Below are 72,089 nucleotides of genomic sequence, written 5' to 3'. Positions count from 1 at the left end.
CGATTTTAATAATAATAATCATCGTGCTATTATAACGTTGGTTTTGAGCGATATTTCTGTTGGAGTTGTGATTTTTGTAGATGCCGCCTTGTTGATTTTAATGCTTATTTTGCTATTTTGCGCATTCAGCTTGTCTTATGTTGTGGAATCATCATTCAGATGACCGTTTCCGGTAGTCCTTATACCGTATATTTTTGCGACGATTCTGGTGGACGCGAGTATTTATTTCTGTGTGAAGTTGCGGTTACACATTTTTCAATAGCTGTGTTTTGAGAGGCAATCTCGTCTTTTTTTTAGTAAACAGTTAGTGACAGGAAGCCATTGATGAGTCAGCTCTGATATTTTGTAACAAGTGGAGCAGTGAATGATCTAGAGATCGAGCTAAGTGAATAATATCCCTGATGATCTGCGTTGATAATGGAAATGTGATATTTGGACCATGTCATGAACTGTCGTAAGAAATAGAGATGTGCACGACAGATATTTTGCCCGCCGGATACGAGCGAGGCCGTATTATGTGGTACTACGTCGAGAATAATGATGAGTAAGTAGAATTGAGAGATGAATAATTTAACCAAGAGTGTTAAATATGTTACGACATGGGTTATGATTGTAGGCAGAAGCCTGTATTTTGTTTCAAATAATTCCAGGGAAAGTAGATGCTTGGAATATATGCTAATGTAAGCACGAGGTATATGTAAGCAGAGCGACGAATCAATGTGTATTTTGACAGTCATGTAGAGTCATGGATGACATGCAATAGCAGTAATTAGTGTACATAAAGGTTAAATAGTGTCATGGCCAGACATTTGTCGTCTGAGGGTAGAGATTGCCGTCAAATTCACAATATTTTGCTACTCGCAGCGGGGTAAATTTTCTGTAGACTCCGATATTTTGCGCATTTATTCTTATTATTTTCAGCAGGCAGCGATGTTGGGATCTAGATTTGTCTGTTTATTATTCATTCTTCGTGTACCTTTTAGTACCGTTTATTTGTAGGATGTGATCGTATGTGAATTATTTATATTTGATTTGATGTAAATAGATAGGTGTAGTTAGGCTAGTTTGATTTCTGTATTTCTTTTGTTGGAGCAGTGTTTCTCCAGTAACAAGTTTAATTATGTAAATAAGATTTCATGTGTTAGGATAAGAGATTATCGATTAGTTTCATAGTAGTAGTGGTATGCTCATACCAGACATTCAGTAATTACCAAACCTTTAAAATCCACTACATTTTAATTAGGAAATGAAGCGATCTTTAATAAATCAGTTGTATAAAAACTGCCGCAATGAATGAGGTAAATAAGATGGGGTCTGCCTCCATCTAGTGGTGGTACCACAAATTATGAGTTCGTAATGAAATGCAGTCAGCGGCAAATTAAGTAAAATTTTAATGTACAAGGATCGCTTTCATTTAAAATGTAAACATGGGGCACTTGGCCTAATTATGTATATGTTAAAGAGGTCCAGGCTATCACAGTCATGCAAGTGAAGTTTAAATAATTAGATGAGTGAATGTAACACTCAGGTTCATGTTTCAATAATTTCCTTTTCAACCATGAGTAGTTTGAATGTGACAATGGTTATGTGGTAAATGAAGTACGATGTCCATGGCTGTTTTCTTTGAATTATTCCTTATTTGTTACACATGGTTAGTGCAGTCCATGATTATTTTAAAGTTGGGTGTTTCCCAGCTGAGTCACATGTGTTAAAGATTTGATAAACACCTCTGAGTCAGTGTTGATTTGATGACGTATCTAATTAATTAATTATCAACTACATTAATTTATTTTGAGAGACATTTCTACGTAATACAATTCAGTATTTGAAATGAGGTGGTATTTTCTGACCAGAGTTTTGTATTTATTCACGTCATCGTCTTGAAGACTGTGTCAACGTAACCTGGAGTAAATTCAATTTGATCGACTTTCAGTCAGTTTTATTAGGCAGATAATTGTTATTGTAAGGCAGACCTTTAATGTTCTTAATTTCATTTCATTTCACTTTATTTTTCACCAGTTTACTTTCATTTTTGACACTTTGCACTTTGTTAAATAAATCAGTTTGTTATTTAAATTTTAATTCAGTCTTTGGGTACCGTCATTTATAGTTAGTTTACCCCATCTTTTCATTTCCTCACTCCCTGATCGACGTGTGGCCTATCTTCGGGGATAGCATCGGACGGTCCGCGACTGAGAAAGAAGAGTCTACATGCAGCGGTGAGTATCATTTAAATGTCATTTATTACAGGAGCAGCCGGCGCACAGAAGAAGGAAGAAGTTCACCGCATTTATTGCCTTGAAAAGGGCACAGTATACCACTCACTCCAGCCATGCTAATTTGTGTATTTTTGGGTGTTTGGAATTCTTGTGAAATTCGAGTGGTCGTCCTGTATATATTTTATGACAGGTTATCGTTATTTCTGCCAATTATGATGCCTAAAATATTGATCCTCACGGTTGCTTCTGATTACCATTGAGAATTTAATTGACCTATTTAAAGAATTCAGTGTGTATAATAAGTGTTACGCCCCTGTGCCGTTACTGGCATTCAGGGCTAAACCTCATCTCATGTACTTTAATTTCTCCAGTGTAATATGCTTTAGAACATTGGTGGGTCAAAAATTTGATTTCAGTTATATTTAGGATGATGTTCGCTATTATTCCTGATAAGTCAATATCAAAATGTAATACTTCACGCAGAGATTATCTGTTGAATACCGCTAATTGTTTCGTGTGATTGCTGACATATGATAGGTAGTGTAATTATGGTTGGCATTTTGTTGTACAGCTGAAGAACACTATTGTTCTTATAATTAATATTAGGTTATTATTTTTTATTGTTATATAGTAAATATATATTGAACCCATGACCTTTGTGCCCTAAGAACATTATGCATAGTGTAACAATTAAACTTAAAGTTGGATTCTTGATAGCATGGATTTGACACGTGACGAGGGGGTGATTACCTTCGGTCCCACGCTCTGGGGTACGTGACGTCAACCACACGTGTCGACGGCGGAAGAATCTCAAGTCATTTTATGAACTATTTCAAAGCGCGTGTACACGGCGTGACCACGCCAAGTCAAAAAAATATAGTGCCTATCAAAGGAGGTCAATCATCTCACAAATCGAACCCGTAAAATTTTTAAATGTCCATGAACACTACCATCAGAAATGTAGCAAGCATGTAGTCACTTTCAAAACTCTTGAAATTACAGTTTAGGTAAGTCAGAAAATTTATAAAATTTTTCTTGGCGGCAAAGGGAGAGACCTGAAGAGAGGGGGTAACTGCTATAAATATGAAGGGACGCCATGACGAAGCTTCCTTCTCCGGCATTTGTGATACAAAGCGGACGAAATTGTTGAGCTGCTCTGCGAAATCAAATCAACGAAAGTAGACTGAGTTCGACTGCAGATTTTAGCCATTGCGGCTAAGTCTTGACTCCATGGGGAGATAGTTTTCTTGAGAGAAATAAGTGTATCAGATAGGACGGTCAAAGTACTGAAATATTCTAACGTGATTAAGTAATTCGTGTGCCGAAATAATTATAGTCCATCGTGTGCGCCCAGCAAACAAGTGAAGGGTATTTTCTTTTTTTTTATGCTTTATTCCAGGAAACCTGAAGAAACACAATGATATGTACAGCCATGAATGTAAAAATGGCTAAATAAAATGCCAGGGTCGCAGGTGAGCCCTATGACGAACAATGGTGTGACTACATAAGGTAATGTGACTTTCCATCTTACTACCTCTTATATCTCATCTCGTGATTTCTAAAAGTGTATTTGCATGGGGATATACGACGCAGTGGTCGCCCTACTAAGTTTTGTAAATGTGAGAGTACGACTAAAAGAGTCATTTGTTTTATTTTCCACTTGGAAAAATTTTTGAAGTCTTGCGAGGGCCGTATAATGTTGTAAAAAGTTATTGAATAGGATTCCGAAGTGATATCACGTCCAATGTAGATCGTCATCCGTGTGAGTGTACTGCCTGTATTTGTGATGTCAATGTAAGATGTTCATTCGACGTAAAATTCTTCTGTCTGCAATTTGACGTTAATAATAATAATCCATGGTTACTCATTTTCAATCGAGTGGAAGCGCGCTGTCGGGTGAGAACCTAGGGGATGAATTTGGTCACGGAGAGAAACGTTCTTTTTTTTAATGCCCATTTTAAACTGTGTCTGACTGACAATAAAAGATCTAGTAGAATGTTTCAGTCATTTCTCGTAAAAATCAAGTTATTAAATACGATATCATTTATGCGAAGTTATTCATGAGTAATGCATTGTGCGATATTAGATGTTGGGATTTCTAGTGGGGATTTTATTCCAGTTCTTGGTCGATGATAATTGTGGAGCTGGGAAACAGAGGTTAGTTTTGTGAATCAGGTTGGACCTGTCATTGAAGCCGGGACACTGAAGCCCGAGGAATGTTTTATATGAGTTGAGATGAGATGTGCGAATCAGGTTAGAGTTCTGTCATTGAAACCGGGATATGATATCCCGAGGAATATTTTATAATGTTGGGAATGGAAAGAAATTCATAGAAATCCATAGCGGTATAATTGGCGACGCGTATAATTAGTGTGGGCATCTTGAAGCATATCTGTGCATTTTGTTGGTTAGAATATCGTATTTGTTGAATCATGTCGGCAGAGTTTAAAGGGAGCATTTTGAGAAGTCAGTCATCTGTGAATAAACCAGGTGGTTCCTGTAACTGCCAAGCGAACATGGGGTGAGAGACCTAAGCGGACAGCGGGGATAATAACGGGACCCGTGGGGAGTTGAGATTGTACTGTAATTCTCGGCTAGGGAAAACGTTAAAATGCTGGATTTAGTTGAAAATTCATAGCCGGTAATGATCTGAGTATTGTGAAATACTGTAATTGAGGATGTAATGAACATTTGAAACCATGAACTTTGAGTATAAGGAACAGAGTAACCCAATTTCAGGGTTGTCCAAAATATAGAGCGATGGTCGTGATGATCGATTTGTCTGTGAGGGGTGTGCAAAATTCATAATGGTAATGACGAGATATGACATCGTAATTGTATGGCGAGTTGTTTGGTTTGTACGTAGATTATTAGGATATCCAAGTTTTAAACGGTTAGGATTAGATTAGATTTTTAAGCATGATATCACGAGATGAGATATATAGCTGGACATGAATGATGTAACAAATTCTTTTCCAGCCAGATAAACATCGCAATATTGAATTTTACATCACAGCTGCGTAGAAATTTGTGAGGAAACCAGAGTCCGCGGAGATGAAATTTGTTGTTTGTTAATATTTCGTTAAATCATTTAAATTTATTAAATTATTAAATTCAGTGAAACCGCATTTTGAAATAACTTTAATCAAGCGAATAACTTGGAGATGCATTCTGGAAATTTTAGTTTGTTGTCTGGGGAATATTAAAAATAAAGTAAAGATTAAAGGGACATATCCGAAGGAAATGGATTTTTCTGCCACAAAGTTTGTGAGCATTGCTATTGTTGTAATTATTGAACTTTGATTGATTGAGCAGTGAATGTGCTGGGGATAGTAAAGTGGAACTTTGGTCATCAACCGATATAACTTAATTGTGTTTAGCCTTCAGCATAGAAACTTGGATGGTCAGGGGGTCATCAACCTCAGTGACTTAGATTAGGGCCATATGCCATTGTAGCATCATTTCCTTGCGGTCATCATCCACAATGACTTTAAAGTAACTTAGAAGATTAGATGTCGGTCCATGACATAGACGCAGGTCACATCGATTCAATTAAGGGTCCATGCCGTAGAACCACTGTGTGGCACACACCGATTGGACGGCCTTAATTATACTCAGAGTCCAGAGTTCGTGTTACGAGGGCTGGACCATAACGAATCACTATGATGGTACATGTGGTCTCACATGGAAGCCGAATTTAAGGATTTCCAGACTTTCCTTTCTTAAATGATTAATAATTGAGATAATGGTTTCTAGTAAGATTGCCCATCAGGCAGTTACGTTAAAGTCTCACGCCAGTGTTCTGACATTTATGTAAAAATGATTGTGGTGTCCAGTGGACACAATTGACTATGACATCGTTGACATAGTAAATTACTTCATTTCCCTGAATAAATAGGAATCTTTTAAATAGACCTTTCATTCCAGTAGATAGATTAGAATTAATGAACCCTACCTTTACCTCAGCAAGTGACGAAGAACCCGAAACGACCCAAGAGACAGATCTCATGAACTTTGCTGATAGGTAAGGAAGGTAGGTATCCCTCAATACGGACCTAAAGGGTTCATTAAAATGTCGCACCAACGATGGGGCATTAGTCACGATAACGATGAGGGAACCTAAGTCACGATAACGATAACGATATTTTGGAAAAATCGTGTACTAGGGGAAAAGAGAAATAATGTTGAGGCTATGCCACATTATGGATGATAAAATCGTGCGCCAGAGTTGATAGTGAACTCGAAGAAATAGATAAACGCCCGATGAGTAAGGCTAGGAGATACCACTATGAGAATAATTCATCTACTGAATGAAAGGTATAATTTAAGTGTGTTAGTGTAATTTCCCAAATTTTTGAATACTGGTTTGAGTGTTTTGGCTGATCACTTTGATCGAGTGAACATTGAATTTCACATTTTATTAAATAAAATTTTTAGAGAATGTTGCATTAACAATGTGATGTGTTAGATAGGGGGATGTTGTGATGTTTATCGTTGTAGTCTTGTTATACGCCGTTGAAGTCTCGGGCTCACCGTTGACCTATCGTTTTCTGTTAAATACAGTATGTTTATGCAGGAGGGAGAATTGGCCCAAGGGCAGGTGGCCCAAATGATCAAGGACTTAATGGAGAGGATGGAAAATAATAAGAAGGACTTTATGGAGAGAATGGAAGCCGATAGGAAGGACTTAAGTGAGAATATTAAATCCATGAGTATGAAGTTGGATAGTACAGAGGTAGAATTAAAAGGCATGAAGGAGGTCGTACAGGACACGCAGGATAGTTGTAAAGAAGCTAGTGGGGATATTAGGAAGGACATTGGTGATTTAAATGTGAAGGTGGAGCAGAACACTAAAGCACAGGTTGACTTTAAACATGAAATAAATCAGCAGTTCATAGAAACTCGCGAGCTACATCGTGTTCTCAGTGAAAATCAGGACATAATTAGAGGAGACCTCGATAGGCACGTCAACGAAAGTGGGGAACTACATAAGCAGTTGATGTCAGATCAAGCTGAGCTTAGGGCCGATCTGAAGACAGAGGTAGAGAAGTTCAACATCATGCGTGAAGACGATAAGTCAAAGGTCTTCACAGCAATGAATGAACATAAGGAAATGTTGTGTAAAGAGATAGCCGTCGTAAATGACAAAGTAGACCAGGTAGCCGAAGACGTCAAGGCAACTGTAGACCAGCGTATTGAGGCCATTGACTTTAAATTAATCCAGATGAATAAAGAGGATATGAGAAAATTAGGTACAACTCAGGAAGAAACGGCTAGGAGTATTGAGGAGGTACAAGCAGATATTGAGGAACTAGGAAAGGATCTAGGCGATACAAGGGTAGACCTATCGAAACAACTTAAAGATACCCAAGATAAGGTCATAACACTGAGCGACGAGTTGACAACTGTTCATGAGGCTCTTAAGGGGGAAGTTAGTGCCCGGAAATTGGAACTGGATGGGTTAGTGAACAATATCGTAGGAGTCCAGGCCAAGATAGAGGAAGTGGTTAGTAAATCTCGCCGCACCTCAGATATGTCGTTCAGTTGCCCTAGCAAACGCTAGTAGTCCCATACATCCTGCAGGGAACGGACACTTTGACAATTCTACCCATTCTCAGGGGCAAAACGTCACTAATGTTATAAACATGATTCGTCTTAAGGAAGATCAGCCTAAGAAATTCGATGGCAGTGGTACCCAGACGCCAAAGGGTTTTCTTAGAGAACTTAGAGAGTATATTCGCGATAATAGGATACCTGAAGAGAGGCAACTAAGGACTGTGGAACGGTACCTAGACGGAGTTGCGTCGCTGTGGTTCAAAGGTTTCCGGTATAGCTTTGACACGTTCGAGGAATTTCAGACCGCGTTTTTGGGCAAATTTTGGAATTCTGAGATTCAGCAGAACCTAAGGCTAGAGTTATATAGTCGCCGGTATAACACAGCAGGACCGCCGAAATTTTCGCTTTACTTTACCGAACAATTAGTTAAGTTCAAGGAACTGGAATCAGCCCCAAGTCAGCAAGAACTGGTTCAGGCTATCCAGAAACAGTTCCCACCGGATATCCAGAGAATATTAATTGATGCGAAGGTCGAAACCCCGATGCAGGCAGAATTGATATTGCGACAGCTAGACCAGACCCATTCGCATCAATCAGCCCCGCGAATAGTCAGGCATTCAGAGCCCCAGGTGAATGTCGTAAATCACAGCCAGGAGAGCGCGCCAGATAGGGAAGTTTCACGAGCACCGAGATATGAGAATGAGGGGCGGCGGTTCGACACCAGGCCATACCAAGGTAGGAAGAACTGGGAGCAGCCCAGATACCATCACGAAGAGTGGGACAGACGCCGAGAACAACGGAGAAGAAACCAGGGTCGATACCAGGGGAACTCAGATCTAAGACGAAGGAACCCACGCGGGAATGAAGGCAACAGAAGAGGGGATGGTTACGAAAATTCCAGACGTTCTGACCGTTGGCACGGGCCTGAAGAGAGAAGGAGAGAAGGGGACCAGTATTTGAGAGAGCTGAGGTCAGGTACTGGACAGGACAAATGGAAGGACAGCATCCAACGAAGGGAAGTCAACACTGACTGTGTAGGAGCTCAAGACATGTCCCATACTGGAGCTATCCGAAAGACCTACCACCAGGATAGGGAATTAAACCCTAACGCGCCTCATTTCGACGAAAGTCTGAACTCGTCAAACGAGCGGAAAAAAACCCGCCAAATTTCCAGTAGTGGTTACGAGACAGGATTCCCACACACAGCCTGAATATATTTCTCGCGACGGCTGGATAGTAGCCCAGATTGACTCCTGGATTATACAACCAGATGAATTAGTGGAAGACCACCTCAGACAGGAGGTTAGGAAAATAAGAGAGCTACCAATCATTAATGTCAGGATATGCAACTTTAAAGTGAGCTGTTTATTGGATACAGGCGCCAGCATCAGCTTAATTTCACAAAATTTCTTTAACGAGTTGTCTACTCGGAAGAAATTGCCAGAAATTCCTGTAGCAAATATCAAAATTAGAGGAGTCATTCCCGACAAAACTGCCATTTGTAAAACGCAGACATTTTTGGATTTGCAGATAGGAGACATGACATTTTCGCATCCTTTTGTCATAATTTCAAAGCTGCACTATAATGTTATTCTGGGGGCAGACTTCATTTGTGAAAGTAATGCCGTCATCGATTTAGGAAGGAGAGAGGTGAAATTTAGGAAGGATGACGGACCGGAATTAGTAGCTCTAAACGAAGAATCATTGGGTCAGACTGGGAGAAGAATGTGTGAGGAAGAAGTCCATTTCACTACCGTTTCTAAGGAGACAGAAGAGGAGATAGAACAGGGAGAATTTGAGGAAGGTTCTGAGGAGGAAGACTTTGACAGCGAGGAAGACTTTGACGGCGACGAAGGGATAAATAGCTCAATCGAAAATTCAGTGGAGAACTACCAGGAAGCTGAAGGCATCAACCAGTATCCGTACGCCAGAAGATGACCAACTGCATAAGAGAGAAGAAAGGAATTTACATTCAAAGGTCATGTTTCATCAGACGTCAAAATTAGAAATTTCGCCATCTGGAATATTTAAAGGAAATTCCTTGTCACTGCGCGAAAGGAATTCGTGTCTTGGGGGAAATATGAACCCATGACCTTTGTGCCCTAAGAACATTATGCATAGTGTAACAATTAAACTTAAAGTTGGATTCTTGATAGCATGGATTTGACACGTGACGAGGGGGTGATTACCTTCGGTCCCACGCTCTGGGGTACGTGACGTCAACCACACGTGTCGACGGCGGAAGAATCTCAAGTCATTTTTATGAACTATTTCAAAGCGCGTGTACACGGCGTGACCACGCCAAGTCAAAAAAATATAGTGCCTATCAAAGGAGGTCAATCATCTCACAAATCGAACCCGTAAAATTTTTAAATGTCCATGAACACTACCATCAGAAATGTAGCAAGCATGTAGTCACTTTCAAAACTCTTGAAATTACAGTTCAGGTAAGTCAGAAAATTTATAAAATTTTTCTTGGCGGCAAAGGGAGAGAACTGCTATAAACATGAAGGGACGCCATGACGAAGCTTCCTTCTCCGGCATTTGTGATACAAAGCGGACGAAATTGTTGAGCTGCTCTGCGAAATCAAATCAACGAAAGTAGACTGAGTTCGACTGCAGATTTTAGCCATTGCGGCTAAGTCTTGACTCCATGGGGAGATAGTTTTCTTGAGAGAAATAAGTGTATCAGATAGGACGGTCAAAGTACTGAAATATTCTAACGTGATTAAGTAATTCGTGTGCCGAAATAATTATAGTCCATCGTGTGCGCCCAGCAAACAAGTGAAGGGTATTTTCTTTTTTTTTTATGCTTTATTCCAGGAAACCTGAAGAAACACAATGATATGTACAGCCATGAATGTAAAAATGGCTAAATAAAATGCCAGGGTCGCAGGTGAGCCCTATGACGAACAATGGTGTGACTACATAAGGTAATGTGACTTTCCATCTTACTACCTCTTATATCTCATCTCGTGATTTCTAAAAGTGTATTTGCATGGGGATATACGACGCAGTGGTCGCCCTACTAAGTTTTGTAAATGTGAGAGTACGACTAAAAGAGTCATTTGTTTTATTTTCCACTTGGAAAAATTTTTGAAGTCTTGCGAGGGCCGTATAATGTTGTAAAAAGTTATTGAATAGGATTCCGAAGTGATATCACGTCCAATGTAGATCGTCATCCGTGTGAGTGTACTGCCTGTATTTGTGATGTCAATGTAAGATGTTCATTCGACGTAAAATTCTTCTGTCTGCAATTTGACGTTAATAATAATAATCCATGGTTACTCATTTTCAATCGAGTGGAAGCGCGCTGTCGGGTGAGAACCTAGGGGATGAATTTGGTCACGGAGAGAAACGTTCTTTTTTTTAATGCCCATTTTAAACTGTGTCTGACTGACAATAAAAGATCTAGTAGAATGTTTCAGCCATTTCTCGTAAAAATCAAGTTATTAAATACGATATCATTTATGCGAAGTTATTCATGAGTAATGCATTGTGCGATATTAGATGTTGGGATTTCTAGTGGGGATTTTATTCCAGTTCTTGGTCGATGATAATTGTGGAGCTGGGAAACAGAGGTTAGTTTTGTGAATCAGGTTGGACCTGTCATTGAAGCCGGGACACTGAAGCCCGAGGAATGTTTTATATGAGTTGAGATGAGATGTGCGAATCAGGTTAGAGTTCTGTCATTGAAACCGGGATATGATAGCCCGAGGAATATTTTATAATGTTGGGAATGGAAAGAAATTCATAGAAATCCATAGCGGTATAATTGGCGACGCGTATAATTAGTGTGGGCATCTTGAAGCATATCTGTGCATTTTGTTGGTTAGAATATCGTATTTGTTGAATCATGTCGGCAGAGTTTAAAGGGAGCATTTTGAGAAGTCAGTCATCTGTGAATAAACCAGGTGGTTCCTGTAACTGCCAAGCGAACATGGGGTGAGAGACCTAAGCGGACAGCGGGGATAATAACGGGACCCGTGGGGAGTTGAGATTGTACTGTAATTCTCGGCTAGGGAAAACGTTAAAATGCTGGATTTAGTTGAAAATTCATAGCCGGTAATGATCTGAGTATTGTGAAATACTGTAATTGAGGATGTAATGAACATTTGAAACCATGAACTTTGAGTATAAGGAACAGAGTAACCCAATTTCAGGGTTGTCCAAAATATAGAGCGATGGTCGTGATGATCGATTTGTCTGTGAGGGGTGTGCAAAATTCATAATGGTAATGACGAGATATGACATCGTAATTGTATGGCGAGTTGTTTGGTTTGTACGTAGATTATTAGGATATCCAAGTTTTAAACGGTTAGGATTAGATTAGATTTTTAAGCATGATATCACGAGATGAGATATATAGCTGGACATGAATGATGTAACAAATTCTTTTCCAGCCAGATAAACATCGCAATATTGAATTTTACATCACAGCTGCGTAGAAATTTGTGAGGAAACCAGAGTCCGCGGAGATGAAATTTGTTGTTTGTTAATATTTCGTTAAATCATTTAAATTTATTAAATTATTAAATTCAGTGAAACCGCATTTTGAAATAACTTTAATCAAGCGAATAACTTGGAGATGCATTCTGGAAATTTTAGTTTGTTGTCTGGGGAATATTAAAAATAAAGTAAAGATTAAAGGGACATATCCGAAGGAAATGGATTTTTCTGCCACAAAGTTTGTGAGCATTGCTATTGTTGTAATTATTGAACTTTGATTGATTGAGCAGTGAATGTGCTGGGGATAGTAAAGTGGAACTTTGGTCATCAACCGATATAACTTAATTGTGTTTAGCCTTCAGCATAGAAACTTGGATGGTCAGGGGGTCATCAACCTCAGTGACTTAGATTAGGGCCATATGCCATTGTAGCATCATTTCCTTGCGGTCATCATCCACAATGACTTTAAAGTAACTTAGAAGATTAGATGTCGGTCCATGACATAGACGCAGGTCACATCGATTCAATTAAGGGTCCATGCCGTAGAACCACTGTGTGGCACACACCGATTGGACGGCCTTAATTATACTCAGAGTCCAGAGTTCGTGTTACGAGGGCTGGACCATAACGAATCACTATGATGGTACATGTGGTCTCACATGGAAGCCGAATTTAAGGATTTCCAGACTTTCCTTTCTTAAATGATTAATAATTGAGATAATGGTTTCTAGTAAGATTGCCCATCAGGCAGTTACGTTAAAGTCTCACGCCAGTGTTCTGACATTTATGTAAAAATGATTGTGGTGTCCAGTGGACACAATTGACTATGACATCGTTGACATAGTAAATTACTTCATTTCCCTGAATAAATAGGAATCTTTTAAATAGACCTTTCATTCCAGTAGATAGATTAGAATTAATGAACCCTACCTTTACCTCAGCAAGTGACGAAGAATCCGAAACGACCCAAGAGACAGATCTCATGAACTTTGCTGATAGGTAAGGAAGGTAGGTATCCCTCAATATGGACCTAAAGGGTTCAATATATATATATAATATTTGCCTTTTAACTCATGTACATAGATCACTGTTTATGTCCATACTTGTATTTCCACTACTTTATTATATATTGTGTTTTGTTTATGCATTGCTTATATTTTAAGTTTGTTTCTAACTTTTGCATTATGACTATTTCTCATTATTTTTTGCTTTTATGCTCCGTATTTCTTTTTATCTTATTTTTATTTGTTACGCTTTGCTTTCATTCTTCTTTATATGTTTCCTATATTTGTTATGTGGCTTAGCTACGTTAGATTTTATAATAGAATAGTACATTTCTTTTGTATATGTATTATTCTGTAATTTACGTGGTTAAGTGTAATAGAGGGCCCCGAGCCCCAACTTCGCTACCGCTAAAGTCAAATAAATAGTGGCTAACCTATGGTTAATCCGGCCTTTTGACAATATTTTGTGTCGTTGAACATAAAGGTATTCTGGTTCAAGGTTGATTATTTCCTTTGTGTCTTATGGCGAAATGTTGTCTATTTTTGTTTCTCGATATTCTTAATTCATTCTTCTATTGGTACATTAGTATACATGTTGGTGATGGCAAAGGATATAATTCTTGTTCTGTCTGTTATATTCCTTCATTTAGTTTCAATGTGTTCTTAATCCACCTGTCCTATTTGACTGAAGAGTTCTATTTTAGCATTTATTTGGGTAGTTTCGTTACATTATAACTTAGCGCGTTTCTAACATTACTTTTAGTCTCGTAGGACATGCGTCTTTGTGTATTTTCGGGAGGGAATCTGGGATAATTCCTCCTTGGTGAGATGAATATAATTTTATCTCGTTTTGAAATATTCTGGTTGGTCGCGTTGAGTCACTTGAATTCCGTTGTTCTTAATTAAGACATTTCTGTTGTCTGTGTATTAATCTTTCTTAATTATGAATGTTGTGTTCCCTTTTCCGCTTTTGTGACGATTCGATATTCGGTTTTTTTCTTTTTCCTTAACGGTCTTCCACTTTAACAAAAACTTAAATATTACACCAAGTAATTCGACAGTGGTAAGAAGGCGACTACAAGAAGTGAAGTGGGGTCAATCTTCCCATTGGAAAAATTAAATCCTCATAAATCTGTCATTCAATAATTGAAACTCAAATTGATAGAGATTAATGCATTTCCATTTAAATCGATTTCGAGAGACATCTGAATGGAATTTAGAATCGACAAGTGTAAGATTCAGTGCACCGAATGTGGCCAATGAAATCCTCACGAATTAAATACTCCGTTCTCTAGAGAATGATTAGATGAGGCCTCTTTTATAAAAGAGCCTTCTGTATGTCTCTCAGTATGTCAATACTTCACATCACAGCTTGGAAGATCACATCGACCATCTGTTCTCTAACGGCCCTGTTTGATAACATGTCTCTCAGTCATGGTCATCCATCAATACTTCACATCACAGCCTGCAAGATCACATCGACCATCTGTTCTCTAAGGGCCCTCTTTGATAATATGTTTCTCAGTCATGACCATCCATCAATATTTCACATCACAGCTTGCACGGATGCTACGTAACATCACGTCACATATCTTGTATTCCTAATTGTGTGATGCAAATTTTCAGATCCTCAGCCATTTGACATAAGAAAGTGAAGCTTATTCACAATTGGTAAAGACAAAAAAGCCACATTACTCTACGTCATGCACGCATTCTATGTATTTTCATATCAGACGTTTTTTCAGCAGATGCACCGAACAGTTAGAAAACATGTCAGCGAGATAATTAGCTGAATGTAAAAAATTAAGCGACAAATAATACATGATAATGTATGCCAGAAAAATGTCGTGGAAGTGAGAGAGAGGGGGTTTCTTATGTCTCGAGCTTTTTATTCATGAAAGACCTACTTGATGTCTCAGTATGGGGCAATTAAGGGAAGAAGTTTCTTACGAAAGCGCGTTGATGTGAGCAGGTGTTAACGAGCTGCAATGAGTAATCATAATCTGGTATCGTATGACGTTGTGATTTAATAGCTCCATTTTAAAGCTCCTCGCTCTCTTTGCAGGCCCGGCACCTGTCCAATTTACATTTTTCGTGATTTATGTTTCTTTACATAGAGATGTAGCAACACAGTGCAAACCCGTGACTTGCAACAGTACTATCAGTACCAGAAAGAAGAATGATGAAGACAATCTTAGGACCAATGAAAACAACAGAGCAGTGAGAAATCAGAAGTAATAAAGAAATATACTGGAACAAAGAAAACATAACAGGAACAATAAGAAAAATGAGATTGCTATTTTTTGGACATATCTATAGAATGGATGACAACAGGCTGACAAAGCAGATATTCAAGTACCTTTGGGAGAAAAAGTTAACAAGAATATGGATAGAAGAGGTCAGGAAAGAGGAAGCTGTAGAAATAGAGATTTAAAAAAAGAAAATTTTAAGAATGGAAGGTTCTAAGTAAGAAGAAAAAGAAAACCCAGTCCTGAGTGGTCTGAGGAGAGAAGAATAATGCATAGTGCAATGATGAAGGAATAGTTGAAAGCACGGAAGAGGATACAATAAGGAAGGATGAATTGAAATTGGCATATGGTTCCTAGCAGAAAAAGTAATATGATTAGTAAAAATGTAAAACAGTGTCAAATCGAGTGCGTATTCTAGTGTTCGGGGTCCCTTCGGGTGAGATTTACCCGAGTAACAGCATGTGGTTCTCGGACAAAACTTAGACCGTGTCTGGGTGCCGTACTCCTCATATATAAGTACTAGCAAGATACCCGTGCTTCGCTACGGTATTATACTGAAATTTATAACTGAATGCTTATTGTTTTAGATATATAATCCGCCGAAATTTGTGATCTGACTCGTTTTCGGCGAGAATCCACCAAAATTCCCGATCTGACTCGTTTTCTATTAGATAACGGCGTGTCTCCTCCCATTATTCAATCTTCCTTTCCAGCAATCGATTTCGTACTTCCCGGGCTAGGCTCAGGTATTCCTCCCGGTCAGTTGGGTCCGTAAATCTTTGCCATCTTTTCCTATAATCATTTTTAATATGGATAAAATCCTTCAGAAGATACGGCGTGGTGTCATATTGGGTGCCTTGGCGGCACTGAACACGCGGCCGGACTGCATTCTTAGTCATTAGCCGTCCAGGAGCCGTTTCCAGCGCGGTCAGCACATTTGACGACGGTCCGGAACATTATTATTATTATTATTATTAATATTATTATTATTATTATTATTATTATTATTATGTGTAGCTGGAATGGTTGATGACAGGGAAAACCGGAGTATCCGGAGAAAAACCTGTCCCGCCTCCGTTTTGTCCAGCACGAATGTCACATGGAGTGACCGGGATTTGAACCACGGAACCCAGCTGTGAGAGGCCGGCGCGCTGCCGCCTGAGCAACGGAGGATATTAATCAATTGGTCTCACCTCCTTCTACACCCCACCGCCGTTAAGTTTATTTACCGCACCCCCCCAAAAAAAAAAATTAAAAGAAGGCTTGTTTCTTTATGTTTAAGTAAGATTCCAAACACCAACGTTCACGTCTATTACCTTTAGTTTTGAGGTATAAGTATCCCCATAAAAGTAATTTACTTTTTTCATTTCATTTCACACTACTCTCCCCCCCCCCCCACCTAAGTGAACTTTCCAGCAAAAATACTTGTTTCTTTAATAGTAAAGGATCTTCTAAATACCAATTATCACGACTCTAAATTCCTCAGTTTTTTATTTATGTGTCCTCATGAAAGGAATTCGACTCCTTTACACTCCCGCCCTCCAAGATGATTTCCCGCCCAAAACGCGTTTTTCTTTGTTTTTAAAGGAGATCCAAATACGAATTTTCACGTCTGTAACAACTTTAGTTTTTATTAGATGTATGTATTCTCATACAATTAAGCCAATTAATTTTTCAATTCTTTCATCCCCCCCCCCCCGCTTCATTGGATTTTAAGAGAATACGTGTTTCATTACCTTTAAAACAGATTGAAAATATCAAATTTCACGTCTGTAACATCTTCATTTTTGATATATCAGTAGCCTAATTAAAAGAATTCAACACCATTTTCAGTCACTTTTACCGCCCCCCCCCTCCGCCAAAGTGATATTTCCGAAAACTAAAAATACACGTTTCTTTATGTTTAATAGAGATAAAAAATACCATTTTTCACTTCTGTAACATGTTAAGTTTTTTTAGATATACTGTAAAAATTCTCATTTTAAAATTTCACCCCTTTTGAGTTCCCCTTAAGTGGAGTTTCCAAAAACAAATCACCTATGTTTCTTTACATTTACAGGAGATTCCAAACACCCACTTTTTACGTCTGTAACATTTTACGTTTCCAACATATTCTGTAGATATAGTCTTTCAAAAAATTCACCCCAATTTGTCACTCCTGTTTAACCGCCATTAATTGGATTTTCCAAAAACTAAAAAAATACGTGTTTCTTTATTTTTAAAGGAGATCCCATATACAAATTTTCAGTTCTGTAATATCTTTCGTTTCTGACATATATGTATCCTCATTAAAGGCATTCAACCCATTTTTCACCCTTTTACACCCCTCCTATTGGGATTTACAGGAAACAAAAAAATACGTGTTCCTTTATTTTTAGAGGAGATTCCAACTACCAATTTTTACATCTGTAAATTTTAAAGTTTTAAGATGTAGACACACTCATTTTAAAAAATTCACCCCCCCTTTTCACCCCCCAATACTTGGATTTTCCAAAAACGAAAAAATGCGTGTTTCTTTACTTTTAAAGTAGATTACAAATACCAATTTTAAGGTCTGTAATATCTTCAGGTTCTGAAATATAAGTAGCCTCGTTAAAGGCATTCAACCCATTATTCACCCTTTTACACCCTTCTTATTGGGATTTTCCGAAAACAAAAGAATACGTGTTTCTTTATTTTTAAAGGAGATTCTAAATACCAATTTTTACATCTATAAACTTTAAATGTTTTGAGATATAGATACACAAATTTATAAAAATCACCCCCTTTTCACCCCCCCCCAATTAATTGGATTTTCCAAAAACAAAAAAATACGTGTTTCTTTTTTAAAGGAGGTCCCAAACACCAATTTTCAGGTCTGTAATATCTTCAGGTTCTGAAATATAAGTAGACTCATGAAAGGCATTCGACCCCTTCTTCAACCTTTTCCACACTTCCTATTAGGATTTTCCGAAAACAAAATATACGTGTTTCTTTATTTTTAAAGGAGATTCTAAATACCAATTTTCACATCTATAACCTTTAAAAGTTTTGAGATATAGATACACTCATTTTAAAATATTACCCCCTTTTCCCCCCTCCCTTAATTGGATTTTCCAGAAACAAAAAAATACGTGTTTCTTTATTTTTAAAGGAGATCCCAAACACCGATTTTCAGGTCTGTAATATCTTCAGTTTCTGAGATATAAGTAGCCTCATTAAAGGCATTCAACCCTTTTTCCACCCCTTTACACTCCTCCTATTGCGATTTTCCGAAAACAAAAAAATACGTGTTTCTTTATTTTTAATGAAGATTCTAAATACCAGTTTTTACATTTGCAAACTTTAAAAGTTTGGAGATATAGATTCACTCATTTTAAAAATTCACCCCCTTTTCACCCTCCCATTAATTGGCTTTTGCAAAAACAAAAAAATACGTGTTCCTTTATTTTTAAAAGAGATCAAAAGTACCAATTTTCAGGTCTGTAATTTCTTCAGTTTCTGAGATATAAGTACCGGTATCCTGATTAAAGGCATTCAACCCCTTTTTCACCCCTTTTCACCGCTCCTATTGGGATTTTCTGAAAACAAAAAAATACGTGTTTCCTTATTTTCAAAGAAGATTCTAAATACCAATTTTTACATTTGTAAACTTTTAAAGTTTTGAGATATAGGTGCACTCATTTTAAAATTTCACCCCCCCTTTTCACCCCCTTAGCAACGGAATATCCAAAAATCCTCTCTTAGCGAGCACCTACATCTTAATATGAATGTATCCCCAAAATTTCATTTCATTATGTCTAGTAGTTTTGGCTCGGCGATGATGAATCAGTCAGTCAGGACAAGCTATTTTATATATATATAGATGGAATGTGTGAGTCTAAAACTACTCTTCAGTACAGTAAAAGTACCAGTATCACCATATATACGAGAGGCGGTTCTAACTTTGGCACTTGCAGTCTTGGGTAAGAGTATAATAACAATAAGCATACGAATATTTTACATTTTCCACCACCAGACTTGTAAGATGAACAGCAGTGTTAGTATTTCTATGCTAGCGTCAAATATGCTGAGACAAAAGCAGACTTCATGTTACTTTGTTACGTATTGGCATGTTGCTGCGAATTTAACGTCAGTTTTGTCTAATGTAATTCAGGGTGATCCAATTAGTACACATATATTATTATTCGTTGTGCCCGAATATGGAGTTAGATTGAAATTTAGCTGATGTTGCCTATTTCTTCTCCCAATATCTCTTCATCTTCTCGCTGTCTTTTCTTGCGATCAGGTTTTGTTGGTGGTAGAGCTTGGATGGTATGCAAAGCGGTGATTGTCAATTCATTCTCTGAACTTGCATCTGTCTAACTCCGTGGCTAAGGCGGCAGCGCGCCGGCCTCTCACCGCTGGGTTCCGTGGTTCAAATCCCGGTCACTTTATGTGAGATTTGTGCTGGACAAGTATTTCTCCAGGTACTCCGATTTTCCCTGTCATCATTAATTCCAGCAACTTTCTCCAATATTATTTCATTCCATCTGTCATTCATTAATCATTGCCCCAGGGGAGTGCGACAGGCTTCGGCTGCCGGCACAATTCCTATCCTCGCCGCTAGATGGGGCTTCATTCATTCCATTCCTTACCAGGTCGAATGACTGGAAATAGGCTGTGGATTTTTTCATCTAACACAATGCCGTCAGTGACGCCCCTTACCTGAAGATTTTTTCAAATTCCAGCAGCCAGTTGTGTCTTTCACTGATAGGGCACGGTTCAGAATTCTTCTGGTCAATCTCTGATTACTCATTCCAAGAATCTGTCCGTAAAATGTCAAACGTCTCTTCATAAATGTGTCTGAGATCCTCTGACGTCATGATATTTCCTTGTCATGCAGATTCGCCCTGTACACACTGGTCCAAAAAATGTTCTTAACAGTTTTCTTTCTTGTTATTGAACGATGAGTGTTTCATATGCATATAGTGCTTATGCTTGATTAAAGTGTTTATTAGTTTTAATTTTAGGGTTAATTTTGCATTTCGGGATATGGATTGTTATTATATCTGTTCCAAGTGTTTGAGACAAGTTTTCAGGCTAAATAATTTTTTTTTGCTAGTTGTTTTACATCGCACCGACACAGATAGGTCTTACGGCGACGATGGGACAGGAAAGGCTAGGAGTGGGAAGGAAGCGGCCGTGGCCTTAATTAAAGTACAGCCCCAGCATTTGCCTGGTGTAAAAATGGGAAAACACGGAAAACCATTTTCAGGGCTGCCGACAGTGGGGTTCGAACCTACTATCTCCCGAATACTGGATACTGGCCGCACTTAAGCGACTGCAGCTATCGAGCTCGGTAATAAAGAAATTAACTTCACAACAATTCGTGTAAAACGGTGACACATTGATCTGGGCAACAAGCAAAATGTGTAGCAATAGTGTTGAGTGTTCTACAAACGTGAGTGTCTGGATCGCACTTCATCAAAGAATCACCGATGATAGCATAGTACTATCAAGTAAGTGTAACAGACATTGCTGCAATGTATATAATTATACTAGCAGTTACCCGCAGCTTCACTCGCGTGGTTTTCGTAATTTGATAAAAATAATCGTTCCTCGGTACTGCACTAAGACATTATCTGAAAATGACCTAAAGTATAACATATCCCGTTTGTGGTATTGCTTTTTGGGGCTAAGAAGACCATGCGACATAGAACTGTATAAGTGAGAAACAGTATTCTCTCAAGTCGAAAAAAAAAAAAACAACCAGTTTCTTCATTTATAAAGGAGATTCCAAATACCTTTTGCCACGTTTGTAAAATCTTCATCTTTTGAGACATATGTATCCCCCATAAAACGAATTCCACCCTTTCATCAGTCCTTCCACTATCCCACAAACAAAACAAAAAATACATGTTTCTTCATTCTTAAAGGAGATTCCAAATACCAATTTTAGCGCCTGTGACATCTTCAGTTTTTGATATATAACTATCCTCCTGTTCCTGTGTTTGTGAACGACCTTCCAAATGCCAAGTTTCCTGTCTGTAACATGTTAAGGTTTTGACATATACTGTAGGTATATCGGTACTCACTTTAAAGATTCATCAGCTTTTTCAATTAGTTTCTGCCCAGTAACTGGATTTTCCGAAAACAAAAAATACGTGTTTCTTTACTTTTTAAAAGAGATTCCGAATACCAGTTTTCACGTCCGTAACATCTTCAGTTTTGATATATAATGCCCCCATCATGCCGGGCTCAGCTCGCCGGAGAGCGAGGGTCTCAGAGGTGGACCGTTCACTATCGGCTGTGCAGAAATTTTTAAAGGCAGGGATAGATGAAGGACTAGCGACAAATGAAAGGAGACTAAAATAGGTTTATACATTTATTAAAAACTGACACTCCTTCAAATAAAACAATTAAATTCACAAAATCTGGGATTGATTCTTGGAAATATCTTCTCCTCGTGCTATCATTTATGAGGGATCTTGATCAAATGAAAGTTCAACGACTGTTCGTGTCTGTAATAATAAATATAGGGATCATTAATTTACTGTAAAATAGATTGAAAATCAAAATAATATCTGATATCACTCTCCTCTACTGATAATCAAATTACTTAAATTAAAATATTCCATCCGGATTTCGCTTTTATTTCACAAGAAAATGATCATTTTCTCTTCCTTATTTAAATTATTGAAAATTATTTAATTCAAGAAATTATGGTTAATAAGTCCTCCTTAGACTTTCCCTTCAACAATTACTTCATATTTATAATTATTAAGTGACTAAACTTCTTATAATAAACTTTTACTTGAACTCATATCAACCTAAATTTTACTCGTTTTTATGCGGAAAGTGACTGTACAATATCTAATAATTCAGTTTCGTGACATCAGTCCACGGACGCTGCCTTCTCTTATTCACTTTAACTTAGTGAATTAGGCCCTAATCTACCTTAAATTACAATAAAATCTTCTAAAGATTCATAATTCATCCAATCACGGACACGCGAAATAATATAAATCGGTCAAAAATTTGACGCACCCAGTGGAGAATATCATCACAAAATTATTCAAGAAATATTCATAAAACACAGAATATAATTAAATCACACATCACACATTCACACATTGGTACACGACAATATTATAATATTATTTACACGAGCACTAACCCATTATTATTAAATTTAGGATTTATTGCAAATTAGGGAAATCATTCTCTAGATGACAATATCACGTATATCCCAGGTATCGATTTAGAATGTGATAGAATTGAGGTTATCACTTGTGTGTAGAAATTAATTATACAACGATGTTCAAGGAATATTTTAAACAGAAATCATCCAAAATAAGCAAGTAGAATAACTACAACACAGGTCAAAATATTAGAATACGCGCTTACGGTACATGAGTTGCGGCATTTATTTTTATTCACCTATAATGTCGTGGCTCTCAATTAATCAGCACTGAAGCTCGAAGAAATCATGTCCAGTGACACATCTCTTCCAAAATGACTCTAATGGATGCATAAATTATCACTCAAAATATAATGTCCATCTGCAAGTCATCCTCAAATTAATAGCGCAGAAAATATACATATAATTCGTCATTACTCCGTCCGGAGGATTGCCATGTTCCAGGCTTACTTTACATAAAGTGAGCACACGATAATTCTTTCCAAGAATAAACTAACATTAAACCCATGACCTTATTAAATTTTTAGCCCGTAATTAGGTTTAATTATTTTTACTCATTATTATTATATTTTTGACCGTGCATAATCTCACTCGCAAAGCTATCGTACGAAGTTATTCGGATGACTCTAAACGAACTCAAACCCACAAACATGTCGTACAATCGTAGAATGAAATTTTACACTTAGAAAAACACTAGAACACTGTCCTAATTTGTCTCCATTAATTTTCAAATTATTTCAAAATCATTCAAAATTTAACGCGGGGTTCATTTATTTTTATCTCTCCTGCCTTCAAAATTCTTAGGACAGTTGAGGTCTCTCTCGATGACATACACTCATCTCTAACTAATAGAAACAAATACACATTCATTCCAGAGCACAAACTACCTCCCACCAAAGAAAGAAGAATGAAAAGTCAAACTACTGCAAAACTAATAGAAATCTAAATGAATAAGGTAAGGCTACGTTTTACAAACATTTTACAGAAATAGAAAGAAATGAATTCTTAAAGAATACTCATGTGGCTGGTGTGAACTGGATTCTGGCTGATGACCTAGTACGTGGTCATATCACCTTCCATCGAACAAAGTCTTGCCCATGTCCGACGCCTTACATGATTAGTGACTCATGGAGGAGCTGAAGGTGCACAGGAAACTGTAGTATTCATCACGGAACTGGATAGCCATCTTGAAGTGAGCTCGAACCAACGACCTTCCTTCTTCTGAGTTCTCGTAGAAAGCTGAAACTAACAAAAGTCTTAGCAATAGTCCAGGATACACACGCGATGTTTTATAATTTGGAGATGGACACTTATCTTATGACAATCCTAAACAAATCGTGGATAATTTTTCCAAGTATCTGAATTGCTGTTTATTCAGTCCTCAATGCTTTCTCTAATGTAAAGTCTCCCAGTGAAGTAAACGACGTCCAGTCTCTACCGTAGCTGCAATTAGAGTGACGCTCAAATCAAGTGTTCAGAAGTACAAAACCCTCTATAAAATTTCCTCTGGAATTACCATTAATTCCCTGTCTTAAGGCGTAGGTGTGCCTCTTAATTACATCTAATTGGTGGATCTGTTGCATTCCTGTGAAGGTTGTCATTTTTATTGGCTGCTCCAGTTTCACGTCACTTGACTTTCCATTTATTGATCGATTGAGATCAGGCTGCTCGCCGGGTCACGTGGTACGCACACATGTGTTTGAAGGCCACCTAACAGGAATTTCACCCTGCTTCCTCGTTCTCTTGGTAGGTCGGGAAAACCGGTTCGCAAGTGGCTGGCTCGCACTAGCAGGGAAATACAAAATCTCACCCTCCTGGCGATTAAATAATGTTCCAACTCGCTGATGAAATAAATCATTCTCCTTTACTAAATTATTACCACTTTTGAAGGGGACATATTTCTCCCTTGGTTAAATAATGATTTGATCTGAAGATGGAATCATTATTACAGGAAATCTCCAATTAACATGTTCCCTGAAAATTTAAGTGGTAATCAAGTGTCACCTCGATCTATGGTTCCGTTCCAGCACGAAGCCTCGCGTTATCTGCCTCAAGTGCGGCACCAAGCAGTCGAAGTTGATCCATTACCTTTTCTTGCAATTCACGGCATTCTTCACATATCTCGCCTTGTGAATTTACTTGAGTTGAAGCATGGCGGTAGGTTGGATCCTCATCTATATCTCGCGGCGTTTCCTCTTCCATTATGAGATTGATATGACGACCATCTATAGGTTTAGAAGAAAAATAACTTTTTAAATTCTGGGCGTTATGAATACCTTCATAATTTTTATCTAGACTCTGGATTCTGTAAGCGTTATTCCCATAAACTTTTATAATTTTGTAAGGACCGATAAAAAGAGGTGCAAATTTGGCGTAATACTTGCTAGTTGTTTCTGACGTAGGTGGCTTTTTCAAAAGAACATATTCATTGAGTCTGAGAGGTCGGTGAAACTTTTTATCCTTCACTCTGCGTTGTCTCCGCTCAGCTTGCTCGCGCAATGAAGTGGTGGCTTTCCGAATGTTTTCTTCCAGCGTAGGCTTCAGATTACCAGTGCATTGGACAATATCGTCCCAAGGTCGATGCGGTTGTCGGTCAAAGTGAAGAGTAACAGGAATCTGTGACGTAGCCTCGTGTACTGTGTTGTTTAAACATTCCATCATAATGGGTAGAACATCGATCCAAAGCCAGTGTGCATCTCCACAAAATATTCTGCAGAATTTAGATAGTTCCTGCATCACTCTCTCTGCCGGGTTGCTAGATGGATGTCGGATCGAGTTCAATATGTGTTTAATCCCAAGCTGTTCCATGGCTTCACGAAATTCTGCAGATGTGAACTGCGATCCGTGGTCAGTGAGAAGTGCTTTAGGCTTGCCCATATGCGGAATTAAATTACGGGTGATTCGCCTAATAACAGATTTTGAGTTGGCCTTTTGAATTGGGTATAAAGTCACATATTTTGAGAATACATCGATGGTGACGACAACATGTCGGTTACCTCTCCTTGATGTAGGAACGGGACCGAACAAATCCATTGCGTACAGCTGTTTAGGCTTGGAAGGTATGATTGGAATAGGATTATGTTGCAATAAATGGGAGCTTGGCTTTACTCTCTGGCATGTGTCACAGGTTCGAACTATGTTCCTCACTATTGATCTTTGTTTGTCCCATATAAATTTCTCTTGTATGGTAGCCAGTGTTATATCGATACCGCCATGTCCGGTGATTCGATGTGCATGCCAAATTAAAGGTTCAAATAATTTTGAAGGTACAACAATTCTCAATTTCGATTTTTCCGGATCCACAAATTTAAATAGAATGTTATCTAAATACTGGTATCGGGATGCTCTTCTTCTTATTCTACGGTATCCAGGATCTCTAGGTTTAATTTTAGCCTCTAGGAAATCAATGATAGGTCTTAAGTCACTGTCTTTTTTTTGAGCTTGCCGTATGTATCTGAGTTTTCTTAAGAATTCATGATCCTCGGGAACTAGTTCAAGTTGGTTGACTTCCAGTACTTCCTCATTAGGATTACGGCTCAGACAGTCGGCCAGTAAATTACTTTTCCAAGAACAATGCTCCAATTGGATGTTGAATTGTTGCACAAACATTGTCCATCGAAATACCCGTTCTGATGCCATAGTATCCTTTAACATGAAGGTTAAAACTTTATGATCTGTTCTAATAATGATCGGAAATCCGTAGATGATTTTCTGCCAATATTTCAATGCAAATACTATGGATAACATTTCTATCTCAGTTACGGAATAATGCTTTTCATGATTTCGTAATTTCCGACTAACGAAGGCTAGGTAAGTTCTATTTTCCGGCTTCTCTCCGTCCTCCTGGAATAACACAGCCCCAATTCCGATTCCAGATGCATCCGTTTGTAGTATAAAGGGTTTTCCGAAATCAGGATATCCTAGCTTAACGCAGTTCAACAGCATCTCTTTGGTCTTGGTAAATGCCAGGTCACACTCTTCATTCCATTTCAATCTGTTACCTTTTTTCAATAGATCTTGAAATGGAGCTACCGTTTGGGTATAGTTGGGACAATGGCTCGCAAAGAAGTTGGCCATGCCTAGGAACTGCCGTACTTGTTTGACACGGATCGGCTTTGAAAATTTGCTGATAGCTTCAATTTTTACAGGGTTCGGCCTTATCACTTTTCCAACAATAATATGGCCTAAAAATAATATTTCAGACTGGCAGAAGCGTGATTTCTTTAGATTTATGTGGAACCGAGATTTTGAAAGATTGCTCAAAAGCTTTTCTAGTTTAACAAGATGTTCTTCGAATGTTTCACTCGCCATAAGCAGATCATCAATATATTTAGTAGTAAAACTCTTGACTTATCTGTAAGGCATCTGTCTAAGGCACATATAAGAGCGGCTGCGGCGTTACAAATGCCGAAGGGCAATTTTCTAAAAACGTATGTTTGCTGGTCAAACATAAATCCAGTCAATAATCTTGACTTTTCTTCCAAAATAATGTGGTAATACGAGGAGGTAAAATCCACTGATGTGAACAGATTCATGCCACGGAATTTTCTAAGGACATCTTTAATTGCTGGCGTCTGGTCTCTTTCTGGTATCAGTTTGCAGTTAATATGACGCGCGTCCAAACATATTCTCAGAGATCCATCTGGTTTATGTACCACCACTAGAGCACTTATGAATGGTGTACTAGACTTCATGATAATCCCGTCTCTCGCCATTTCTGCAATAATTTTCCCTACACGAGAATGAAATTTCTCAGGGATCGGATAAGGCTTCCTTTTAAACGGAGTCCAATCTGTGACTAATAGAGAATATTTAAAGTCAGGGATCTGGCCTGGTTTATCATCAAACAATGATTTATACTTTAACAATAACTCTCGGAGTCGGCCTCTCTCTTCTTCCGTTCCTATAGCTTGGTTAACCTTAGAGTTTATGAGGTCATACGGGTGTGTTGCATCGTCGCCCTCTTCTATGATATTGTCCAGGGCCTGGTTTACCTCTTCTGTGGCCTCCTGGTCTTCGGATTCCCACGATGTCGAGGCGTTATTAATGAGAAACACACTCTGATCTGTTATATCGGCTGGGTTAACCATAGCCGTTTCAAATGTCTCATCCAATCGAAAAAGAATCTGGTTGGAATTTAGATCAATATTGGCATGGTAAGTTGTCAAAAAGTTAACTCCTAGAATGATGTTAAATTTTATATTTGACATAGCCAAGAATACGTTCTGAAATTTAGTATTTCCAATTTCAACATCCAACAGTGTCTGTAGTTTGCACGCCACCGTCTTATCCGTGATAATTCCTTTTATTTTAATGTGAGATACTGGTATAATCGGGATATCATGTCTGTCCTTTAAATCATTTAGGAAAGAAGTTGAAATGACACTAATTGTAGATCCAGTATCCACTAAGCATTTCACTCTTACGCCACATATCCTAGCCAAAATTATAGGTAGTGTTTTAAGGTAGTTTGTTTTCGACTCCTGATTTTCTTCTAGTAGGTCATCTGATCTTGTCATTCAGGAATCTATCTGAACAATTATCCATTCCTGCGTTTCACTATCAATATAAGGGTTAGTGTCGAGACTATCTCCTACTAATTCAGGTTTTTTTGATGGCACCTTGATTGTACCCATCATCTTCCGAATGTCCTTTATCTTCCCTTTGTTTTGTTCTCTGGTACTTCAAACTCTCCGCTCCGACAATATCAGGGTTGACGTCCTGATCACGTATAGCCCGATGCCATTTCTTACGCTCTTGGCTGGACTGCTGGAGTTCACGCAGATACTTCTCTCTCTCTTCCTCCCTCCAGTTTCTCTTCCATCTCTCAGGTCTTCTATTCTCTGGCTCTCTTCTCCATCTGTCCGTGTTGTTCTCGTATGGTCTTCTTCGGACATTACGTCTGGAATAATTCCATTCTTCGTCATCTCGGAGTCCTGGTCTCGGAGATCGGTCTCTGGGTGGTCTTCCTTCGACATTTCTACCCCAATTTCTCCCTTGGTTAACAATGTTCCTTTCTTCAGGTCTGGCGACATTGGATTGGAACTTGTTGTTCTTGGCCGGGATTTCGCCTCTGTGGTTCTCTAGATGTCATGTCGAGTTGTCGTAATATGGCCTCAGCTTGAATTGCTGTTTGTACATTTGAAGCGATCATAATTCGTTGCGTCTCTGCTGGAAGTTGTCTGGTAATAACTTTTATTAACTCAGCTTCCGATGGAGGTGTGTCTAGCTCCCGTAACTTACGTAGCTGGCTGGAGAAAAATTCAGAAAATCGTGTTGGCGTGGATAGGGTATACCTCTTAGCATACAACTCTGTCTTGAGGTTGTGTTGAATATCTGTGTTCCAATATTTTTCTAAGAAAGCCCTCTTAAATCCTTCGAAATTGTCGAATGAATATCGGAACGCTGTGAACCACGTCAATACAGAATTTTCCAAATATATTTCCGTCACTCGCAGTTGGCGCTCTTCTGGTATCTTATTGTCCCGAAAATATTCCTGTAGTTCATTAATAAAACTCCGGGGAGTTACCCCTTTCACGTTATTAAATTTTTTGGATGGTCTTCCTGCATTCGAATTATATTTACTATCTGCGTTTGACCTGACGTATTAAGCTGACTCACTTCTCCGCTACTATATCCTGGAGCTGGATTGGTGATATTTACACGGTTATTGGTATTAATTTGGTCGTCATGCTTCGGAGTTGAAGATAAGACTTCTCCGGATACCTTCTTCTCTAAATTACCTTGCCTCTCTAACAATGTGTTGGTTACAATATTATAACCTTCGCCTTGCAACTTAAGCAACTGTAACTCTTTAGTGAGTTCCTGGATTCCATTCTATAGCTCTTCTTTATAAGATTCCGAACTAGCTTTGACCTCTACTATTTCTTTATCTATTGAGGTTTTCATAGTTTTTAAACTCTGTTGTGTCTCCTCAATCGTTTCGTAAAAATATTCAAGTCGCTCTGAGTTGGTGACTTGGGCTACCTTTATTTCAGCAATAACGCCCTTTTCTACTTGTTTCACGGTTTCGAAAATTTGTGTGAATTTCCTAGACGACGCTGTCTTGGTTGCTGTTAAGTCCTGGGCATTATCATCGATTTTCTCCTCAATTGCTTAAAATTTATCTTGCACCTCGTCCTTATACTTGCCTAATCCATGCAATTATCCCAGTGTGTACTTTAGCTAGCCTCTCACTAAATTCATTGGACATAGCTGACATGGAGTTGTGATTCCGGCCTGGATTTCTCCCTTTAAATTCGAAAAATTTTGATTCACGGATACCAATTCACTTTGAACTGAAGCTAACTTCCCGTTAAATAATTTAACGTCCATGTGTAACTTTTCGATATTTTCCTCTGTCTTGATTTGAATTTCCTCAATAGTGCCTTTAAGTTCCCGTTTTATTAACTCACTATTTTCGCTAAGTTTTTGCTCTAGATTTTCACTAAGTTTTGCTCTAGATTTTCACTAAGTTTTTGCACTAATAATTCATTATTTTCACTAAGTTTTTTCTCTAAATTTTCACTAAGTTTTTGTTCTAATGATTCGCTATTTTCACTGAGTTTTTGCTCTAATTTAGTTTGATTCTCATTCATTTCCCGTTTTAAATTATTTTGTAAATCTAACACTACTCCGTCTAGGAGTCTGCGTAAATCCTCCATCGTTACAGTACTCATTTTCCTTTGAAATAAACGGCAATTCAGACATGGGAGGACTAAGTTCGATGGCCACGTACCAGAATCCAATTCATCAGTCACAAGTGGATTGATGTCACAGCCTTCAGAGAAGATTAACGTCGCAAAATACAATCCTACAGCCTAAGTCCAAATTATGCGGAAAATAGCCGCTACCAAAAAAATTTTGACAACTATCATCCAGATTTTGTTTATAATTAAACAACAAGGCCCTTCCTAAACGTTAACATGAGTGTAGTTCGCCACAAAATTTTGGGCTAATAAATGTCTCAAAAAATAACCTGGGAAAATTTTATTTGTCGCCCAATCTTGTTTTTGTCCAAATTCTGGACTACAAGATCGAGTCCTTTTATTGGTACAGCCAATAAATCGGGCCCCACGTTGGGCGCCAAATCTATACCTGCCCCCATCATGCCGGGCTCAGCTCGCCGGAGAGCGAGGGTCTCAGAGGTGGACCGTTCGCTATCGGCTGTGCAGAAATTTTTAAAGGCAGGGATAGATGAAGGACTAGCGACAAATGAAAGGAGACTAAAATAGGTTTATACATTTATTAAAAACTGACACTCCTTCAAATAAAACAATTAAATTCACAAAATCTGGGATTGATTCTTGGAAATATCTTCTCCTCGTGCTATCATTTATGAGGGATCTTGATCAAATGAAAGTCAACGACTGTTCGTGTCTGTAATAATAAATATAGGGATCATTAATTTACTGTAAAATAGATTGAAAATCAAAATAATATCTGATATCACTCTCCTCTACTGATAATCAAATTACTTAAATTAAAATATTCCATCCGGATTTCGCTTTTATTTCACAAGAAAATGATCATTTTCTCTTCCTTATTTAAATTATTGAAAATTATTTAATTCAAGAAATTATGGTTAATAAGTCCTCCTTAGACTTTCCCTTCAACAATTACTTCATATTTATAATTATTAAGTGTCTAAACTTCTTATAATAAACTTTTACTTGAACTCATATCAACCTAAATTTTACTCGTTTTATGCGGAAAGTGACTGTACAATATCTAATAATTCAGTTTCGTGACATCAGTCCACGGACGTTGCCTTCTCTTATTCACTTTAACTTAGTGAATTAGGCCCTAATCTACCTTAAATTACAATAAAATCTTCTAAAGATTCATAATTCATCCAATCACGGACACGCGAAATAATATAAATCGGTCAAAAATTTGACGCACCCAGTGGAGAATATCATCACAAAATTATTCAAGAAATATTCATAAAACACAGAATATAATTAAATCACACATCACACATTCACACATTGGTACACGACAATATTATAATATTATTTACACGAACACTAACCCATTATTATTAAATTTAGGATTTATTGCAAATTAGGGAAATCATTCTCTAGATGACAATATCACGTATATCCCAGGTATCGATTTAGAATGTGATAGAATTGAGGTTATCACTTGTGTGTAGAAATTAATTATACAACGATGTTCAAGGAATATTTTAAACAGAAATCATCCAAAATAAGCAAGTAGAATAACTACAACACAGGTCAAAATATTAGAATACGCGCTTACGGTACATGAGTTGCGGCATTTATTTTTATTCACCTATAATGTCGTGGCTCTCAATTAATCAGCACTGAAGCTCGAAGAAATCATGTCCAGTGACACATCTCTTCCAAAATGACTCTAATGGATGCATAAATTATCACTCAAAATATAATGTCCATCTGCAAGTCATACTCAAATTAATAGCGCAGAAAATATACATATAATTCGTCATTACTCCGTCCGGAGGATTGCCATGTTCCAGGCTTACTTTACATAAAGTGAGCACACGATAATTCTTTCCAAGAATAAACTAACATTAAACCCATGACCTTATTAAATTTTTAGCCCGTAATTAGGTTTAATTATTTTTACTCATTATTATTATATTTTTGACCGTGCATAATCTCACTCGCAAAGCTATCGTACGAAGTTATTCGGATGACTCTAAACGAACTCAAACCCACAAACATATCGTACAATCGTAGAATGAAATTTTACACTTAGAAAAACACTAGAACACTGTCCTAATTTGTCTCCATTAATTTTCAAATTATTTCAAAATCATTCAAAATTTAACGCGGGGTTCATTTATTTTTATCTCTCCTGCCTTCAAAATTCTTAGGACAGTTGAGGTCTCTCTCGATGACATACACTCATCTCTAACTAATAGAAACAAATACACATTCATTCCAGAGCACAAACTACCTCCCACCAAAGAAAGAAGAATGAAAAGTCAAACTACTGCAAAACTAATAGAAATCTAAATGAATAAGGTAAGGCTACGTTTTACAAACATTTTACAGAAATAGAAAGAAATGAATTCTTAAAGAATACTCATGTGGCTGGTGTGAACTGGATTCTGGCTGATGACCTAGTACGTGGTCACATCACCTTCCATCGAACAAAGTCTTGCCCATGTCCGACGCCTTACATGATTAGTGACTCATGGAGGAGCTGAAGGTGCACAGGAAACTGTAGTATTCATCACGGAACTGGATAGCCATCTTGAAGTGAGCTCGAACCAAATACGTTCCTTCTTCTGAGTTCTCGTAGAAAGCTGAAACTAACAAAAGTCTTAGCAATAGTCCAGGATACACACGCGATGTTTTATAATTTGGAGATGGACACATCTTATGACAATCCTAAACAAATCGTGGATAATTTTTCCAAGTATCTGAATTGCTGTTTATTCAGTCCTCAATGCTTTCTCTAATGTAAAGTCTCCCAGTGAAGTAAACGACGTCCAGTCTCTACCGTAGCTGCAATTAGAGTGACGCTCAAATCAAGTGTTCAGAAGTAAAAAACCCTCTATAAAATTTCCTCTGGAATTACCATTAATTCCCTGTCTTAAGACGTAGGTGTGCCTCTTAATTACATCTAATTGGTGGATCTGTTGCATTCCTGTGAAGGTTGTCATTTTTATTGGCTGCTCCAGTTTCACGTCACTTGACTTTCCATTTATTGATCGATTGAGATCAGGCTGCTCGCCGGGTCACGTGGTACGCACACATGTGTTTGAAGGCCACCTAACAGGAATTTCACCCTGCTTCCTCGTTCTCTTGGTAGGTCGGGAAAACCGGTTCGCAAGTGGCTGGCTCGCACTAGCAGGGAAATACAAAATCTCACCCTCCTGGCGATTAAATAATGTTCCAACTCGCTGATGAAATAAATCATTCCCCTTTACTAAATTATTACCACTTTTGAAGGGGACAATAAGTAACCTCATAAAAAGAATAATACAATTTATATTTCACTTCTTTCCACCACCCTCTCCTCCCCTCTTAAGTGGACTTTCCGAGAACAAAATATACGTGTTTCTTTATTTGTAAAATATATTAAAAATACCAACTTTCACTTCTGTAACATCTTTGGCTTTTGAGATACAAAATCCTCATACAAATAATTCAACTAATTTTTCAATTCATTCACTCCTCGTCCTCCACCTTGAGTGGATTTTGATTCCTTGATTCTTTACTTTCAAAGAAGATACCAAATACAAATTTTCATGTCTGTAACGTTTTCAGTTTTTGAGATATAAGTATCCTCATAAAAAGAATTAACAAAAATTTTATTTCATGTGGCTATTTCTAGCCGAGTGCAGCCCTTGTAAGGCAGACCCTCCGATGAGTGTGGGCGGCATCTGCCATGTGTAGGTAACTGCGTGTTATAATGGAGGAGGATAGTGTTATGTAAGGTGTGTGAGTTGCAGGGATGTTGGGGATAGCACGAACACCTAGCCCCTGGGCCATTGGAATGAACCAATGAAGGTTAAAATCCCTGATCCGGCCGGGAGTCGAACCCGGGACGCAATGAACCAAAGGCCAGTACGCTGACTATTCAGCCAACGAGTCGGACATAAAAAGAATTAAACTCCTTTCTCACGCCCCCACCCCCGTCAATTTGATACGCTCCCCCCTAAATGCGCGTTTCTGTACTTTTAAGGGAGATTCCAAATACCAAAAATTTGCAGGTCTATAACCTTCAGTTTCTGAGATATACTGTAAGTATCCCAATAAAAATAATTAAATTCCTTTCAACCTTCCCCTTAAGTTAATTATTTTCCGGAAACAAATAAATACGTGTTTCCTTATTTATACAGGAGTTTCCAAATGCCAATTAACACGACTGTAACATAATCAGTTTTTGAGATACATGTACCCTCATGGGGAAAGAATTCAACTACTTTTTTAACCCTTCCCCTTTTTATTTCCCTCCAAAATGCCTCTTCCTTTATTTTTCACGCATGTAACATCTTTAGTTTCTTTTTTTAGATATAAATATCCTTATACAAATAATTCAACTAATGTCTCAATTCTTTCACCTCCGTTAAGTGAATTTTCTGGAAATAAAAGAATGCGTGTTTCTTTATCTTTAAAGGAAATCCCAAATACCAATTTTTTACGCCTGCAACAACTTTAGGTTTTGAGATATAAGTATCCTCATGCAAATAATTCGATCATTTTTTCAATTCTTTCACCCTCGATTTAAGTGGATTTTCAGAAAATAAAAAAATATATATTCCTTTATTTTTGAAGCAGATTAAAAACAAGTTTTGAGTTATTCTGGCGATATGCTCATTTTAAAAATTCACTACATTTTCAATTCTTCTTAAGTGGATTTTCCGAAAATAATTTTTCTATGTTTCTTTACTTTTACATGAAATTCCAAATACCATTTTCACCCCAATAATATGTTACGTTTCTGAGATATACCGTAGATAGTCTTTTTTTAATTCATCCAATTTTTCACTTTCGTTCATCCCCCATTACTTGGATTTTCCAAAAAATTCGTGTTTCTTTATTTTTAAAGGAGATTCCAAATACCAATTTTCGTGTCTGTAACATCTTCAGTTTTTGAAATATGAGCATCCTCATAAAAGGTATTCAACCCCATTTTCACCCTTTTCCACCCCCTTAATGGGATTTTAAAGCAGATTCCAAATACCAATTTTTACTTGTGAGATACAGATATAATCATTTAAACAATTCATCCCCATTTTCATACTCTTATCGACGGAATATCAAAAAATCCTCCCTTAGCGAATACCTACACTCTAATATAAATTTATCCCCAAAACTTCATTTCTTTATCTCTCACAGCAGGGCAGTCTTTACCTTGAACAGGCTATAATACTCATTGATAGGCTCCAGCTTTCAGTTCCGCTGCGCACGCTCAATCGCCTCACGTAACAGCTGCACCCAGACAGGTTTGAACACAGCGACCCTACACTGACAAGTAACAGCAACAACTCAGCAATGTTAACAGCACTGCAATACTACACACAAAAACAGCAATTAATAATGTTCCAACTCTACTCACACCGACAGTTTTACACACTGTGTACAGTCCACTATAGTGCACACACACTACTCCACTCAGTACTCCAAGGCAGTACACACATAGTACTCCAACAACACTCCAACATGATGATACCAAGACACTGACTCTGGTGGAACACTCACCACACACTCGGCACTATTGCTACAAATTTTGCTTGTTGTCCAGGTCAAGGTGTCACCGGGTTACACAAGCTATTGTGTAGTTAATTTCTTTAGCCTGAAAACTTAACTCACCCACTGAAAGTGCATTTTGAGATTCATCTCTAATCTATTTATGATACCACTGTACAGCATCACTAACAGGAAACCGCTAAGGCTTCGCACTACATTAAAGAATCGCCGATGATTTCATGGCACTATCAAGTAAGTGTAAGAAACCTACGTATTATAATTGAATCTAAACTGACCTTTTTTGCTCATAAAACTTCAATGAAATCCCGTGCTATGCATAGCCTAGTCATTTTTTTACAGGTTCATTGAAATAAAGGATACCATCGCCTTAAAATTTTTATTTCGTCTCCTATGTTCTTCCCATTATTGGCGTTTGTTTCCCTGTTTGGTCTTCATCTGTAATCACAAAAATCTGTCAACTAAATAGTATTTTTGACTTTTTAACTTTATTTGTTAAGACTCACAATCCTGTATTTAAGGACACAAATAAATCTAAGTCCGCCTCTGTGGTGTAGTGGTTAGCGTGATTATCTGCCACCCCCGGAGGCCCGGGTTCGATTCCCGGCTCTGCCACGAAATTTGAAAAGTGGTATGAGGGCTGGAACGGGGTCCACTCAGCCTCGGTAGGTCAACTGAGTAGAGGTGGGTTCGATTCCCACCTCAGCCATCCTGGAAGTGGTTTTCCGTGGTTTCCCACTTCTCCTCCAGGCGAATGCCGGGATGGTACATAACATAACGCCACGGCCGCTTCCTTCCCTCTTCCTTGCCTATCCCTTCCAATCTTCCCATCCCTCCACAAGGCCCCTGTTCAGCATAGCAGGTGAGGCCGCCTGGGCGAGGTACTGGTCATTCTCCCCAGTTGTATCCCCGACCAAGAGTCTGAAGCTCCGGGACACTGCCCTTGAGGCGGTAGAGGTGGGATCCCTCGCTGTGTCCGAGGGAAAAGCCGACCCTGGAGGGGTTGTGGGTTCGGATCCCACTGGTGTCCGGCTGGCCATTTTTGTTCTGTACTTAACATCTCTTCAGCACGTACTACATGTACGTAACACGACCTAATACGTTGAAAGTCTGTTTCGATTAAATCTAACATCTTGAACTACCTGGATATACTTGAACTGAGAAGCCGTTTACAGTTCTTCAATCTTTGTAACCTTCATAAAGTAATCAATGGCTATAGCAAACGCGCCAACGGCCGTAGCCGTGTTGAAACACCGGATCCCGTGAGATCTCCGAAGTTAAGCAACATTGAGCGTGGTCAGGAGTTGGATGGGTTGCCCCGCGCGCTGTTGGTGGGGGGTAAGGGAATGGAGGAGCGGAAAGGAACTGTCCACCCTGCCGCACGTAAACTCCTGCTCAGGAGCACCTCTGCGGAGGTTCGGACCTGCCTTCGGGCAGAATAACCCTTACGTTTACCTTTATACCAAATGCAATTCCCTCTGTATATGTAATCACCCCCCCCCTCGCCTAAGTACACCATGTGTCCCGTGCGCGCCTGACCTTACAACTATCTACGTTCTAGCGCTGTGAAGAGGAGGCGGACCTCCTGGTGATTGAATCGGATAATACGATTACAGCGCTCCTCCGGAGACCTCCGGTAGTCCTCCGATTGAATTCACTGGCGGAAAATTCAAGTGCTTTGATGTGGACAATGTTGCAACGGTGATCTTAGGAGGAATTACAATTTAGATTTCAGTACTAATTCCACAGATGCATGTGTTCCCCTACGTTTGTCATTCAAATGATGTAGTCGTTTCAAGATCGCTGCATTATTTGTTACGTTATGAATAACAGATTTTGATCTGCTGACGTTCAGTTTGCAATAGGTACAGGTGGATAGAATACTGTAGATTGAATATTGGCATATATTATACCGTTGCAAATGCGTTAACAATATTATTAATACTCGTAGTAAAATAGTTAAAGTGGTAATTATATTCCATTGCATGTAAACATGTATTATATACGATGTTCTTACATTAATTATACTCGTAGCTCATTTATTACGGAGCAGTACATCCGGCTCCATGGCTAAATGGTTAGCGTGCTGGCCTTTGGTCACAGGAGTCCCGGGTTCGATTCCCGGCAGATTCGGGAATTTTGACCTTAATTGGTTATTTTCGCTGGCGCTGGAACTGGGTGTATGTGTCGTCTTCATCATCATTTCATCCACATCACAACGCGCAGGTCGCCTAAAGATGTCAAATCAAAGGACCTGCATCTGGTGAGCCGAACTTGTCCTCAGACACTCTCGGCACTAAAGCCACACGCCATTTCAATTTTTACTGAAGAGTACGAACTGATTAGAACTGGTTATGTGCTGTACCGGGCTGAGTAGTTCAGACGGTAGAGCGCTGGCCTTCTGAGTTCAACTTGCGGTTTCAATTCCGACTTTGCTCGGCGGTAGCTGAAGGTGGTCAGGTGTACCGGCAGTAGCGGCGATTGGGAAGTAGAAGTAGGGGGGCAAAAAATGTAAAGACAACAAAGTACCCCAGTTTGTGGGATATAGAAGGGGGGGGGGTATATGCGTTATACATTAAAACTGAAAAAAAAAAGCTACTAAATGGAATTTCGACAGAGAAGTAAAGATTCTCAGCCTACCAACTTACCTCTGTTGATAATATTTATTTGAGATTTTGATTCAATACTATACAATAAAACTTTCTCGAGAGGAACAATATTACACATGTATTACAATTAAATAGACTTACGGCGTGATTATATAATTAAAAATCATTTAGTATTTGACTACAAACTAAAAAGAACTGACACTAAATAGACTGCCAGACTAACGAATGCACGCGTACCCTTCGTCACAGCACATACAAAGTCTCCACTACAGTACTCGCTGTGGCGCTATACAAATCGGTTAACCGCGTGAACGACTTTGTTGCGTATTTCCGCTAATAATTTCGTTATTAATTAAAGCAAATAATTAGCTGATAAGACAACAGGACTTGTACAAATTGCTTGTTGTAATAATTCCTATAATTCCTTGTTTCATCCAGCTAAAATGGAATACAAATGCAAAGTTTTCTCCACAAAGTAGGGGGGGGGGCGACTGTCCCCCCTCGCCCCCCTAATCGCCGCTACTGTACCGGCACATGAAAGAACTCCTGTGGGAAAAAATGTCGGCACCTTAACGTCACAGAAAACCACAGAAGTGGTTATGGGAGTATAACAATAATAATAATAATCATCATCATCCTTCCATCAATTTACCCTCCAGGGTTGGGTGTTCCCTCGGACGCAGAGAGGGATCCCACCTATACCGCCTCAAGGACAGTGTCCTGGAGCGTGAGACTTTGGGTTTTGTTTTATGTCGCACCAACACAGATAAGTCTTATGGCGACGATGGGATAGGGAAGGTTTGGGAGTGGGAAGGAAGCGGCCGTGGCCTTCAGTTAGGTACCATCCCGGCAATTTCCTGGAGAAGAAGTGGGAAACCACGGAAAACCATCTTCAAGGCTGCCGACAGTGGGATTCGATCCCACTATCTTCCGGATGAAAGTGGGTTCGAACCCCACTGTCGACAGCTCTGAAGATGGTTTTACGTCGTTTTCCATTTTCACGCCTAGAAATTACTCTCCTTAGCCGTTCCTATCACATCGTCGTCGTAAGACGACATGACGTAAAGCAAATTGTTACAAAAGTAATCCACAAATGAAACACGAACGATAAATGAGAATGTATATATTTCCTATATTCTCCTTCGTCATACTTATTAAGCAGTATTTACTATGTCGCTAGCACATCCGTTGCGCACCACGGATGGAACGGCAAGCGAGGCACACATTCAGTATATACTTTTGCTCCGTCCTCCGCTCGCCCTCCGCTCGCGTGCCGAAGCACCGATTGGTTTCCAAGCAACAGTTTACTAAGCGCTGCACTCGCACTACCGATTGCAATCATAGGAGCAACTGCTCCGTCATCATCATCATCATCTGTTTACCCTCCAGGTTCGGCTTTTCCCTCGGACTCAGCGAGGGATCCCACCTCTACCACCTCAAGGGCAATGTCCTGGAGCTTCAGGCTCTTGGTCGGGGGATACAACTGGGGAGTATGACCAGTACCTCGCCCAGGCGGCCTCACCTGCTATGGTGAACAGGGGCCTTGTAGGGGGATGGGAAGATTGGAAGGGATAGGCAAGGATGAGGGAAGGAAGCGGCCGTGGCCTTAAGTTAGGTACCATCCCGGCATTCGCCTGGAGGTGAAGTGGGAAACCACGGAAAACCACTTCGAGGATGGCTGAGGTGGGAATCGAACCCACCTCTACTCAGTTGACCTCCCGAGGCTGAGTGGACCCCGTTAACTGCTCCGTTCCTAGCTCTATTCGCAACAGTAGCTCCGAGTGTAAGGACGTAGTGGGCTGTAATTTCAAACTTACCTCCATGAATGTAGGCGCTCTATAAAAATCGTTACCTATATAAACAAAAATTGATCTATATCACCGATATTCCATGCAATACCCCTTAACAAAGAACGTATAGTCATTCAGAATAATTAATGCATCCTCTCATTTGTTATCAAGAAAATGCAATTATATCGACATATAATACATACCCCATATACCTGTAGGTATAAACCCTGTAGATACAACAAACAATATATCTAAATAGGTTCAGTTGTTTCTCAGAAAAGTGCAGGCCCTACCTGTGCAGAACTTACACAGTACAATTCGTTCATTATTATTATCATCATTATTATGGAAATATTCCCATTGTATTGGCACTAGAATACAGTAGTTTCAAGTTAAATTTGAATTCGCTTTTAATTTCTGGACATATGTAAAAAACGCGAAAGACGTGCAGAAGTAAAGGATGATTATTTACGAGTGGACGGAGGAGTTCAACGGTTCAAGTCTGTAAGTGCTGCGCTGTAAAACATGGCACGAACAACTTTTAAACACCGGTCTCACGGTGTAGGTGGCAACGCGTCCGACTGTCACCCGGCGGCCGCGGGTTCGATTTCCGGCCGATTCAGAGTTTTTAATTTAAATTATTAATGTCCCTGGTCTGGGGACTGGGTGTTTGTGTCATCCTTAACGTTCCTTTCCTCACATTCAACACTTTACACTACCGCCATTTACATAATACACGCAGGTTTCCTCACATATGGTGCAAGTAGAGGCAAAAGATCTTCAAAGGTCGACGCCCCGAACATATAGCATTTAAAAAAAGTTAAAGAAGGAGTGTAGTTTCGCGCAATAATAGCGACAAGTTATAAATTCATGTGAGAATGCTCGTTCATTCCTCCCGTATGAAGTTCACACTACGAGCTTGTCATTGAATGTCTTTTTTTTTTTTTTTTTTTTTTTTTGCTAGTTGTTTTACGTCGCACCGACACAGATAGGTCTTATGGCGACGATGGGACAGGGAAGGGCTAGGAGCGGGAAGGAAGCGGCCGTGGCCTTAATTAAGGTACAGCCCCAGCATTTGCCTGGTGTGAAAATGGGAAACCACGGAAAACCATTTTCAGGGCTGCCGACAGTGGGGTTCGAACCTACTATCTCCCGAATACTGGACACTGGCCGCACTTAAGCGACTGCAGCTATCTAACTCGATCATTCAATGTTTGTACGTAAGAATGCTATCCGTAATATCGTCCAATAATAAGGGTACCGGTATAAACTGAGGGACCTAGTTTCTCACGATAATAGTGACAAGTTATAAATTCATGTGAAAATGCTCGTTCATTTCTCCCGTACCAAGTTCAAACTACGCGCTTGTAATTCAATCGGAGGTTCTGTTACATAATTATTATGTTTGTACGTAAGAATGCTACCTGTAATATCGCCAAATAACTAAAGTATTAACGGAGGGGCGTAGTTTCTCACATTAACAGCGACAAGTTATAAATTCCTGTACAAATGTTCGTTCATTTCTCCCGTACCAAGTTTAAACTACGCGCTTGTAATTCAATCGGAGGTTCTCCGAAGGCACCGATTGAAAGCGCCCGGAGCCTCCGCTCCGTAAACAACCGCTCCGATAACAGCGCTACTACGTTCCACCGTCTCCCAACTCTTGGTAACTCACTACCCGATGTAGATACATTCACGCCCTTTTCATCCTTCAAACACAAAATTAAAAAGATTCCTTCGAAGAATTCTCCAGGTTTTCATTTTCTTCCGCCCTTCCAACGCGTGACCTTTCTTCTTGCTAATTCTGCAACCCATCCTTGCCAGTTATCGTTGCCATTCTTATTATATTGTTATTTTAATTAATTCACTTTTGATAATATTGTTGTTTATCATCATCATCATCATCATCATCATCTGTTTACCCTCCAGGTTCGGATTTTCCCTCGGACTTAGCGAGGGATCCCACCTCTACCGCCACAAGGGCAGTGTCCTGGAGCTTCAGACTCTTGGTCGCGGGATACAACTGGGAAGTATGACCAGTACCTCGCCCAGGCGGCCTCACCTGCTATGCTGAACAGGGGCCTTGTGGAGGGATGGGAAGATTGGAAGGGATAGGCAAGGAAAAGGGAAGGAAGCGGCCGTGGCCTTAAGTTAGGTACCATCCCGGCATTCGCCTGGAGGAGAAGTGGGAAACCACGGAAAATCACTTCCAGGATAGCTGAGGTAGGAATCGAACCCACCTCTACTCAGTTGACCTCCCGAGGCTGAGTGGACCCCGTTCCAGCCCTCGTACCACTTTTCAAATTTCGTGGCAGAGCCGGGAATCGAACCCGGGCATCCGGGGGTGGCAGCTAATCGCGCTAACCGACTGTATCTATTAAATAAATAAATAAATGTATACATACATACATACATACATACATACATACATACATACATACATATTGTATATACAGGATGAAGCGTAATTCGCGCACTCGGGCGTCACAGCGCGACTCCTCACATGCCAGCAATAACAAAATGTCTCTTACAAAATTTCATGTTACGAGTATATCCGGTAGAAAACGGACGTTGAAGAGTAGCAATCTGGCAACACTGTAACCATATGTAAGGTAACTACCGCTGTCAGCACGTTCTCGTCGTGCTGTACAGTGGGTGCAGTGAGTAGAGTTTTTGGCTGGCATGCAAGAGGTCGATGGTTCGATCCTGGGTTGAGGCGCATTTTTTATTTGCTAATTTCCATCTGACATTACCTACTGTAATACAGTAAGACACCGTTTGTGAGGTGACATGTATCCTGCATTTACATTTTGTAAGGCTGAAACAACAAATGCCTGGCTAGACTAATAAGAAATAGACAGCTGAAACAAACAGGTTTCACATCTAGTAGATGAAGTGCTGCGAATAAATTCACGCTCACGACGTGGAAAGGGCGCCTTTCAAAGCTGACCAATGAAAACGATTGTTCGTCCATTTCTAGGATCGTAGTATGTAAGTGCAAATGGTTTCTAGAGGACCCACTGCAATCGCTGTTGACGATTAAGATGCCAGATACCATACCACCTGGACTACATTGACGAAAGAAAAAACATACGCCTGAACCCAGGATCGACCACTCGACTTCCTGCATGGTAACACAAAACTCTATCTACTGCACCAACTGTACAGTACGGCTAGCACCTGTTGACAGAGGTAGTTACCATACATGTGGTTACAGTGGTGCCAGATTGCTACTCTTCAACGTCGTTTTTCTGCCGGATATACTTGCAAGACGAAATTTTGTAAGAGACATTTTTTTTGTTGCTGGCATGTGAGGAGTCGCGCTGCGACGCCCGAGTGCGCGAATTACGCTTCACCCGGTATATTACGTTATTAAAAGCCAGAAATTCTAGTTTTGAATTTTCTCACGATTTTTACGAGTTCTTAATTTTCTTCCATGTATCTCACATGCCGAGGAAATATGCTCATTGTTCCCACGTTTTTGGAAATTTTCCGCGTGGTGGCAACATTGCGAGGTATCACCGTTTTCCTAAAAGAAACTCCTCCCTATATGGGTAATACGTAGTGACATTACCCATTCCTCGCTTGGGTAATACACAGAGAGTAATGCAGGACCACCCTCTTCTTAGAGTTCCTCTACAATCCTCTATTTGCAATTATTTCTATGGCCTTGTTTGGTTCTACACCCCTTCCCTTTAAGTCATCCGTCTCTCTCTCTCTACTGCTCTTCTCGTCCGCGGGTGAGTTCATTATTCTGCTAGGTATTTCCCTTACATTACCCCACCACCGAAGCCGGATTTCTAACTTGTCCTTTATCTCTGCGAGTATCCTCCTATCATTGTTCCCACTTTTCTACCAGCATTCACTCTCATTGCTTTCCGACTGCATAACAGTCTACAATGAACAAACGCTCTCATGGGTAGTACACAGTGTCATTACCATATTCCTCACATGGGTAAAACATAACGGGAAATATACAGTAAGCTTACAGTTCTTTTAGAGTGAATCATCTCATTGAGCCATACAGCATTACTCTTTATGTACAGAAACTCCTCTCCACTCGAATAGACAAGGAGTAATGGAACCCACGTGAAAAACCCCTCTCTGTGATATTACCCCGACACAAACCCCTCACCTGGATAAGTGTGGTATTACAAGGTCGACCGGACATCTCACATTTGGCACTAGTTTACATAGCAACAGAAGAAACCGGTTCTGGTGTTATGTGCCGACCGCACGACAAGTAAAAGGTGAAGTAATCCGTCCCGTTTTCAGGTAGTTATTCTATTGCGGAGACTTCAACGGGCAGGTACACACATGATCATACATAACCATGAAGGAGATAATATTTGTGGTAATTACTGCTCACCTAAATTAAACTTGACCTAATGAGACCGAACTAATATCTAAGAATAATAAACAATTCGCCTATTTAATGTTATGTAAAGGAACAGAACAGGCCATGCTATTCAGCAAGAGGCTCAAGAACTATGGATTACATTGAACTTTACGGAATATTGATCGTATTTGAATTAATGCCAGTCTCTTTTCATGAGGCAATGAATATAAGGAGATGAACATTGCATCTGATGGAACAATGAAATGTTGTTACAACTACATCGATCTTCTCAGAAGGAAGAGTTTCGAATTTTCAGGCGTAATATTTTTTTATGACAATGGTGGGAGTGTGTCCTGTGAAGGAAGGAAACCCTCTTGTAGAAATAGGTTTGATCTAGAGAGAGGAAACCTGCCATGTCTATCTTCGGTTATTGTGTCTCACTCCTTTCTGCTGTTTTGGTTTTATTTCATTTTCTTCTTCTTCATATCATGCGTTTCTTTCTAGACTGTGCGAAAAAATCCTTTACTTTCATATCATATTTTCCCCTTAGCATGATTAATGTTTTCCTAAAATTACGGTCCGTACGTAATATCTTGGCGTCTTGATAGCCAGCTACCTTCTGTATTAATGCACTGCAATAATAGATATTGTGCAAGCCGTTATAATCGCACCTACAATAACTATTCCTAAATCTACATGTGTGATCTTTTTCTTCTTTTTATATCCTTTGGATTATAGGGTAAGAGCAGGACCACGCAGATTTGAACCGGTAATGTGGTTTGGCATGAACCTCTTTCTGATAGGATTTTAAGAAAGGTTGGCGGAAATTGACTCATGAAAATTCTGCGAATGGCAGATGCGACGAGACTTTAGCCATACGTTACAAGAAATAAGAAGAATCGCTGCTAGAGCTGGATAGTTCCTAAGGAAGCAGGTTAGTCATTATCCAATTCAGTCTGGAAATTTATTTATTTAATTAACTTATCGTGTGGATTTTAGTGCCGAGTGTCCGAGGACATATTCGACTCACCTGGTGCAAGTTCTTCTATTTGACTCCCATGGGTGACCTGCGCATCTGGGTGTGAGATAGTAATATTGGGAGGAGGTGAAACGCGGTGCCGGCACATTGCCTACTCTAGTCGAACAACACTAAGAGTCTGTTCCAGACTTAACGTCGCCATATGCTGGACGAATCATCATCAACAGCGTCATATGCCTTCACTCCATATGAAAACTGCGGAGACGTCTAGAGTTGAATCCAGGCTTTCGGCACTCAACCTCGTGATTAGAAATTATATAACATTCGATATGTCTACAAGAAACAAGTGCCATGATTTTTGAAGCACGAGTGCCACGTTAGTCAATAACAATATTTTCTAGCGAAGTGAATAATAATAATAATAATAATAATAATAATAATAATAATAATAATAATAATAATAATAATAATATGGGACCAGCACCAGGGTTCAGAGCTTAGTCTTTTTTTAATTTAATTTGGTTATACACTACCTAACCAGACATCTCATGTATAAACTACCACGGAGCATTTTGTATGCGGACGACCTATTCTTGACTGGTGAAACAAGAGGGATGTTTGGAGAGATGTAGGGTGGCACTTGTGAGCCTCGAACCCGCAACACACTGGCAGTTTTCCTGGATGATGAGTGCTTAAAGTTCTCATTGCGTAAGACTATACACTAAAAGGTAAATATCGCCACCCTAATGGCTCATCACTGCTGCCAACTACATACTGAAATCACGAGACATAACCATCAACAAACTAACCTCAATGTAAGTATCAATGACGGGTGTTCCCTTACTCAAGTAAATGATAATGAATGATCAATCAAGATATTCATAATTAACTCGGTTTTCAAGCTTAATGAGGAATTATGGAGATACACACCCTCATTCAATTTAATGTTATATATTTTTGCCTTTAGTTGATGTACGCTTTACTATAACCATATTCTTCGGTGTTTGCCTTGTGTGAATAATTCAGCTCACTTCTTGGAATTTGCTATTACCTGTTGGACTGAAGAAAAACCACGCTGTAATAATACACACAATAACATGTACATATGCCGTAAGTCAATGAGAATACACAAAGGCTAAGTCTGCAAACCGTACCAAGTCGTGACAAGACAAGGTTAGGTTAAGTTAGGTAACGAAATTTCCTTCCATTTGAACTGAACTGATCTTTATAGAGAAGGTTATGTTGTTTTCCTTTCCGGAGGAGTTCTTGCAGATTTCTCTTACTTCTTGAACATCCTAATCGAATTCTATACGGTACGTTAGTATTTGAAGAATTAAGACCGTAATTAATAAAATGTTGCGTTCGTCATTTCTCAATTCTATTCTATTTACTAGGTAGTACCCAAACAGACTTACAATCCCACAAAGAATGCTTTACTTATACCCTCAAATGTAACACTAGTGATTTTAACAATACGGCAGTGGCAATACTCGATTGTATAGTGCCAACGTGCCAGATTAACAGTAACTGTAAGACGTACTATTGACAAGTAGGGTCCTTAAAGTGACACTGCATCGAACCCAGCAGTTAGAAGATAAGTAAAAATCACTCCCTTCAGTATTAACAGGCGAGAAGGAGTAAGGTTAGCGAGCATAACTTGGATCTATCATCAACAGCAAGACAATAGCGGATGCTGATGTTCGACACCGAACCAATGTCGGGTCGCCAAAGTGGAGATGTGATGTGTGATAACAGTATGCCTGCGAAAATCAAAGGCGAGGTTTATGGCTCTGTGATCAGAGCAGCAATGGCGTACTGTAGTAAAACGTGGGAGAAACTGCATGTTTCCGAAAGGAGAATGTGTCAATGATCAACGGGTGTGACACGGGAAGATCGGATCAAAAATGATCACATTCGCGGGTCTGCTCGAAAAATCCTTTCAACTTACTGGGTCATGTTCAGAACATTTTGAAGAGATGATAAGTACAAAATAAAAATCGTCAACCGGACACCAATCGGATGCTAACCCACATAACCTCTCTATTTGGCGTCGGTTGCTCTATCCGATTAAGCTCCGATTGCCTAGGTCATATGTGCTCTGGTCTGGCACTATTGCCATCACTATTGGAGCGATAGAATAACACCCACGGTACCCCTTGCCTGTCGTAAAAGACGACTAAAATTGGTCCCAGGGACCCTTAACTTGGAAGTGTGGGTTGATGACCACGACGCTTTTAGCTGAGTCCTGACATTACTTACACTTACTTGTGCCAGGCTCCTCACTTTCATCTATCCTATCCGACCTCACTTGGTCAACACTTGTTCTTTTCCGACCCCGACGGTGTTAGAGCACTCGAGGCCTAGGGAGTCTTTCATTTCACGCTATACCTGGCCGTTCGCTTTCTTTAGCCGATACCTTCATTTTTTCGAAGTGTCGAACGCTTCAGTTTTTTCCCCTCCGATTAGTGTTAATAAAGGATGGTTGCTCAGTTGTACTTTCACTTAAAACAATAATCACCACCATTATCTGACACTGTAGAGGGTGTGCAAGTTGCCCGTTGATCATTTCTAACATAACAAATATGGTCTGACAAGCTACACCACTGACTTTCTACCGTCAAAAGCACACCTTAACTGGATTACCGTCTCGTGCAGTACAACAACCCAGTCATCATATCTTCTTTAACGTATATACAGTATAATTCCTTTCGACTATAACAACTTCTTGCGAGTGTCTCAGTATATCGGGCTAGAAGGTGACAGTCGTGTTACCCACAAGTCTCAATGTGCAGCCCAAATAACCGCGGGGCACTGAACCGGTTGTCAGAACACTACTCTAACAACATTATATAACGGATAATTAGAAAACGTTCCCATACCCTGCATTCGAGTGTTCATGATTAATGACGCTAAATAAGGAATTGCTCTGGTTGGCGTGGTCACTGAAGGTTTATCTCAGTACCAGCTACGTGTCCAAATTATCTCATTTATTTCCCTTCATTGTTTTTCCTCATATGTATTTCCCTTCTTTGCCTTCTAGTCCAGCCAATAGAGGATTTTATTTATTTATGTAATCCACTTACCCTCCAGGGTGTGCCTTTCCCTCGGACTCAGCCCATGCTCGAAACACTTCTTAGCTCTGTGACGAGAAACTCATGAAAATGACTGTCTCTCCTCCACTCACCGTGGATTTCAGTTAAAATCCCTATTGTCCGCTTCTATGGTGTAGTGGTTAGTGCAATTACCTGGCACACCCGGAGGCCCGGGTTCAATTTCTGCCTCTGCCATGAAATTTGAAAAATGGTGCGAGGGCTGGAATGAGGTCCACTCAACCTCGGGAGATCACATGAGTACACCTCGGCCAACCTCGAAGTGGTTTTCCGTAGTTTCGCACTTCTCCTCCAGGCAAATGCCGGGATGACACCTAACGGCCACAGCCGCTTCCCTCCCCGTTCCTTGCCCATTCCTTTCACTCATCCAATCCCCCACAAGGCCGGTGTTCACCATAGCAGGTGAGGCCGGTACTGACCCTCCTCTCTTGTTGTATTCTCTCACCACGACCAAATGTCTCACGCACCAGGACACTGACATCGAGGGTGTAGAGGTGGGATCCCTCGCAATGTCGCGTTCAGTTTTAGCAGCCGACCCTCAGCCAGGCGTGGTCCGGGAACGGAATCCATGTGCGTTCGAAATGTCGATGTTCATGTATCCTGAGGTTCACATGTCGACGCGCAATTTGCTGCATTCTTCATCGACCCATGAGCCGAGTGATCTACAGTTGAGGGTTGTTTTCCTTCTTTCATTAATTTTTCCGATCGTTGTGTTAATTTAAAACCTGCCCACCGGCCGAAGCCGCGACGGGTCCCCTCGTGTTATCCCCGCTCCACTGAGCGAGGGAGATAGATACCCAATGCCGAACATTTGCATCGTAGGAGACGCGGCCACGCGGACCGCGACACACCCGCTGTCGGCGACGGCCGGGGCCGCCCCTTACAAAGTACGAACAGGACTCGCCTGAGCTCGCAACTGCGGGCTCGGCAGGAGTCTCGCTGCTCGAGGGAGCCTCGCCGGAGGAGAGGACCGCGCGGGGCGATCCGAATCCTCCTTCTCAAAATGTTTTTTGATAAAACAATTTAGGTAATGATCCTTCCGCAGGTTCACCTACAGAAACCTTGTTACGACTTTTACTTCTTCTAAATAATCAAGTTTCGTCATCTTTCCAGACACATTGGAAACTGCGCAAAGCAGATCCCGCGCACCGGTCCGAAGACCTCACTAAATCATTCAATTGGTAGTAGCGACGGGCGGTGTGTACAAAGGGCAGGGACGTAATCAACGCGAGTTTTTGACTCGCACATACAGGGAATTCTTCGTTCATGGGGAGCAATTGCAAGCCCCAATCCCTAGCACGAAGGAGGTTCAACGGGTTGCCCGGTCCTTTCGGACTAGGAGGATACTCGTGATTCTTTCAGTGTAGCGCGCATGCGGCCCAGAATATCTAAGGGCAAACAGACCTGTTATTGCTCAACCTCGTGCGGCAAGAAGCCGCCTGTCACTCTAAGGCCGGCCGCAAAATGAGACGCAGGTCCGTGAGGTGACGCAGGGTGACTCACGTCGAATTCTTCACGGGTGAGTGAGTCACGGCGGCAATCGTCGCAAGTTGGATCGCAGTTTCAGTACGCAGTTTATGACCTATCTCAGCCGGTGCGACGTAAAGCAACTTGTAAAAAGAAAAAATAATACTCATAATTACTTCCCTCTCTCATACCCCCTCGTCATGACTTCGTCACAGTATTTGTTACATGTTTTTCTCACTAAAACGCACTTTTCGTGTATGGAAATAAGTTGTTTTCAATTTGTATATCTCACTTTAGCCATTACAAATAATTTGTATTTGTCACATGAGTTTATATTTTGAATTTCTCATTTCAAAACAATTGTTTTTGCATTCATCAATAGATAAAACGTTCAACTGCAATAAATTGGTATTCTGTTGCTTTATATTGTACATTATTCTTCCTCAAAACACAGTATACAGTTTATGGTGGTTTAGACAAAAATACATTTAATATGATATTTCAAAAAGAATTATTGAGTCAGAAAAATGGTTTATCAACAATATGAACAATCAAAATCACCGTGAGTCTTGCAGGAAACTGCGGAAGAGAGACTGCGGTCCGCAGGATCACCACGCGCAGCAACTGCGTCACGTCACCCTACGCCGTAACATGCGCGGGTCCAGTCAGTTCTGTGGTTCGCAGAAACCCACCGTGAGTCACCCTGCGTCACCTCACGGACCTGCGTCTCATTTTGCGGCCGGCCTTAGATAGGCCTTTCAAATTCGAGCACTTAGTGCTGGGGCGCACCAGCGCTGCACTCTGCAGCACCGTTCCCCTCCTTCCCCATCTACCCCACCCAGTGGCGGTGCATGTGTGCGTAAGAGACAGCACATTCTCTCTCTCTCTCTCTCTCTCTCTCTGTGTGTGTGTATGTATGTATCATTCTCAGTAGAACCTATTCGATAGAACAGATAGTGGAGCAATTGGTTTCTCCTTCGTTAAAATGTCGTTTAATCCTTCATGGGTGGATTAATTTTTTGTTCTCACTACCGAAGGGAAAGCTCAATATTTAATTTTTCATGTCATTTTAAGCGTAAAGTCTTCAACCGTTCGACTGCACTACCACAATAAACATATTTCAATCTATGATGACATTGTTAGCGCAGCAAGAACCGAACGAAATGCTAAGTTAAAATCGGAATTGCCAAGTTCTTCAGAGATAAGTAATAACTTACTCATTAGGAATTGTTTTACGTGCAAATTTTGGGGATTTGTTTTCGTTTTCGGGTCTGTATTATTAAGAACTGTTTAGAATTAGATTTAGACGTGCTGCTAAGAAAACACAAAGATAATTATTTTATCTCCCTGTCCCACAGATACTTGAACCCAAAACTTTAGAAGGCGCAGTTCGAGCAAATTGTGGGCTATTGTTGCTCTGAAAATTGCAAAAAGTGGGCGACCCTTTATTGGTGGTGAATTTGTAAAAGAATGTTTAATAGAGTGCTCGGGAGTATTGTGCCCACGTGTTGTGGCCTACTTTGAGGCGATGAGCTTGTAAAAAAAGAAAAAAATATCTCTCGTCGTGTACAGGAACTTGATACCGACTAGAAAGAGCAATTGCGGAACAAATGCGGCACTTTCCAGACATACTCGATTGCTCTCGATGAGACTACTGACAAAAGTGATAAGGCACAGCTATCTATTTTCGTCAGGGGAGTCGAAAAAAATTCGCTATAACTGAGGAACTACTGGACATCATTCCCCTCAAAGATACTACCACTGGCGTAGATATATTTGCAGCTCTTGAAGACGCAATGAACGATATGGGCTTATCACTCGGAAATCTGTCTAGTTTCGCTACTGACCAGCGAAGTCGTTGCTTGGACAAGGTTTTACAGGCCGCATCAAAGCGAAGGTGCGCGATACTGGGTTGTCTCCAATATTATCGGCACATTGTGTTTTACATCAAAAGCAATTATGCGCAATTAACTTTCGCAACTTTAAATCTGTTATGAATAATGTGTCAAAATATGTAAATTTCTGCAGAAAGCACGGTTTGAATCAGCGGCAGTTCAAAGAATTTTTAAAAGATCCCGAGGCAAAATGTAGCGACATTCCTTTTTATTGCATTGTGCGCTCGTTAAATTGCGCGAAAGTGCTAGCAAGCTTCTTTACAATAATTGAAGAAATTACTCTGTTCATGGAGATGAAAGTTTCTCCACTACCAACTCTGCGGAATAAATAATGGGTAGCTGGCCTCGCTTTCTTGGCAGACACAACGACTTGTTTGAATGATTTAAATATTTAATTGCAAGGGAGAAACCAATTGATTGGCACCATGTGTGATAGAATTAAGGCTTTTAAAATGCAGAGTTTGTTATGGAAAAGTCAACTTGAAGCCGGATATTTTGACAATTTTCCTTCATTAAAATCATTACATTTGTCTACTTATGAAAACCTTGGAGACTATCAGGCGTTGTTACAGACTTTGCACTCTGAATTCAGTGCTCGATTCGAAGAAATGAATGATATGGCACCTCGACTTGACATATTTATGACCCCATTTTCAGCGCGTCTTGAAAAATTACCATCATATTTCCAAACAGAGCTGATAAAACTACAGTGTGACGCAATCCTAAAGAACAGATACTACCACTACATCGGTGATTTAATTTCCTTTTACAAAGGTGTTCATCCACAAGAATTTCCTAGACTTCAAGCACTTGCCTTAAAATTTACGTCAATATTCGGTAGAAGGTATGCATGCGAACAGATGTTTTCAATTATGAATTTAAATAATGGAGAACTACGACTTCTCTGTCTAATGCTGACTTAGAGGCTGTACTTACAAATTCTACTGCCAAATCGATTGTACTCAATATTGGTAAATTAGTTGGCGCAGCACGATGTCAGCAATCGACTTAAACGCTGAATGTACATTAAGGCAAACGCAATGTATGTACAGAATAAATTGTGTGTTTATGTGTTCACATAACTGTCATGAATAACATTGTTTTCATAACCTGCGCGCTGACTTGACGATCTGTGGTTCTGCCTGTGCCACATCCCCTCCTTCCCCCACCACCTCAACGGTGCTAGAGCACTGCGCTGGGGCTGCTGCCGGGGCCAGCCGGGGCCGTGGAAGCACCTCAGTTGGAATCGCTTGCTCTAAGAAGATGTGTTGTCGCCGGTAGCACGAACGGATACCGGATGCGACTATTTAGCAGGCTAGAGTCTCGTCCCTTATCGGAATTAACCAGATAAATCACTCCACCAACTAAGAACGGCCATGCACCACCACCCACCGAATCAAGAAAGAGCTATCAATATGTCAATCCTTCCGGTGTCCGCGCCTGGTGAGATTTCCCGTGTTGAGTCAAATGAAGCCGCAGGCTCCACTCCTGGTGATGCCCTTCCGTCAATTCCTTTAAGTTTCAGCTTTACAACCATACTTCCCACGGAACCCAAAAGCTTTGATTTCCCGGGAGCTGCCCGCCGAGTCATCGGAGGAACTTCGGCGGATCGCTAGCTGGCATCGTTTATGGTTAGAACTAGGACGCTATCTGATCGCCTTCGAACCCCTAATTTTCGTTCCTGATTAATGAAAACGTACTTGGCGAATGCTTTCGCTTCGGTTCGTCCTGAGACGCACCAAGAATTTCACCTTTAACATCGCAGTAGGAATGCCCCCACGCCTGTCCCTATTAATCATTACCCCGGGTTCCGAAAACCAACAAAATAGAACCGAGTTCCTATTCCATTATTCCACGCACACAGTACTCAGGTGCAGCCGGCCGCTTTAAGCATTCTAATTTGTTCAAAGTAAACGCGACAGCCCACCTCGACACTCGATGAAGAACACCGCGGTAGGATTTCATCGGGGTCCGCTTACGGCGCGCAGGAACCGCATGCGGATTAACTACGACGGTCGCGCGCTTTCGAATCGCCACCACCAACACGACGTCATACGAACAATGCCAGTTAGACACCGACGAGCGATGAACCGACGGCGTGGGACACAAATCCAACTACGAGACTTTTAACCGCAACAACTTTAATATACGCTATTGGAACTAGAATTAGCGCGGCTGCTGGCACCAGACTTGCCCTTCAATGGACACTCGTTAAAGTATTTAAAGTGTACTCATTCTGATTACGGGGCCTCGGATGAGTCCCGTATCGTTAATTTTCGCCACTACCTCCCCGTGCCGGGAGTGGGTAATTTGCGCGCATGCTGCCTTCGTTGGATGTGAGAGCTGCTTCACAGGCTCCCTCTCCGGAATCGAACCCTGATTCCCCGTAACTCGTTACAACTATGGTAGGAGCAGAACCCACCATCGATAGTTGAGAAGATAGACATTTGAAAGATGCGTCACCGGAACGAGGATAGTGCGATCAGCCCAAAGTTATTCAGAGTCACCAAGGCAAACGGACAGGCCGAGCCGACCGATTGATTTTGATCTAATAAAAACGTCCATTCCACTTCTGGCCAGGACTCTGTCTGTATGTATTAGCTCTAGAAATACCACAGTTATCCAAGTAAAGTGGTACGATCTAAGGAACCACAACTGATTTAATGAGTCATTCTCGCTTTATCCTTAATTTAGCTTGCACTGAGACATGCATGGCTTACTCTTTGAGACAAGCATATGGCTGCTGGCAGGATCAACCAGGTAGCTGGCTGGCTCGAGAGCCGAAACCGAAAGTGGTAACCCGCCACCAACGAGTGCGGCCTGCGGGACAAAGATTTGCTTTGCTCCGTTGGCCGGCCGAGTGGCCCCCAACTAAAATTTCATAGGCCGCCGAACACGGGCTCTCACCCGTCCGGCATGCCTTCCATAGGGAACGGGTCCCTTCACAATCCATCGTCACATCTCCACTTCGTCCGCTGCCGAGTCCGGCAGGACCGCACGAGAGGCGTACGACACAGCATTCTCACACCCGAGTAAGGGCGAGGGTTTCCAACATTACTGAGCACCGCATATGGAGCAAGTCCACTGGGTGTGCAGAGGCTCGCAGCATTGCAGTCGTGCGCAGGGAACCTGAGCAGATCAAGTCACGGGTTCGGGCGCCACCAGCGCCGCAGATCCACCGCAGAGGCCTCCACCGCCACCACCACCACCACCACCACCGCCACCACCGCCACCGGCCCTGCACAGAGGCCTTCTCCTCCAGCGGGAAATTTGAATTTTGGCGCGGGATTTGAATTTGTAAACAAAGCCACATGCTTTTTGACCGCTGTCATCCGCCATCTTTAAACAACAACGCATCGCTAACCTCAGTGCTGCCATCTTGACGGGGCTTAACCTCAGTGCTGCCATCTTTACGGCACTAAACCTCACTAGCGCGAGATTTGAATTTGTAAACAAAGCCACGTGCTTTTTTAATAGCTGCCATCCGCCATCTTGCATCGCTAACCTCAGTGCTGCTATTTTAACGGCACAAAACCTCAACAAAAACAACAACAACAACGTATCGCTAACCTCAGTGCTGCCATCTTATCGGCACTAAACCTTATAGGCACGTGGTGGCGGGCAATTTCCACGTGCTATTTTGACAGCTGTCAACCACCATCTTGCATCGCTAACCTTAATACTGCCCTCTTTACGGCACTACCTTTGAAATATGGTGGCGGCAATTGCCACGTGCTCTTTCTTGTAAACAATCCTACGTGCTTTTTTGAAAGCTGATAGCAAAGACAAAGGAGTTAATGAGCAGGAGTGTGAAATTGGGATATCCCGACTTCAGTCAAAAACATTCATCCAAACGGACGCGTCCATGATTGGGGTGGGCGCCGTACTGAACCCTTGCACTTACCATTCCATCGTTGGTCGGCAACAATTGCTACAGTAGAGCAATATAGAACTCTTAAATCATGGGTCGTTTCGGGAAGAAATTCGGTCACGATCTTAACCAAACGATGGGGTTCAGAAGAGAGCCTAACTACTTGAAATGAGGAGCAAATATGTGCTTACTAACTTTTATTAAATTCGAAATGGCACGACAACATTATTATTTTAATATAAATCCTTGAAATAAAAAAAATTATAAATCATTTTATTATTGGATGTTTCAAACGCAGTCACATTGCATAGCGTTGATTTGTTTCTCACAATATCGAAGAGTAGCTTCGGAGGAATTAATACATTAGTGGATAGCGAAACTGAAAAACTGAAAAAGGAAAGACCTGGAAACCGGGCACCTATTACTCCAAACGAGAACTGAGTATTAATCCACACGATCCGTGGAAAATCTGACTTTCAACAAGTAGAACGCCTGATTTCCTCTCAATTAAGGTTATCCACCAGTCGAATACCCTTACGGATACGGAACACCCGCCGAATGGACCCTTAATCGAACCAAATTGACTATCAGTTGCTTTGGATAGGTTGCGAAGTATTATGGGAAAGCATGGTGTTCACTACGAGTTAACAGCATCATTCACAATTGAAATAAAATTACACCATGTATTTGTCATTCATGACACCCTTAACTGATAAAATAATCCCGATGCTAAATGTGCATCACCCAAACAACTGTTCCGAAGGAACCAACAACAACATGATCCGCGAGGATCTTACGTTACGTCGTTCTGAAGGAACAAAACTGCGAAATGCAGGAAACACTTATTCATCACGCATTTAGAAGAAATGCCAAACAATGAAGTTAATTAAAAAGTGGTAAATCACTTGAAAAGTATTATTATTGAACCGATTTTCAGGTTAGAAATGGTTATGTTACGCTTAATAAAATTACCAGTCCACATTGAAAAATACAACAACTTTAAGGAATTCTTTCCTTTGAAAACAATGACTACCATTACAGATCCATCTACTTATTGTTTGTCCCAACACACTACCTATAAAGTGATCACTTAATCGAATTCAACTACGTATAAAATGAAAGTACGACAAAGATTGAAATTAAAAAAATATTACTGGCTGACGAATCGAAACCACATTCGCAGATCAAGTCTCACACTAATACATTGAGTGTCAATATGCACACTATCAAACGAAACGGACGTCAGAACGACAAAACAATTAAGTCCGCAAAATAAAATAACATATCGAAGTCATTTAAACTCAACACGCATGGAGAATTACAGTAAAATATTTAATCACCATCAGGTAGATATCCAATGTTTGGGCAACCCTCATTCGCCGATAACGGTCCCATATCTTAGGAAGCAGATTCCTGCTGTTGGAGCTGCGCACAAGTTGGCCTCATTGTTACCGATCTAATCCTCTTCATATTTCATATTTTACTGTAGATGCTACCTTCGTCCAAGTCACTTCGCAAAAACAAACAAAAAACATCTAATCTGAGACTTGAGTATGTACAGCTGACATCCCAGACCTATCGTCGGGCTCACTTAAATCTGTACATCCTAACACTAATCTCTATGTACACGATACCTTCCAAATTCTATCGTCGGGCGTGAACTAGGACGTCTCATCATCATCCATATACTCCAAGGATAACATGTGACGTCATAAATCTATGGTCGGGAACATAAATGGGTCGTGCTACGCATCCCCTAGCATATCAGGCGAACTAGCAATTTCAAACCAACTCTGACATTTCAATTGTAAACCTGGTCAGACTAATTACACACACGGAACCACGTCTCTTACTATTAAACGAATGCAAGTCGAAAAATGCAGCAAGTCTCTATCTCGTTACAGAACGTGAGCTCGAAAAATAAATATACGTGACGAACAATTCTCCAACTCAAACACGATCTCAGCATGCGCAACGAAGTTTTTAGGGAAGAAATGATAATTCCCAACACACGTCTATCATCTAGTGGATGTATTCAGAAATAATAATCATCACTACCGCATTGCAAACTCTCAAATTGCCTACCGTTAATTTCCAACTATTTATATCAATGACTATCCAGTGAAACGAAATTCAGTACAACACCAACCATGTATTCTAAATGCTATTTTATCCTTGAGGTCACATTATCTTAATGTTTTAACTTTTACTACCAAGACTTTTAATGTTTACTAGAATCGTTTTCACTTGGGATCTTACTAGAAATCTACGGTGCCTCACACAGTAGTCATCTCAAATTTCGGATTGTTAGCGGAATACACTACAGCCTGTCACAATACAGCCTGATTCACAAATACTTCCTCGGCAAACATAGCCTGTCTCAAACTCATTCGCCTCGCCTTATCCCAGTGGTATCACTTAAAATCCAGGCTCCCTTTCACCTTCAGTATTCCTATCCCTCTCATCTCCACATATATAAATTCTTCGCTCTCAATCCATTTTCTTATATTTCCAAGACCCTTTTCATATTTCAATCCTCTTGTGAAAACAACAACCATTATAAAATACACCTCTTTACTTTACTGTTACTACAACTTTCGGACCTCGAGAATACAAGAACACACCGCAATTTTCCGTATCATCGACATACACGATGTCACAAAATTTTACTGGAATTATCTAAATGCCTGCGATCCTTGTAAAACATACTGGTTAAATGCACTTTTAACATAGGAAAATTTTATCCCACGGTAGACATTATTATTACTATTATTATTATTATTATTATTATTGACAAACATTTCTGAATTCAAATGATATTTGAAATTAAGACATTCGCCACGACTATCTTACCATTATCGCTTTCCTAATTTTCCTCACTTTGGACAATATCTCATAGAACATTAACACCAGATTTAAACGTCGCATTTTACAGTTTCTTGACGTGAAATTTTACAAACTAAAATTTTCACACGCTGACCAAAATTATAACACTTTTCGCCTGATAATTACAAATATCAACCCGACAATCATCTTGAAAAATTGGTTGGGACAAACAATAATATCTAACTACAACATAATACAAATATAGACAGACCTGCAAGTGACGTCATCGCCAGTATTCTGGCTATATTGTCGCCAGCTGACCTCGTGCTTTTAGCCGCACATTGGTACAAATAACATCATCTTCTCCAACAGATCACTCTTACAAACACTGCCTATTCACACGTCATTAAATTACAACACAAATCACGCACTTTCCTCGTTATAATTTGTACAACAAAACTCCCTCGTTCTGCAGTCAACTGCGACTGTCTACCTTCTTCCCAGAGTCGTCTCTCTGTGTCACTCTAACACAACAGGTGTTCATCAGTTAACGAAATCAGAACTACTCTGACTAGCTTCCCAACTCTCTTAACACTTTCAAACGCACATGAGGTGATACAATAAAATCTGTTGTGTACTTTAACAGACGCCTATGCTTTCACAGTTTGTCGGCAAAAAGTTCAGAAAAATTTCTATCACCTTCCCTTTCTAACAGAAGATGTGGACCTCAACCACGAACATGTACTAAGTTATTCGTAGATCAATCTCGTACAATTTTCTGCTGACGACGGGCGTAAGCTTCCGCTGCTTCATAAACCCGGTCGACACAGAAAAATATGCAGTGGGGGGTTCCTTTTATAGTCTTACGAGTGACGCCACACACACCACTAAGCTTGATTGCGTAATCTGCTAATTTCGCGTCCAATAGACCGATTTTCATGAGACTTGTTCCAGAATTCCGGACCGACTTGTGATTTATTTGGATGTTAATCTCATAATTTTACCACGCTCGCAACAGGTGAAATAAATTATTTCTGCCCGGGCGTTTCGCGGGTTTTCTTCATCCATTGACCTTGGCACGTGGAGCTAGTCCTCGGATCTGACGCTGATTTGTACTTAGGCTTAACTGCATTTATATTTTACCCTGGGGGTTCTGTCTTCATGTAGGGTTTAGGAATAATTTAAATTATTTATTTCTTTATTTACTGTATTGCCAAAATCTCTCGTTACGCAGAATTCCGTGAATTTGAAGAATTATTATGTGCTCGAAGTCCGCCGAGGTGTCACGGTATTTCACGAGCTTACCGCGGGTGAGATCGTTCCCACGCGACAGCGAGGCTTTTGGAAGCGCAACATGGCTGCTCTCAAAAATAAAAGTAGCTTATTATTTTAAATAAATATTGAGAAAAATAAAAAATATTTTTCTCATATTAGAATTGTGGGTTCAGTACTCTATCAAGAAAGGAAAGATGCTGTGCCACCGATAAATTGCTTGGCTTTCATGAGCCGCAAGCTGCGTGAACATTAAAGTCATTACACAGTAACTGAGCTTGAGATGCTTGCCATCGTCAAAGATCTCAATCATTGGCGGAAGTATATCTATGGGTTTCCCATACTTCTGACAGACCATCGAGCTCTCACATTCAGACTTAAATCCACTATGTCATCGGAAAGAGTAAACCGCTGGACCTTATTTGTACAACAGTTCGATTTGGAGGTGGAACATTGCGCGGGCAAGGAGAATGTAGTCGCCGACGCACCTAGCAGAAACCCGTATTCTGAAATTGAGACTGTGCATCAATTACACCTTGTTGAAGGTGACCAAGAGATTCTTGACAGATTGAGACAAATTTCGAAGGAACAGGAAAGCTGGCCTGAAACCTGTCGTTTGAACCGTTTCCTTCGCAAAGAATTACAACCAGGAACACCTGAGTATCAAGATGCTGAGAAGCGCACTCCAAATTACAATTTCATAAACGGAGTCTTGTACAAATATGTGGACGAAGCGCACACTCGCCTTAGAGTTATCGTTTCACCTGCTCTCAAAGTGGATTTAATATGGCTTGCGCATCATTCCGTAGGGCATGGAGGGGGTGATATGGTCATGGCTACCCTTAGGGAGACCTTCACATGGCCTCGGATGAGGAGAATGACGGGCACAGTCCTGATGACTTACGACACTTGTCAACGGATTAAACCAAACGCATATTTGCTCAGACAACCACCGAAGCCAATAATACCTGAGAGGCCACGTGAGTTGTTTTCGAAGGATTTTTACCGTCCGCTCCCTAAGGCGACCAGAGGTCTGCAATACATCTTGGTCTGTATGGATGTATTCACTAAATATGTCGTTTTATGCCCGGTGCAAAAAGCGAACACCCGTACAGTTATTACTCAGATCAGGAATAAGATCATTCCGAAAATGGGCCAACCGGAACAATTGCTTGCCGATCACGGGTCCCAATTCACGTCTATCGCTTTCGCCGTGCTATGGAGCAAGTGGGAATCCAGCACGTCATGAGTTCAATCAGACATCCCAGCAGAATGGATCATACGGGAAATCAGTAAATTCTGTAGCATATACTGCCCAAGGCAACACCGGCGCTGGGTTGATGTTATTCCGATTATCATGGAATGCATCAACTCCATAATCCATGAATCAACGGAGCAGATTCCTAGTGCTGTACATTTTAAAGAGCATCGTGAAAGGCCCTGGAAGAACATCGTACCATGTCCAGAGAACACAAGGCTTTCAGCAGAATTAAGAATACGAGATACCTTGGAGTCTCTCAGAAAACAGACAGACAAACGAATGCGAAGACACCGAAATGGGAGATTTCACCGAGCCTTACGTGTGGGAGAGCTCGTATTGGTCAAGCGTCCCGTTAGTTCAGACCCACCACGTAAATTTTACCATAAGTTCGCAGAGCTATAATTGGACCTTATAGAGTAATTCAGAATTTAGAGAACAATTCATATAAGGTTCTAATTATACGAGTTACATAAGTGAGGTTAATGAAGGAAGTAATTAAATACAAGGATAGTTCGATAGCAGTGTTACAGTAAGGCTTGAACCTACAATAACAGTGAGCGGCTTAGTAGCTATTATTTTTGTAGATCGGGCGGCACCCTCCGTATTCTCTCAAACGCAGTGAGTTGTGTATCGTGTCAATGATTAGTGAAATGGACTGGATCGATTAATGACCAGTAAAAAATATTATTACCTAACATTCATATCCTGTGATGGTGACCAGCTAGTGTGTGATGCTCCGAGATTAAATTACTTGTGGACAACTGGAGTATGCAAATGAAAGTGTCGATATCGGGCTACAGGCCAAATACCGATATACGGCTAGGGTGCTTAAGTTTATAAGTATCCTTAGTCATAACAGAGTTATAATGCATGACATAATTAATGCATTTATGACAAATTAGTTCTTCATTTGCATATTTGACCTCCGAGAGCGTCGGGTTTGAAGACGTCCTGCGAGCAGTTCGCCGTACAGTTACTCCAACGCAGCAGTGATATTCGAGAGCTTCCAACGCCAGACGAGGATTCAACCAACATGCAGGCGAGTCGACAGAGAACGATTCTGGGAGCCACCGCAAGTGAAGACATGCTGATGGCAGCTTAAATACATGGTTGTACTTCCTGAGGAAAGATGATGGCAGATATCTGAGTGTTAAGTACATTTTTGAACATATGAGCATGATAGTTAGTCACAGTAACGTAAATATGTAGCATGCATGTAAATACTCTGAATTCTATTTGGCCGAAATGATGCTTTAGAGGGATTATAGTTTTTGTAAGATTTTTCCGTGAGATTTTCTTCGCGGTGTTGAACCACATATTTCATTCATTATGGGGACATATTGCATGTTAGTTATAAGACCCTAGCATAACTTATAGGTGACGTAACGTAATGTGAAGGGATAAAATGTCCAGTCGTCTTGAAGTTACAATTAAATGCTATGATTCATCATAAGAGTTTCCGATTATTCATTCTTGATCGCACGTCACATAGTGGTAGAAATTCCTCCTGTCTAGATTTAAAACTGCAAACTCCACGACAACAAAGGTCAACTGTGGGGGTGTAAGTGAATTATGTAGATCGCGATTAACCGTGATTTTTCCCTCTTTGAAGGTTGGGATCTTCTATTTAAATATGCATGTTCTCGGGATATGAGGAATGAGAAGACGAAACCTGATATGTAAGTTCGTAATTTTGAGAGTGTAATGGTGTTAAACATATGAGTTCCCCTGCTGAATATATATAATTAGGGCGATGTAGAATGCCGCCTTGAGAATAAGATAATTGAGGCCAAATGTAGGCTAGTATGTGATGTTACGCTGATAAAGTTAATGAGTCGAAGAAAGACATTGTCTTTGTGATGATATGAATATTTAAGAATAGCAGGTAAAGTATTAGGCTTTGCTTTGTGGGGAAGAAAAAAGAGAACGAGAGGGCCGACCCGTCTCACTGTTTTATGAGGAAATGGTCAGGGGAAGCTTTAGCGAACTTCGTTTGCCACTTTGTGAAGGGAGACACATTTGGTTCGCTCTTTTCTCCCTCTAGTATAACGGAGACAAGCATAAAATTAAGAAAACGACATCGTCGTATAGCTCCCAGATGTGATAAATGAATGAAATCCTCCCACCTTTCTATTATTTTGGTTTATTAAAGTAAGAAACGGTATAGGGTTTCAGGTTGTGACACCCTCCACACGTCGAAGTCCCTGGGTTCAAGTCCCAGATTCTGGCGGGGATTGTTGCCCACCAGTGGCAAACGAGATGGATCGTGCCAAGATCTTGTTCTTTGCATGGAGATGCAATGCAGGGCGTTATGTTATTACTTCTAGTGAGTGTTTAGCATGTATCATATGTTGTAAGATATTGGTTGCTGATTGCTCTATTCACTGTTTATAAGAACGTCGTTGAAATGTTATGTGTTAATATTATTGTATAGATAATCCCAGTGAAGCAGACGTTATGAAGGAGTCAATACTCCGTACGATAAGTTAGACACGGTCATTAACATAGACAATGTAACATAACTATCATGTGTTTAGAATGCGCTCAGGAATTTTGTAGTAAACCTCAGCTAACATGATCTCAGGGCATCGTGATATATGAAATGAATGACAAATTGAGTAAAATTATGCGTGCCGTGAAGGAGATATGCCTTTGTGAGATATGCGTAAAGTGTTGTAATAGGATATATAATAAGGTTTTCCTTGTGTTAAATAGATCTGAAAGGGGGCCCCCTTTCAATGTATTTTCAGTGATTGGAAGGTTATGTGGTGATAGGTGCGTATCTGAGATAGAAAGAGACATCCAAAGCTCAAACCTAATTTATGAATTTAATGTATTGCATAGATATAAATACTTCGGCATATCGTTATGTATCGTGATATACAAGTGTTTCCTCTGCTAATTAAAAAGGTTTGTGCAAGAATAGATGATCTTCCTTCTCACTTAGTAGTATTTTCTCTCCCCTACTTAGAATTAAATAGTTTAAGCACCTTTCCGGACATACCACGTACCCAAGCTCCTGAGCCAACCGAGGAAAGACACAAGTAGGGGTGATGGACTTCGATTCCAGGGACTGTTCGAGGGTCTCATAAACGAAATCCTTTCAGCCACTTCATAAGCTAACTAAGATAAATTATTATGCACTGGAACCTTGGACAGGTGCAGTACAAATATTTTCGATAGGTGTAAGGAGGCAAAGGAATGCAATAAGCATAACATTATAATTTAATGAAATATTTATTGTATAATTATTTACAAACTTAAACAATCTTCTGCCGTTTATACAACAGTCTTGGTTATGTTGCCGACAAGTTTGCTGTACTCCTTAACAACTTATTGCGAAGAGGTAACATGCTTCCGAAATTATAATGCCCATTGCAACATTAATATTAAGCAAAATATTTATTTTTTATGAAATATAATACTATGTATGTTATGCTTTACAAACAGTCCTTGCATTTTTGTTATTTATGTGTTTTGTTCCTCTCTGAGTTGTTATCAGGTACTGTAATAAAGGATACATACCTAACTGGAGCACTGACATTTTCAAATCAGGCGTGTTAAGCTTACTAATCCAGTTACGTATTTACTACGCGACCTTAGAGGACAGCCTATTGAAGGAAGATTCTACATCGAAGGACTTCAGAAAAGAAAATATCCTGACCACTATTTAATCGAACATGTTATACGACGTTGTGGAAATAAACTGTATGTCAAATAGCTTGGTTTTAATAACAATTTCAATTCATGGATTAATAAAGAGGATGTACTTTAAATAATGTGTTTTTATTCTCGAACCTCCACCTCTCTTTTCTTCTACATCGTAAGATAAGATTGATCTTTCAAGACAACATTATTACTACTAGATAATTTAGGACATGTTGTAGGATAGGAATTATTCAAAAATTATACAACACCCGCAATATGATTTACAATTCGTATTTATTTTTAGAATATACACATTTTATTTTAAGTAAATCTGTTTCGTCCTTTCTCATATATATTATGTTACTGTCTTCGTTGTTAATGCCACTACCTAGTAACAGTTTTCCCTTCACTGCACCGGCAACGACAAGTGCTGCTATCTTCTCAGCAACTGAAGCACTAGGTTACAACACACGCTGCAGAGCTTTATGAAGTAGATTTTGATCCGCTACACGTCTTAGTTCAAGATTTTTTTATCGATAAGCAATTTCATGCCCTTTGCAGGCAGCACCTAACATATTAATACCAGGATAACCGCGTGCCAAGCGGACGTAAAGTCGTGTTCCAGGGCCTCAGTGCTGGTAAATAGGAAGATGAAGCTCAGAGAGAAGATGGTCAATCACCTTATTGATGTGGTGTAGGTAATGTGCTTAGCAGCCATCTTTAATCAAGAGAGAGCCGTGCTGCTATCTTTATCGTAGTAGCGGACAATTTAAAAGAACATGTCGAGGAATACCTTTGTTCTAAGAAGATCATATCACAAAAGAAGTGATTAAGAATATATAACACTGTACTCGATACAACATATGATCAGAACATCGGATGATGTGTTTACAACAATAGCTAGGGTATTCCTTTGTTCTAACAGAAAAATAAAACTAGAATTCTGAACAGCTTGCGCAAGATAACAACTCTTATATCTTCCTTTACCTTTACTTACTCTGCTAAGGCATAGCTTTATCGAACATACAACGCGATTATATTCATAAGGCAGTGCACATATCGCGTAGCTGCAGCGATGCATGTTTAGACTTGAACACACACTGCTGTTAAAACATATTACAACTAGAATCACAAACTATAGTTCGATGGTGTAGAACACTGCATTGCAAGACTAGAATCAAACACTGATTAGAAAAAAAATTATCTTCTCAACATACTGAGCTAGACGATAACATACTTACGAATCTGCTCAATACCTTCTTTCTTGACATACTTATTCTTATCCCTTGAGTGAAATAGTATTGAACAAAACTCTATCTTGCAAATAAGGAGCGGGAGGAAGAGGAGAAGGTAATTAGTAATAAAAGAATATACCAATTCTACATTATTTATTTACATCTTGTATGTACAAGTTTTATCTCGAATCATTTTACCGTAGTGGTGTTTTCATACTTCTCCTATTCTGGACGCAATTCTAGTACGTACATGCTTTATCTTACAAGTTTAAACTTGAATCATTTGCTGTAGTACGCTCTCAGCGTACCTCTTACTATCTTTATACAATATGTACAGTGAATTGTGATGTAAGACAGCTTAACGTATATATTACAAAGTACACACCTCTAGCATATTGTTTACACACACACACACACACACCAGATTTATGTGAAGTAGCACCTATCAATACTACTATGCCCCCAGGCTAGAGTGTTGGTAGAATTTGGAATGACAAACCGTTTGGAATCATCACTATCAAGGGCTACCTTACTAATTAAATGAGTGTACAACTGATGCTGCTTGCTTCTAATAACAGACATTTGGTCATGTAAAATAGGTGGATTACTTTTAATACAATTTTTATAATTTTGTAAACTTAGCTGATTCTGAACTACATTCTTTTTAATCCCTTTCAAACTCTTTATTTGTAGTTCATTTAAGAGTGTTATGCAATATGACTTGGATTTAGTACCTACAAATGAATCGATAATATTTCCAGCACATTCACCTTTCATTTTACCTAGAAACTTTTTGTTTACTAGCAGTAGATGATATTGTTATTTTCAGGATAGTTACTAGTATCAAACCTACCCAAGTCTGGCTTTAATATTATTATAATGGTCGTTAGTTTTGATTTGGTAAATAAACGAATCGGTATCTGTGTAGAGCAATTGCGCATTATGAGCGTACTTCTTTATCATATAATCGTAATGGAATTCATACATGGGTGTTTTAGCTAATTCAAGTACTCCAAAACCGACGTAGGTAGGTTTGTCGTACTTAAACTTAAACACGATTCATCTGTATAATAATTAAATTTTCATGTATGATAGTACAGCATGGGAAATTCGGTTTACTTATTAAATAGTTAGCACCATACCTTTGCTTAATATTTTCCCAGTTTGTAATCAATTTTACATTAACGCGTTTGTCAAAATTTTCCATAGTCTTACCAAACACACTGTTATTCATGAGCTTGTAGAAATCTTTCTCAAACTCGTTAACTGCATTTGTTCTTAAATTACTGTTGAGATCGATATATGGCTTTAGCCACGGTGACTGATTAAATTCTAGTACGCGATGAATTTTGGTTAACTTCAAACCATGCTGCAAACCTTGTTTCAAATTTCAATAATGAATGACATACTTAGATTTATCACACAAATTAGCAATTAGCATTTTTGTTGTTGATGTGATGTTCGGGAACTTCATATTTTCAGGGCAGAACGGTAAGTCATTATGAGAAGCGTGTAACTCTTTAGGATACTGTAAGTCAACTTCGAGGATATAGCCCTTATTAGCTTCATCGTCTAGGGCGTGCAACTGTAAATCATCAATTTCACACTGCGTTAGCCAGCGGAAACCACTTACCGGTAGATGGTGACTCATCGCCCACCCATACTGATTGTTAGCATCCAGATAAACAATATACTGAGATTCCTAACTACATTCAAAACTCGGCATATACTTATTATTTGCCTTAGAATACCGCCCACTATACTGACTTAGACCACCTCGAATAGACGATTTTATAAAGTGCGCCATATCAATATCGGTTAGCAGTTCCAAATTCACCTGCCTGTATTTTAACATGGCATCCCAACTTAACCCAGGTGCTGTAAAATACTGACATGGACAGGCTGTAGGTTTTCTTGCAAACACAGCGAAAATATTCGAAAACAACAGCTAACAAAAGTACATCCGTCTTTAAATATAAGTCAGAGTGTTCACCTAGCGTTTGAATGTGGAACTGCTCCCAGATATGTTGCGCATGTAAATAGTCATCATCGCTAATATCCGCTGAATTCAGCGAGCTGTAAAATGATTGTTTTGATGGTAAAGCACGTTCTTCGAGGCGTTCTAAGCAGTCGAGATATTCATAACAAAAGACACCCTTACGCCGAAGTAAATTAAACTGCGCTTCTTCAGGAAATACGCGTCGAATTTCTGTAAATTGTCCTGACTGCAAATTACTAGAAAGTTTATTGAGGCTACTCGCTATAAAGCGAAACGAGTCAAGAAATCTCAGTTTTATAGTGTGCTCCTCATCTATTTTTACACACTTTGTAAATGCAATGTACCGCTCTTTGTTCTGAGGGCTTATATCTACTTTTCATCTGAAGCTCCAAATTGTGAAACGATGAAATGTGAGTCGTAACCAGATAAGTTATGAAAAATTACGGGAATAAATTTTGGAACTCTGTACTTAAGATTACAGCTATTATGAGCGGGACATCTGTACAAGCCAGTTCAATGATCATGATAGAAAACTTTAGGGTCATTTTCGGAAAATTCCCCATCATAAATACTACATGTTGTTGCACGTTCATGTTCATGTAACTGAATTTCGGTGAGCGGTTTCATAGGAATATCAGTATTTAGAATACTGCCAAGACGTACTGCATCTCTTTCAAGCCTTTCTAAAAATACTTTAGCAGCATCTGGTCCTCGATACAGCTCTAACTTGTTAAGCGTACTATCATAACTACACTTGATGTAATACGCGAAGCTATATGGGATATGCATGTGTGTAGTATTAGTGAAAGAGTTGTTAGGATTTGGTGTACATGTGCTGCATGGTTTGAGGATGGCTTGAGAGTCTGCGTAAATCACGAAAGGCACCCACATCTACTTGCCATAATTCGTAAATTTTAAAACATTATTGCCTGTAGTAGGTATCTCTGCACATACATGATTGCAGTCATTCTTAGAATAGTTCGTTAACTGATCTTCAGTTCTAAAATACTGCAAGCATCCATCACGTAATCACTTTTTACACCTTTTTTGACAACTGACTACCAACAAGTCTACTCAAATTTTTAATCCAGCAAAAGTGGCTATTCTCACTGTTTTCGATATAGAGTCAGTTAACATGAATACTCTTCTTATTACACGTATAATACAGAGGACCTACTACAGACTTTTTGTCTACACCATACACATTAATGCTAATATTATTTAGTTGTTCAAAGCGCTTAATGTCCATTAACTGCATAGGAAATTCTATACTATCTAAATTTAATTGTGTTGAATAGTGAGGATACGATGATGTTCTATTCGCTACATTCGATTTCGCAGGATTTAAAGCCGACATCACCGCCCATGCAATACACACCTCGTCATCGTTTTGGATGTTTACAACAGCTTCTTTTCGCTGAAGCCATGTCGGCAGCTCGATGTACGATGAGCCTCGCATGGGGTTGTACTTATTGGTGTTAACTTCTAGATACAAAATTTCAACTAAAGCCCACCCTGATTCCTTTTCCTGAAATTCCTTGCTCTTAGTTGAAATAACGTTCGAGACATCCCTAAGTACATCACCGAATTTAGTCGACTCACTTACTACAAAATACTTCGTATTAAAAGATTTAATGTCAGTATTTCAGAATCACATGTGCTCTTAATATACAACGCAAAAAGTTCGAAATTAACCTTAAATAAATTATGATTGGACAAAGTTTTTTCAAGAAGCTGTTGTACATCCGGTTGAACGCAATTTAAAAGTTTTCAGTGCTTTGAAACTTCTGACTAGTACGAATTCTGCAACTAAAAATCCTACTTTTAAATGCAGTATTTATTTCCTCGATGTTTGCATTACTACCACTTCTACAGGCATTACTTTTATGCGCATTACTTCGTAAGTGTCCCTGAAAATGCGAAGATGGTACATCAGTGTTACAGTGCTCGCAGTGTACAGTTTGAAGTTCTTCATTTTTCCTTGGTTTTTTATTACAACTTTCTACAGCTACATCCGTATTTACACGCTTTTTTCCTACTACCTGAGGGTTATAGTTGTAAGTAGATACCTGATGTACCTCTACTAAGTGAGCCTGGTATTGCTCGCATTAGTGAAATACACCCCACAAACTTCACATAAAGCAGATGTTATGCTAGGGTGTTTTGATTTTATGTGGCGCGAAAGGTTATCTTCTCTCGTAAACGTCACCTTACACTGCTCGCAGTGTAACGTATCGGATACCTGTTGATGTTTAATTTTTAAGTGACGTGTAAGGTTATCCCGTCTTCCGAATGTTATGTCACACTGCGAGCAGGGGAACATCGTATCTTCAGGTTCTGAAAAGAGAACAACCATTTATCAATAGAGATTAATCTAAAGTTGCAATGTTCGGAAGAAACCAAGTTTCAGCCTATAGAGGTTAGATACTATCGTAAATTTAAAAAGCAGACAGAGATGAATGTTCTATACCCTAACAAAGTCGAAGCACTCTTGTTGTTAAAAATATAGTAACTCAATGTCCTACCCTCGAGTAGCAAAGAAAAAACGAAAATTCAATTAATAACGGTCAACCAGCATGAGGATTGAAGAGAACAACTATTTATCAATAGAGATTAGACTAAAGTTGCAATGTTCCGAAGAAACCAAGCTTCAACCTATAGAGGTCAGACATTGTCGTAAATTTAAAAAGCAGACAGAGAGAGATGAATGTCCTATACCTAACAAAGTTGAAGCACTCTTGTTGTTAAAAATATAGTAACTCAATGTCCTTCCCTCGAGTCGCAAAGAAAAAACTAAAATTTAATTAATAACTGTCAACCAGCATGAGGATTGAAGAGAACAACTATTTATCAATAGAGATTAGACTAAAGTTGCAATGTTCGAAAGAAACCAAGTTTTAACCTATAGAGGTCAGACATTGTTGTGAGTTTGAAATGACAAGGTTAACCTCTTCTATGTCTATGCTTTCTAATTCTCCTATCCTAGAATGCTATTTTTGAAAAGAATGTAAACATATAAGATCGATAAAAATGTTCGAAGCATACCTTAAAATGTACGCGCTGCAGACTGTTACTCGGATGAATAAAATGTGCACGTTCAAACCTGTAACTCGAACAATAATATTCTTGTTGTACCTAAAAAAAGAAGAAAAATATATGAATGTAGCGTAGGTATATGAAACGGTAAGTCAGCTAGCCTAGCTATCTTTACAAACATGGAACTCAACGATGTTTATAACCTGGCTTAAAAGCTCTTGTGATGATCGGATAGGAAAGGGAAGTTATTTTGTTAACAGTAACTGTCTGAAAGTAGCGTTAGCACATTCTCATGTTAACACACAGAGCACTTGCATCGCACATAGTGATGATGGGATGTGAAAGGGTAAGTCAGATAGCCTAGCTATCTTCAACTCGAAGATGTTTATTACCTAGCGTAAAAGCACTTGTGTTGATCGGATATGAAAGGGTAAGTTAGCTAGCCTAGTCTTCTTTACTAGCGTGAAAGCACTTGTCATAATCGGATATGAAAGGGCAAGTCAGCTAGCCTAACCTTCTTTACTAGCGTAAAAGCACTTGTGATGGTAGGATATGAGAGGGCAAGTCAGCTAGCTTAGAGTTGCGATGTTCGAAAGAAACCATGTTTCAACCTATAGAGGTCAGACTTTGTCGTGAGTTTGGAATTACAAGATTGACCTCTTATAGGTCTATGCCTTCTAATTCTCCTATCTTAGGTGCTATTTTTTTAAAACAATGTAAACATATAAGGTCGATGAAAAAAGTTCGAAACATACCTTAAAATGTACGCGCAGCAAACTGCAAACTGTTACTCGGATGAATAAAATGTGTACGTTCAAGCCTGTAACTCGAACGATAATATTCTTCTTGTACCTAAAAAAGAACAAAAATATATGAATGTAGTGTAGAAGCACTTGTGATGATAG

At 39.8% G+C, this 72,089-nt stretch overlaps 1 pseudogene; it reads right to left on the bottom strand.

Moving 5' to 3' along the window:
- Positions 1–49,206: 49,206 nt before the first annotated feature.
- LOC136858938 (5.8S ribosomal RNA) lies at positions 49,207–49,351 on the bottom strand (annotated as a pseudogene).
- Positions 49,352–72,089: the final 22,738 nt, after the last annotated feature.

Source organism: Anabrus simplex, chromosome 1, assembly GCF_040414725.1.
Source record: "Anabrus simplex isolate iqAnaSimp1 chromosome 1, ASM4041472v1, whole genome shotgun sequence".
NCBI lineage: Eukaryota > Metazoa > Arthropoda > Insecta > Orthoptera > Tettigoniidae > Anabrus > Anabrus simplex.
The sequence above is the reverse complement of the archived record's forward strand: the minus strand, read 5'-3'. Positions and strand labels throughout refer to the sequence as shown.